Genomic DNA, 61,842 nt, shown 5'->3' on the forward strand with positions numbered 1-61,842 from the left:
AATAATTCGGACAAGACGATATAAGCCGAAATATTGGAACATAGTTGTATTGTTCTTTGAAACAGAAACCCTGTTTTCAGAGCGAGATCTGTTCCTTTATAGTAAATCGATGATTACAAAAGAATCAAAGAGGAAGAAGCGTGCCTGGTCAAGGGAATTATTCACGTGGAAGATGAGAGTTTCGATTTCAGAACATTAATGTCGGATGACATAAACACCTACCCTTATTTTCAGATATTACTTTGGTGGTCCAGTATGAATTTATGAAACTTGGCGATATTTTGATGAAAGGTAGAAATGTGAATGGCAGTAGAGCCGCGCTGCCAAATGTGCGGTTGCATGAAGCGTCCACTATCAGCATCCTCCCCCTTTCCGCCCTCTAATTGGCGGTGGTTTTGCTCTAACGCTTATTTCCCGCCCGTTAAACAATCGACCGTTACGGCGGAAGCACGAAGATCGACTGAGATTGGTAATATGCAACTCTAATACTTAAAATGGCTCCTCTGCATTACGCTTGCTTGACATCGAATGCGTCGTCCCGAACAGACCGACCACCAAAGCTACGAGCTTTGTCTTCGAAACCAGTGACTTCAAAACATCCCAAAAGGAAGAAAGGGAACGAAGGATCATTAAAGAGATCACCGTTTCGGCTTTTGCATCTCCGGGGAGGTCACTTAAGTCAACAGGAGGAAGAAAAACACTATCACGGTTGGGAATGGAATCTACAGTTGATTTTTGAAGTGCTTCAGAAGAACCATTGGTGGGGATAACAGAGGTGACACTAAAGTTTTGTCGGTGGACGAGTCGCTTGGAGAACTCAGCCAGTGGAATGAGATGACCCATCATGGGACTCGGCAGGATCACTATATGGGGTGTTTGAGCTTTCGCCATGGCAGTGTACTGAAGATCTCTTTCTTCTGGTTTAGATAATGGTGAAAGTGAAGAGAAAGGTCGGGTGTTATATAGGAAGGCGAGAGGGGCAAGTATCCCTTCGGTAAACAATGCGTTGGAAGTAAGGAAACTAAAATTTACATTACTTGCATTGCACACGTAAAGAGAACAATAATTTAGAACGTGAACTGTTAACAATCAGTGAAAATATCAATTCAATTCGAAACCTTATCGCTGTTTATCAAAAGAAGCCATCCAACATCGATAAATCCAGAGTAGCTAGAGCAACATCGTTCGGATTTCAAACCTTCCAACCGGTTCGCCAAGACGGTTATTTCCACGCTTGATGGCACACTGAAACATACTTGCTATATCAACTGGATAACTCCGGGAATTGTCGCAAAATTCATTACACACTCTTCGGAACTTTCATGCCAAAACCATGCTTCGCTTTCTCAACTCTGTTAAGAAAAAAAACCATATCAGCAATGCTTAAGGGTATACTAAAGCAAGAAAAACCCCTATGTGTTTGCTAAAGTGATTGATTTCAAACGTCCTACAGAACACCGGACGATGGAGTAAGAATGATAATACTCATTGGCCTAGACTTGTTCCGTATTCGACACTCAAAGAAACATAACTACACTAGAATTATGGCCGCTAATACATAACACATTCATGAGCATATCAGTACTTGTTAACAAGATTTAATTAACTACCAGAAGCATGTATAAGACTATAAGGCCTCGAACCGAAATTAGAATATGTATTCAGAATTAGCTCTTACGTAGGGGCAAGTTTGCCAAGGCAATCTAGCTCTTCTCCAGTGTCCTCGTCCAAGACTCTGCCTGATATCTCTATGATGTAGGACCTATCTCTATCAGTTGGAAGCCCTCTATTAGCAAGCAAATCCAAATCTTTCTGATGGAGTTCTCTTCCATTTACGAAAACACCAGTGGTCCCACCAGCACAGTTTTCTGGCATCGGATAGTTAAATTCTTCGATAAACGGCTGCAGGAGAAACTCGGTTACCAAGCAACAACAGAACACTTAGCTGTTAATATCAAGGTAAGAATGATCTGATCTTACTGGAATTATGCCGAGGCAAGGACCCCCAAGAACACCCCAGAATCCAGCTCGAAAATCGTACCTAATTTAGGCATGTGCAAGCATCAAGCAACATCAGGATATACACTGAAACTAGTATGATTCGTAGCACAGCAGGTAAAAACAAAATTGGTATATCACATATGCTTACCAGTAATGTCCAGGCTGAATAGGTCCCGTCATCTTTTCAGCATTTTTAAGCACACGTTCAGGTATAGGATGCCCGTTAACTGAAACATTACTTTTCCTACATCCCTCTGTTTGATTAGATCTTGAGAAATCCTTAAAACTCTTCTTGATTATATTTACCAAAAATGATTCACCTCCTTTTGCTGCTTTCGAGTGATATTCTCTGGTTGCTTCCCCCGAATCTGGAGAGATTTCAGTATTAGAGTACTCATCATATGACACCTCCATCTCAGTAGGTAACAATGCCTCTTTTAAAGAATTTTGCCGCATGGTAGTCTTGTTCGACACAAATTTCTCTTGATCAGAGCAATTACTACGATTTCCCTTCCCAAGTCGGTCGGCTGCATGATTGCCAGAAGAATAATCAAAGTGCTCTTGAAGTGGTGAACCTGCAGGAGGAGACACAGTGGATTTGATCTGCTGCTGAATGGATTTCACTTCCTCTCTTGAATCAGTTAAAACATCTGCAATGTTGTCATCCTCGGAGACACTTGGAGATGATGAATGAAAGCTTCGCATTTCTTGAGATCTGATTGAATTCAAAACCTGGCCCGTTGATGATGCGATAGGTTCTCCGTCCATTGACTGAAAATCATAACCAGAAATATCATAGTCATTAGACGAGAAGTTAGCAGCAGTTCGGTTTGCACGGCCACGGAAATACGAGGAACTATCAATGACCACTTCATCAGAGATATCATCAACCTCCCCAGAAATTCCCTTTGTTTCCATATGATCATGAAGAACAAGCTTCTTGTCTGTGACAGTAAAGTTTATTACACTTGAACAGGCACCACACCGCAATTTATTTTCAGTTTTCGCGTTGAGCTGCACTTTCCTGGGCATTTGTAGTAATTCAAAGCAATTATAACACAAAATAAATGGAGCGCCACCAGCAATAGGACGAAAACGGCGACCACCACTGGCAACCATCACCCTCTGTGGATGACACTGAACAAAACCACCTATATCTGAGTTAATATCACCTGGCCATCTAGCATGAGCTTGTGTACGAAGCACACTCGGTTGAGGCATCGTAGTCCTAGAACTATGGAAATGAGAACCAAAAGTCCCAGGGTTCTCGATGTGATATATTGGATTACAGGGCACATCCGGGAACCTTTTATTCCCAAATGAGCTGTGTGGAACAGGTGCTGCAGCTCGCCGATGTTTCTCATAACAGTGAAAGCAAGAACAAGAAGCTTGATGCAACATTGAACTTTGCGGATATGACATGAATGGGTCACGATTGCTTTCCATGTACTGTCCAGAAAAGTATGGATGAGGCGGCTGTTGCGGGTATTCTCTAGGAAACAGGTGCGGAGGAGCTCTTCCAAGCATTTGGGATTCAAAAGGATCTCTATATGGAGGAATATGATTTGGATTGTGCATAGGAGGATACAACCCATGCCGAGTCGTATCATGACCGACTGGATAAGCAAGTGGTTCCGGAAGCTGACTATAATAAGAGGGTCCTGCTCCTGCAGCGTGTTTATCAGGTCCATACAATGGCATCGAAGGCTTATTTGATCCGGAAGATCCACTTGGGAACAAGGAATCAGCACCACCATAAGACTCTGGATAAACAACCCTCCCAAATGTAGCCTTCTCTTTTGGTTTATCAACCACATTGCAAGACCGACTAAGTCTCTCTTTTAGCTCATCTAGTTTCATCAGAAGCTCAGCTCGCTCTTGTTCAAGCTGAATTCTATTAGAACCATCCTGGTCGGTTCGACTCTGCAGGGAATCATTATAAGCACAAGAAGAATCCAAATGATGGTCTGATGAGCCTTCTTCTGGATGATTTGAAGTAGAAAACTGCAAACCTTCAACGACTGCTTTCGGAATTCTCTGCAACCCTGGCATCTGTCCTTGCTTCCCAGTTAGCCAATCTGACATCTGTCCAGACCTTTGTGATCCAACAGTATATCCAAAATTGGATTTTGAATCCTTTTGTTCTATTTCAACCGAATCTACTATAACATCCTTATTCCTGCCGGAATTAGTTGCATTCTCAACGGGCCGTTTATCACCAGCAACCTTAGATTCATTCCTACGTGTATCGATGCAGTCGACATTCTTCTCCTTCTCCGCATCAGTTTGGTCACACCTCAAAGAGCCATCACTTGATTTAACATCCGCATCAGAGGCATCACTCAAGTCTACTATTCCTTTCTCCAAGGGAACCTGGGATCTGCTAGAAACTCCTCCAAGTCTATCTTTTTCGAACTTCTCGGGCGAGGTATCTGCTTCACGGTTCCTAATTTTCGCTGCTGAAAAACAACGTTCCAATATTAAAATAAGGGAGCATTACATATTTCACGGATGATCGATACCAATAAGTTCACAAAGCAGAACAAGGAACTATAATCCATACCTAACAATTCAATTTATACCAGTTGGTTCAAATTTCAACATTTATGGGAACAAGGTTAACACGGATCAACGGTTCGAAATCATTTCAACATTTATGGGAACAAGGTTAACACGGATCAACGGTTCGAAATCAATTTCTATCGTATTCAGCAACTTTCTCATCAACCAAACAAGAAACTATGAGGAAAAAGAAGTACCTCGAAGAACAGCGCCGCACCCACCACACTGGTAAACAGAATAATCAGCAAGCTCCGGGAGAAGGTTTTCGCACTTTGGACACCGAACCAACCTTACTTTGTTTGACTCAGCCATTTTTTCTTCGAGTCGTTCAACGCCCTACCGAGTACCGACGAACAAGAAAACGACGTTACGCCAGAAACAAATTAGTATCCTTCCAAGATCTTTATTTTTAACGAGCTTAGAAATCTGCCATTACTCCTCCAACAACCATCACCATCAAACAACTAAAAGAACAAGAGAGCAAAAAGGGGAGCAATAAAGTAATAAGCTGGATAGAGGGTTGTCTTTTTTTCTTTGCTTTCGAACAAGTTCCTCGCTCGTTCTCTTAGGTTTCTCAGAGACCAAACAGAACAAAAGAAAGTTAACAACTTTAAAACAATGAAGTAACCCAGAGTTGGCGTGAACACTCAGAAAACACCAGTAGAAAGAGAATAGTTTGTGTTTTGTGAAGAAATATGGGTTTTTTAAAGAAGCAATGGGGAGGAGGAAAAGGACAGACAAAGAAACCGAGATCACATGATCGTTTTTCAAAGTAAGAATGGAAAATGGAGGAAGAACATCTCATAAAACGTGATGATTAAGGACTGGAACGTCAGCGTTTGGACTCTTCGGTGGAACCCGCTACTTTTTTCCCGGGTCGAATATTGTGCTTTCTTTAAGGTCTTTCCCTTTCTCATTTGGGACGTATGAGGAATAAAGCAGGGTTTTGGCCGTTGTTAAAAGAAGTGAAAGTGCCTCTGCCTCGGTGGAAAATTTTACAAAAATCTCTCCTTTATCTGACTCAGTGACTCTGACTGACATCAACACAAACTGTTTAATCACCTACTATTTTTACTTTTTGTAATAGACTTAATATTAATTCGGTAAAAAATTATAGGTCCACATTTTTTTTTTTTTGAGAAATCAATGTAGTCCTCATATTATTTTCTTCTTCTAATGTGACATTTTGATCATCATTTTACCTCTGACTGTTAAAGATTGTCGTGCCAGTTCATGGTGTTGATATGAAGATCCACGGAGTTTATGTAGTCGTCCATCTGTCATGTCTGAGTTACCAATTTAGTTAATTTGTTATGTCATCATCACGTTAATCTGTCACCCTAGGCTATCGTGTTAGCATCGTGAATTGTCACATCAGTATTGTAATGGTCAAAGGGCATTAGGTTTATTTTCTAACTTCGAAGGCTATATTGGATTTATTTTGACTTCGAGGGCTACATTAGATTAATTTTATGAGTTTGAGGATCACATTGAGAGAAAAAATAATATGAGGGCTACATTGGTTTTTCTCAATATTCCAGATTATAAATCAACTCCTCAACTTCAAAATGCTTAATACATTATCAACGGTTTCTTCTTTTATTGCTCAATATTAATGCTTTGAAAATTTGATTTAAAAAAAATTAAATAAAACTTGATTAATAAAGTATAATTTATGAACTCGACTCTATTGAATATCCGTCTTTAATTTCTCATTCATTTAAAGTCTATTTTTATCATCTTTTAATAACATATTCTTCTATCACCACATATATCAATGAAAAACTAATTCTTAAAATATGACTCGTCAACTCGTCTAATTAAAACCTTTTGACTCAATCGAGTAATCACCCATAATACTTTAGTTTTATTATTTTAACCAATACATGATAACATTTTTTACTATATATATATATATATATATAAATACAAACATAATAAATTTAGGCTTGTTGTTTCATGTATTTGCCTTAAAAATAATTTATTTATAAGTAAAATTTAAAATTATCATATATTATTAAAATGACTCTAATTTAAATATCTTACCTCTAAATCTTAACCTTAATTCTAAAATATATACTCTAAAACTTTAAATATAATATATAGCAAAACTAAAACGCAATTTGTGAATATTTATTATCCTAACAATCCATAAAATTATGAACTTCTATAAAATGCTTTTAAAGTTGATAATTAAAATATTTGAAATGATTATCATTCGTATCTAGGTTTGTAAACAAACCAAAATTTCAACATATCGTTCGGTGGAAAATTCATTTATGTTCGTTTATTTATTAAACGAATGAATATGAACAAAATTTTATATTCGTTTAATTAAATGAACGAACATGAACAAAATGCTCGTTCGTTCATCTACGTTCTTGAATGTTCGATAATAATTCACTTATGTTCTTTCAATTATGTTCATTTCGTTTATGTCTCCAGACCCATTTAAAATATGGAGACTAAATAAATTTTACCCTTAAATCATTAATATTTTTAAACTCGATTAATTTTAAACCCCCGAATCAAAAGTACTCAAATCAATTAAAGAAAATATAAATCCTAAAATTATTTGAAAATAAAAAAACTCTTCTCAAATGTAAACTCAATTACTTTTATGTTTCGTTCGTTCATTTGTGTTCATTTATCATTTAAATGAACGAACACGAACAAGTTAAATTTCTTAATGAACGAACACATATGAGAAATTCCATTTGTTTAGTTGTTCGTATTCGTTCGTTTTTTCGATTAAAGTTAAACTAACGAACACAAATATATCTCGTTCATGTTCATTCGATTCGTTTACGGGACTATTCATATATACTTGTATCATACATCAACGTACCACGTTTCTCATTGCAGTTGTTTATTTGGTCAATGAAATGCAATGATGAAAGCTTCTTTTTGGTCAGAACTGATAAAAGATTTTTTCAGACCAGGTTTCTCTAGTTGTTTTCCGAAGCCCTGACATCAAAATTTGTTAAATATAATTAGTCGTTATGATTATGGAAATTATGAGGGTCTAGGGATTGAAATCCAATAAATCTAAGCCACAATAAAAATAAGGATAAAGCACACAAATGGTCCCCCAACTATATGGTACTAATTTATTAAGTCTCTCAACTATTAAAAGTTATAAAATGATACTATAACTATAGAGTGTTGCTTTCTTGAGTCCCTCGACTATTAAAAGTTACAAAATGACCATACGACTATTCATTATATTCCAAATTTATCATTTTCTTGTTAAAAAATTGACGATATTTTGAGCTAAATGTTAATTTGCTGATTGTGGTATGATAAAATATGATCCCAAAATCTCAAACGACTATCATATCACATGTTAACGTCCAGCTTAAACAACTATCAATTTTTAATGAATAAGGACGAGTTTGAAATATAATGAATAGTCGGGTGACCATTTTATAACTTTTAATAATCAAATGACTTATTAAAACAACATTATATAGTCGGATGACCATTTTGTAACTTTTAATAATTGAGAAACTTAATAAAATAATATCCTATAATTGAGGGACATTTGTGTACTTTATCCTAAAAATAAATAAATAATATGTATTAATTTTCTAGTGATATATATTTAGGTGAATGTTCTTTCCAGGTATCTCTATTATAGGAAGTATAGCAATTTATTGTCTCTACATATAAATATATAAAATAAAATACAAATTTAAAATTGATATTTTTTAAATTAATAGTAGGTATTTATGTATTTTTTTTCATGTTTATGTATTCTATATTTAGGTAATTAGAAAGTAATATTTCTTTTAAATACTCTTAAACATTTGACAATGAACGCTCAATCACCCTTGTTGTAGTCGTTGATGCCTGAACCCGATATCTCAAAGAATAACAATCATCCCTTTAACTACCGAGGTAATTCGGTTTGTGCATTTGCATATGTAATACATTCTCAAACACGATAAATTTAGATACTAAACATACAATAATTGATAAATATAAATACTAAATTGAATTAAAATATAAAATATTATACTTATAACAAACTTAAATACCAAATGGAATAAGTTAATTGATTATTGAAAACTATTTTAAAGTTTCACCTACTCATCTCATGTGATCTATATAACATTTAGGTATACATATATTTTGGGTTAATTATAAAAATGATTACTCTTATTTTAGTTTTGTTAATCTTTGATCATTGATTTGAAAAAAAATATGTTTCAATCACTTACATTATCAAATTTTAATTTTTTATCACCTAATCGTTAATTTTCATTAATTTGACGATGTAACATGTTAGTAAAAGGAGTTAAAGTTGACTCTTAAACTTTAAATGGAATACTAAATTGACCCCTAAAAATTTGATAGAATACTAATATGAACTCTCAACTTTAGATAGAATATCATTTTTAATCGCTAAACTTTATATAAAAGATTAATTTAACCCCTGAATTCAATCAAGATAACCCATCGTCGACCCTTAAACTTTAAATGGAATACTAATTTGATCCATTAAAAGTTTAATTCATTTATTGTTACTTTTTTGGTGTGAATTTGATGTCAGATTTATCGAAAAATATTATAAATTCAACAAATCTAACATATTTTTTTTGACTTACTTTAAAATCAAAGTATAATAACATTATTCTTTTAAACACACAAAATCGAATATTGTTACACTAGGTTATATAAATGATTAAAGGATCAAAGATTAACGTATAATTTAAGTAGGTATCGAGTTCGAACTTTTGTGAATGTAAAAAATTATCGCTGGTAAAATCACTCATCAGAATCAGGTATACAACCCAAATCGATCTAAATTAGTAAAAACGAAGCCTTGAGAACCAGAAAAAAAAATAACGTATAATAACAATAGTACAATGCAAACAATAAAAAAGTAAGGAAAAAATCCGACAGGCGTCCAATGCATGATCGCTGTCTTGTGTCTTTACACTTAAAAAATCAAACATGTGCTAAACTAAAATAAAACAAAACAGGATTACTTTTATTTTAACGTAACAAATAATAGATCAACTGATAAGTGGTCTGTACTGCAGAGACTATTCCGTACCAAATTCTTACACTTGAAGTTTAAGATTTGTTCATTTAAATTGGACTGAAGTGTGACGCCCTGATCTGCTGCAATAATTCCATTATCGGTAATATTATTGCCGGAGATCATTCTTAAAGGTAAATTATGTGTTTTGTTCCGTTTTAATATCTAAACTTTTAATTTTGTTAAAATTATATTTAACATTAAAATTTTATTTTATTTTAGTATTTATCATTAAAATTAATACGTAATGCATAAACTATCAGCTTTAGTCTATTTTAATACCCAAATTTTTATTTATTTTCAAAACTTAACTTTGTTGTGTTTATGAAAAATTAAGCTTTAAATGTGATTATGAAAATTTTAAAATTTAAGCATTGAAACGGACCCAAACTAATAATTTATATATTAAATACGAGATTTATCCTATTCGAAATTACTGTACGAAGTTTGAAGGAACAAGTAAGATTATTTAATTCTATAAAGAGAGATATTTTGGTCAAAGAAGGCTAGCTTTATAGTCATAGACATAGACCTGCACATAGACTACATGGAATACAAACTTCAAAAACCCATTTAAAATAATGATAAAATATATCAAATATCATTTAATTAACTTGAATATTTTTAAAATATTAAAATAATTATGAAATTAGATGTTTGAATAAAATTAAATTTTAATTGTAAACCGAAAATTTATATTGAATTAAATCGTATAATTAGATTTAAGGGTAATGTATACAAATAGTCTCCTAACTATAAGGTATTATTTTATTAAGTCACTTTATTATTAAAAGTTACAAACTTATTATCCGACTATAGTGTTAATTTGTTGAGTTTATTGACCATTAAAAGTTATAAAATGGTCACATGACTATTAATTATGTTCTAAAATCGTCATTCTTCGTTAAAAAATGACGGTATAATGAGTTGAACATTAACTTATTGACTGTGATATTATAAAATTTGAGCTTAGAATCTCAAACGAATATCATACCACAATCATCGTGTTAACGTCCAACTTAGACAATCGTCAATTTTTTTACGGAAAATGATGAGTTTAGAATATAATAAATAGTCGAGTGACCATTTTATAACTTTTAATAGTCGAATGACTTAACAAAGCAACACTATATAGTTAGAGGATCATTTTATCATTTTTAATAGCCGATGAACGTAATAAAATAATACCATATAATCAGGGGACTATTTATGTACTTTACCCTAGATTAAATTAATTTTAAATTAATTTTGTTATAAATAGATAGACTAAACTTATGAAAACATGGACTAAGATCATAATTAGACAATTACAAGTAAATTAATACATTAACCACAATAATTGAATTGTTATGCGAAACGAAAAGGGGCCGAAGGGGGGCATAATTGCCCAACCAAGAAAAGCAATTTTCCCGGGCTTCGATCGGGTATGGGATCCAAAACGATTCGTTTTTGTCGTTTTCGATAATGTGAATTAAAACAGTGTTAGGCTAATCCGACGACGTTTCCGGCTTGTACATCGAACGGCGCCGTCTCTGTAACCGTCGCCCTCTTGAACTAGCTGACAGTGGTTCTGCTGCTTACACTCTCGCGGTTCGGAGGAAGTGAAAATGAAGTGGTGCTTAGTGGCTTCTCTTCTCACCGTCCTCACCAGTTCTCAGGTCAGTTTTTAAATTTACCTCAAACCCTAAAATTTGATTAGATATGTATTATTTCTTATGTTTTTGCAGGGGATCTTAACAACTTTATCGCAAACCAATGGCAAGTATAAATACGACTACGCCACCATCCCTTTCCTTGCTGAGGTTTTTAAGGTATTTTATCATTTCCAGTGAACTTTCTTAATTTAGATCTAAAAATGGAATGTTAATTTTTATAGAGTTTTTTTTGTTGTTGCAGCTTATAGTATCAAGTTTTTTATGGAGTGAGCGTAAGAAATCGCCTCCGCCGAAAATGACAACGGATTGGAAGACCGTTAGATTGTTCCCCATTCCGTCCGTCATTTACTTAGTCCATAACAATGTCCAATTTGCAACTCTTATGTACGTCGACACATCGACGTATCAGATAATGGGCAATTTGAAGATTGTCACTACTGGAATTTTGTTCAGGTGTGCTACTCTTGATTTATGTGTTTGAATTTTGAGCTCTCTTTTTGTTTGTGTGTTACTGGATTTGTCGTCGATGTTGCTTTCATGAATTAGTAGTTGCTGTTGTTTATTGATTTAGGCTGTTTCTTAAGAAGAAGCTCTCTAATCTGCAGTGGATGGCTATCATTCTATTGGCTGTTGGAACTACCACTAGTCAGGTACTCCGCATTCCTAACTAAACCATTTATGTTTTTTTTATTATGATTTGTGCTACACCGATTTGTGATGCAAGAAAAGTTTATGGCTGGTTAATATGTCACAGACAGTTATTGTGCAAGAAAATTAGTAACACTTAGATGCCAGAACAATATTTGTTGACTGTTAAAAAGTTAGTCTCTCAAAACTTGAATCCCATGAGAGAAATCAGTCAATGGGTTGCTAGATTGGGAATAAAGATAGAGAAATCACATACGAAATAAGTTGGAAGAACTAGTTAACATGATAATCTTCTTTGCAACTAGTAAAGTGAATAAAATGCTGTGGAAATTTTGTTGCATTCCGAAAGCTATCGGATAGGAAAGAAAAGCGGAAGGTTAGCAAAGACTAGTTAGGACTGCAATATTTCTTTATAGGAAGCTGTTGTATCTCGTTAGGACCAATCACATATGCTTATGCTCTTGAAGCTGTCTATCTCCTAGAATTTTTTAAATCTGCTTGTTTTCTCTTGGTGGAAACTCTTTTCTGTTAACAATTCAGTGAACTATATAGTTTAAATTATCCATCTTATCAAGGTCAAAGGATGTGGAGAGGCTTCATGTGACTCCCTCTTCTCAGCACCAATTCAAGGATACATGCTAGGAATTTTGTCAGCTTGTCTTTCAGCATTGGCTGGTGTTTATACAGAGTTCCTGATGAAGAAGAACAACGACAGCTTATACTGGCAGAATATACAGTTGTACACGTAGGTTCCCTTTTTGTTTTTTCAATATGTTTTGCCATGTTAGTTGCACAGAATATACAGTTGTACAGAATTTTTACCTATTTTGTTTTTGTGATTATATGGTCACAGATTCAAAATCAAAATAATACAAAGTCCAAGCCATTTAACGTGATTGGTATGGTCATTGGTTGATTTATTATGATTTGACATTCATCTTCCAGGTTTGGTGCAATCTTCAATATGGCACGACTGGTAATGGATGATTTTAGGGGTGGATTTGAGAAAGGACCTTGGTGGCAACGGCTGTTTAATGGGTACAGCATCACAACTTGGATGGTTGTGCTGAATCTAGGTTCTACTGGGCTGTTGGTTTCGTGGTTAATGAAATATGCTGACAATATAGTCAAGGTACCTTCTTTTTGATTATTTTTGATTCTGCTTGTGGTTATGTGTGCATGGGGTGATTGTCATTTCATCACAGATCTTGTGTTTTTTTTTTTATCTTTGAACTTGGGGATTTCTCAATAGATTTTATGTTTCTAATTTTTTCTTAACTACTTAATAATTTATTGAAATTTGGATGGTGAACTCATCTTTTTGGCCCCCGATTTCTTTAACAACTATTTGTTTTTTGCTTATTCTTTTAGGTGTATTCCACATCGATGGCTATGCTATTGACGATGGTTCTATCTGTGTTCCTCTTCAGTTTCAAGCCAACGCTTCAGGTAAGCTTCCTTGCTGTGTTCTGAACAAGATACCCAGCCTTTGTTTTTATGTCTAGGTGTGTTATTTTAGCATAGTGTTCCAATCTTGATAAAAAAAAATGGCTGTCCCTTGTTCCCATATATAATGGGGTAAGGGGAGGTAAGATAGTAGGCTGCCCCCAATACCAGGTTGAGAGCAGCTTCCCGAATTATGAAATGCCTTCCGTGGGACTCGATCCCACGACTTCAAGGTTAAGAACCTTGTGCTCTACCAACTGAGCTGGATAGTCATCTCATAGTGTTCCAATCTTGATGTGGGCCTTAAATTTATGTTCCGTTGGGCTTTGATTTTCATGGTTACTGAAAAATATTTAAATGTTCTCTCTGTCAAGCGTGCCCACACGAATTAGTCAATACTTTTTGTTTTAATAATTTTACATAGCTCCCGATACGTAAAGAATCTTACCCGCAGCTCCATAGGCAGTTGTGCAGCCAGTTTGGTTTTGCAATTGTCTAACATTGGATTTATTTATTTTTGTTCATGACATTCTTGCAGCTTTTCTTGGGAATCATTATTTGCATGATGTCACTACATATGTACTTTGCCCCTCCGACTATGCTTGTCGGCGTGGCGCCGACAATTAGTTCAGATCCGGAGAGCCTTGTCAATGTTCCTGTTGACCGTAAAACAGATTCATGATGATCAGCATCTTTGTTCTGAAGTATGTAATTCTTTTGCAATTCTCCTACAAAAGGAAATTAATTTGTTAATATTTCATTTATTACAAAGTGAAATTCATCCCGTAGGCATTTGATAAGATGTTTTAAAGCTGAACCATATGGCACTGATAGGGATTAGTTGTAACAAAGGTCAAATGATCTTTTTCCAATACAAAGAATTGTTTGTTAAACATTTATTTCAAATGAAGATTATTGCTTTCTTCTTATGAGGTAGCCTTCTCTCCTTCTATGAAGAGATATTGACGGTCGGCAGGAAGAGGTTGACAAAGAAATGACAGGGATAACACGGTGAGAACCCTGTCATTGCCTTTCCAAAATTCAACCGGAATCTCGGGCTAATATTGTTTTTGTATTTCAGCTTCTGATAATTCATTTACCGGTGGCTGCCAGGGAATTCACTAGAAGGTAGGCATTAAATGAATGTTGTTTGATTGGTTGCATTGAAATTGAATAGCTTATTAGAAGTGGGAAATCAATTATTGAATACCAACAGTTTCAATTTCAGTGAACTAGAAAATTTAGATATTCTTTTTTGGGTAAAGTATATAAGGGTTCTTGAACTATCCTCAAATGATGGTTCGAACACTGAACTTTTAAAAGCTACAAAATAATTATAAATTATGAACTTTGCAAAGTTGTTTGATTGGTTGCATTGAATGAATAGTTATTAGAAGTGGGAAATCAATTATGAATACCAACAGTTTCAATTTCAGTGAACTGGAAAATTTAGATATTCTTTTTTGGGTAAAGTATATAAGGGTTCTTGAACTATCCTCAAATGATGGTTCGAACACTGAACTTTTAAAAGCTACAAAATAATTATTAAATTATTGAACTTTGCAAAATGCTCACTGCAATATTATAAAAAGTGTAAAAGTTTGATAAATTTAATGATCATTTTAATAGTTCGATAAATTGAATGCTCAAACAATTGTTTTAGTCGTTGAATTTTCAAAAGTTATAAAATTATCATTAAATTTATCGAACTATAACAAAATGGTCATTGTAACTTTATAATGAGTGTATAATTTTGATAAAGTTTAATGACCATTTCATACATTCCAGTATTTTGGTGTTCTTATGAGTTTTTGATTCTAGGCAGTTAAATCGTTTGACCCAGGAAAAATACCATTCTAGTAGTACTGTTATAATCGAATCATGTGCTGTGAACAGCATAGCATGTGCTCTCATTTGTGCTCAATATGCTTTAATGGTCCCCATCCATATGTTTGTCCAAACAGAAATACTGAAAAAGAAATCCTTATATGATAATCAACACTTCAACAAAATAATCTTAAAAGAAAAAAGGTTGAACAACAACTTATTTATAGGCCCTCAATCATACTGCTCACAGTAGAACTTATTCAATCCATAATAGCCTCAACCTCTTTATTTAAATCTAACTTCATCTCTCAACCATTTCTCTCCAAACTCTTATTGTGGTTCTGGGGGGTTTCTTGCATCTCTTATTGGCCGCCGGCTAGTAATTTATGGACTGATTTGTCGAGGGAAAAGACAGGGATAACTTCCGGAGCTTTAACGGGTGTAGTGGCTGTTTCGGCACTTACTTTTGCCATTGTTTCAACTTATGCGGAGGCCCAATCTTCGCACCAGTTCCTCCTACCAGTGATGGTAACTCCTTATTCACAGCCTCTTTTTGTGTCTTTAGATCTCTCTTATTTGCTTCCATTATGTCTTCTCAGTTGTGTCGTTGTGGGCTAAATCTGTTGGTGTTTTTATTGTTAGTATATATTGTGTAAATTAAAATGAAGTTATATATTGTTAGATTTGGTTGACATTGAGCAGGGACGTCAATTGACCAAGGGATTGCTTATGTGCAGATGCTTGTGGCATTGATGCTCACATATCTCATCCACCCACTAGACACCTTCTAAGGTAATTCTTTAGGTTAGGAAGTGAGAGATGCATTTGCTGTCAGGTTTGCAATGGAAATTGCCATGCGGATAACTCTATCAACTTGTTTTTGATGGATGGTTTGCATTTGTTTCTTCTTCTACTTGACTCCTTTGCTTCCAACTTGTGATAAGTTCAATAATTTCTTTTCTTTGCATTCGAGATCGGATATTAGATGATTATATCGGATCTAATTAGATTCATGTTGATTTGGGTGAAATGTATAGACCCTTAAAGTCCAATAAACTAGTTTCATATTATCTAAAATGCATCGAAAAATCACCAGTGCTGGTATAAGTGGTTGAGATTTAAGGACTTGAGCTTGTAACGTCAAACTCGAATCCCACCACTGTCATTCTTGGTAGGCGGTCTGTAAATCACACTAACATTATAATCGAAATAGTCAACGATATTATTATTCAAACTAGACATTTAAAAAAAACTAAATTAGAATTTTGAAAATTTTTTACTACTGTACACTATCAAAAAATGGGAATTTAGTTAAGTATTGCTTTTCCTAAGATTTATATGGTCTTCAAGACCTGTCGATGGGGAAACGCTCACTTGCGGCGTCTTAGTATACGGCTAAAAAAAGACGCTACCGGATTTTTTATTATTTTAAATAACAAAATCGGTAAAAAATGATTGAAAACATTATTATTTTGACCGGTTGTAATTATCTATATAGGTAAATGCGGTAGAAAAAAATAATGTTTTAGATAGCGTTTTACCGAAAATATAATTTTTTGATCTGATTTTTTTTTATTGAGTTTACCTATACAGGTAATTAGAATCGGTCAAAAAAAATTATATTTTCGGTCATTTTTTATCGGTTTTATTATTTAAAATAACGAAACGATAATGTCTTATTTTACCATATACTAAGCGCCGCACCGCCGTGGACGAGACAATATCAGATGCATAGAATCTATGGATCCGACCAAGTCGATCTTAATGGGATCAAGACTCAACAAAACATGCCATACATCTCTCTCGAACTGTTCAAAATCAACCTTGTTATGTGTGAAGTAAAACGTTTTTTCTTTAATAACGTATAGGATTATTAATCAATTAATTTAAGTTAATTCTTTTAGTGGTCTATTGTCTAAATTCACTTTATTTATTCCATAAATATCAAAATTCAAATTCTTAATTTTATTTAAAGAATCTAATATTTTATCCACTACGCATAAAATAAAATAATACCATCAACACAATTCGACCTATTTAGACAATGATAAACTACATATTATGTACTTAAACTATCAGTTTCGATTTATTTATTGCTTAAACTTTTATTTTTTTAAGAATCATACATAATGTTTTGTTTTGTTTTATTTTAGTATTCCGTTAAAACTTAACGTTAATTTTGAATATTTTTTGAAAGTTTATGTATTAAATGGACTAAATTTATAATTTAATACTAAACATGTTAAGTTTTTAACGGTTAAAACGTTAAATATGATTTTAAAAAAAACTAAAAATTTAAATACTAAAACTGATAGTTTAAGTACTAAACTTATACTCATAGTTTGCAAGAGATTCTTGGCCAGAGTTTACCCGAAATCATTTCCATTTCGATATCCAGCATCGAAGGAGGGTTTACGAAGTTTGTAAGAGCGTCGGCCTCTTCGATTCGAATCGCGGATCTGTCATAGACCAAGGCGGCTTCTTCGGCCGTGTCGAAGGTTTGAGCCAGAACCTGGTTCGGCTACTCGGGTCTCTGATCACAGCCGCCCATCTTCCCCACGGCCTTTCTCGAACACCGCGGTACTTGACACCATTGGACAAACATTTTTGTTGCTTCTTTGTTTGCTTGGTGAGATTGAACGGAACAATCTTGATCCTGCCTGCTTTCGTTTACGTGCCTCTTCGCTCACCAGCGTTCGGCTTTGTCGCTAGAAGAAGAATCCGTGGCTTCGCCATCGGTAATTGTTGTCTGCTCCGCCGGATTCATATAAAAAAAATTCAATGCTGAATTAAAAGCTTATAGGAGAGTAAAGTGCGATAGACTAGAAGTCACAATGCCAAGAATGCTGTTTTATAGGAGTAAATAGCTAATTAATCAGTTTAGCGGATATTTTAGATTTTTTATTTAGATATTTCGATATTCTATAATTATATTAGATTCGATTGCTTTCATAATCTACTCAATAAAGATAAATATTATTAAAATAATATTGTATTATTTTTCTTCAATGATTTTCTAACTCAGAAATAATTCTAATGTGGTTCTTTGACCACATTTTTTGTCGTTTGAGTATTACGGCGCTGATGTGGCAATTCACAGTATTGACATGACGATCCACGGTACTGACGTGACAATTCATCTTCATGTTTGAGTTATCAATTTAGCCCATCTACCATATTATCAACCATTGGACTACCACATCAACACAGTGGATTGTCACGTCAGCATATTGAATTTCCACTCAACACATAACGGTCAAACGAAAAAAAATACAAGGACTACCTTATTTTTTTAAAAGCATAGGGACTCTGATATCTTTTTACCAATTTATTATTAAAAAACACTCCTTCAAATGTTGCTATTAAGCATTATCTCAAGTAATCTCTACCTTTACGTTATTAATCATAATCTCAATTAACTTAGTCTGTAGTTAGTGTCTATCATATTAGATTAATGATATTAATTTATTAATCTGAATTTACAAAACCAAATTATCTCCATTTTTAAATAAAAGGCTTAAATTTCATAATTTAATATGATAAAGGGCCAAATCAGCATTCTAACCAAATTATAACGGAAACGACAAGTTAGCGGATAACGGCAACGAGAGCCAGAGGGAAGCTCCGGTCCCATGTGGAAGAACATGCCCTTCCACCCAACACCACACACCTTCGGACAAAAGACAAATAAATGAAACACACTAATCCGGCAATAAAAGCATCATCCATTCATGTTCATCAATTTAACGCCAGATTCTGGAAAACCAAAGCTTCATTAATCGAAAGTGTTTTTAATTCCTTTCACTCAGTTGCAAAAGAAAACAAGTAATGGCTGAGCCTCCGTTGAAACCGGTTCTCCAAAAGCCACCAGGATGCGTCGACCCAAACATCCCGGCGGAACAGTCCGGGTTCAGACCGCCTCCGCGAAGAGCTTTGCTGCCACCGTCTTTCCATCAAAGGGAAGGGAAAAGTAGATTCTGTCGTGTTTATTGTTGCTCGCTCTGCATTTCTTATCGGTTTTGATTCTGCTCGTCGTCACCGGCTGCATGGTCTTCTACATCTTGTTCAACCCGAAATTCCCCGTCTTTCACGTCCAGTTTCGGATGTCCCAGTTTAACGTCACCAAAAAAAACTCAACGGAACCTACCTCGACGCCGCAACGACTGCGAGACTCGAAGTAAAGAACCCGAACGTGAAGATGACATTCTATTTCGGCGACACAGAATTCGACGTCAGTTTCGGCGAGGGTGAAGGTGAGGCTTCGGCGGGAACGACGGCGGTGACGGGTTTCACTATGGGGAAACAAAGCACGACGAGTTTGAAAGTGGAGACAAATGTGAGTAACATGCTGGTGGCTGACGACGTCGGGAACAGGCTCCGGACCGGACACCGAATCAAGACGTTGCCGGTGAACGTGGAGGCCCGGACGAAAGTTGGGCTGGGTGTGGCGGGGGTTGAAGATTGGTAAGATGGCGGTGACTGTAAAGTGCGACGGAATCGCCGTGAAACAGCTTGATGGTGGAGACATGCCAAAATGCGTCATCAACATGTTAAATGGTAAAATAGACAGTCTTAATCATTTCAAAAGTTTTAATCCAATTGAAAACATATGGTTTAAATCTGATTTCAGTCCCCTTATTATTTACTAAAACTTAAAATTTAACATATTTAATTTGATAATAAAATTTGTATTTTTTTAGTTCCTCAATAATACTCAAGGTGATGTGAAAATTTAGTAAATCATCTTATGATAAATTTATATATTAACTGAATATTTAAGATTGTTTAAGAAATTCACATAATCATGTTAATACTTACATTTAATTTTTATAGAAGTAGAGGTCTGAAATTGGTTAAGTTAAGGGGTCAATCTCAGTTTAAGTATAGAAGGACTAAAATCAAAATTAGACTTTAAAAAATATGAAATGCTATTTATTTATATTTGATGGATTGTACTGCTTTGATTGCAGGCTTAATATTCATTAATACACTTCACATTCATCAAACTCTAATTGGATGAGGTAATTCTGAACATGTTGCATCTACATTTTTTCCATCCATCAAGATTTCGTACCGACCCGTGTAGTACATTTGACATTGATAGATAAATTTTTCGATGAAAATTTTCTACATACACAAGGGTTCGAATTTAAAACTTTGCTTAAGTGATATCAAACTGTTACCACTTTGCAATCCCTTTAACCAATCCGTTTGTAACATGTTACATATACGAGGGAACTTACCTAAACGAAAATCTAGTTTCTCGTTAATGTACACTGCATTTCTTCTAAGCTTTCTCGCCACTCTGATTTCCAAATAAAAAGATACAAACACTAATTCCTCCCTCTGCTATAGCCGTTAGCAGTAGTTTTGGGGGTTGTAAATTACATGCCAAAGCGATGCGGTTTCCTCGAATTTATCTTAAAAAAAAAAAAAACTTTGTTCCTCAAGCCACCACGGCATCGGCTCTTGGACTCGGGTCCAAGAGTTGACGTGGCTTGGCACCCGAGTTCGACTTTTTCACGTACATTTCACCATCTCTGTCTTCTTTCTTATTCATAATCTCCTCTGCGTATCCTCGTTCAGAGTTTTCAGTCCCTCCTTATTGCAAAAGACCACAAGTCATTGCAAGATAAAAATGGGGTTGGGAGGAAAATGAAGTACAAAAAGGGTACACGTCCGTACCACTAATGTAGCATTTTATAGCCTTTGTTTCTCGGATTTTTGGGTTAGTTGAGTTATTTCAGATCTAATTGTTGCATTCTCAGCAGTCAAGGATTCAACTTTACGAGCCAGCTCTTCTGCCTCGGCCTATAAAGAATGAAGCGCGTTGGGTTTAGATCATTCCACTGTTATAGCTCATGCTTCATATCTGGTAAAGAGGCTCAGTGGAAGCATTGCATGTTTTTAAGAAGACAAGAAACAAGATATATTCTCATGTATACCTGCATCCTCAACCTTGATCTTCTAGCTGATTCTATTAGACTGTTTTCCTCCTCTCCCGTTTCAGCTCCCGTTCCTTCTACTTAAATTTCATTTTTGGTGAAGACGAGTTGTCATTTAGATGACTTCGCTTCATCGTTGTTTCCCATGGTCAAGCACCGAAGCTGAACTTGGCTTCGAGAACTTTGTTTACCTGATTCTCTCTGCTGCAGTTAAAGAGAGAAACATGAAGTGGCAAGCAAATTGGCTCTGAATTGCAATTAGACATGAATCATTTCGGTTTAAAGCTAGAATTTCTATAAGATTATCATATTCCGATCACCGCTAATTCAATTTTCGTCCTCTAATGAAATCCGGTGCTAAAGTTCTAATATTTTCGGTTAGATATGACGTGAAATGTTAACTTTTTTTTAAATATTTTTTTTATTGAAAAAATTTCTTCTTACATTTTAGTTGGCATCCGAAAATATTACCTTCTACGTAATATTTTCGGTTCAACTAAAATTGTTAAAAAATTAACATTTTAAGTTACGTCTAACCAAAAATATTATAAAAATTTATAACATTTTTATCGCGCCTATTTCTTGTTGTTCTTTAACCTTAAATTAGATATCCTTTTAACATCTTAAGTTACGCTAAACCGAAAATATTATAAATATTTTCAATCACGCTCATTTTCTACTGTTCCTTAGGCCGGTGAGAATAGGATTACCCCGTCCAATCTCATTTACAAATATATATTTTTTTTTATTAATGAATGGATATCCCGAATTGGCCTTGCTGCTATGTTGAAAATAATATAATTTTAATGAATGGGTATTTGTTTTTGTTTATTAAATTGTATAATTAGTATGAAATTTGGGCTAATCCAATGTGGTCCGGCCTTTAGAGTCCTTTATATTTTACAGTGGATGATATACCAAGCTAAGCCCAAATAGACTTGCATCCGACAAACGAATTAAGTTTATTACATGAAATAAAATTCCATCTGATTCGATTTCTCAATGTAATTCAAAGAATCGCGTTGAAATTTTTTACTTCTATTATAAATCTAAAAGGAAAAAAAGATAGCAACGCAAAAAAGCAAATATCGTGTGGGTCGAGAGCTAATCATGCTCGATTCCCGGCTGTGTTCGATCATCGATGCACAGGGCATTTTATGATTTCCCCTGACCCAAACGTATCCAACGCCACTGATGAATCGGATTCCTTCCATGTCTTTGATCTTCCTCTCTCTCCACCATTTCGACGTCCTCACTCCCACCGAGACCGACCCTATCACCCACCATTTCCAAACCCTCGCTCCCTTCCTCCTTCTCCGGCTTCGACGACTTCGTCCGTGTCACGACGCAAAAATGCCCTGCCTTTTCGGTCACGCAAACATCTCTCTTCGTCATGTTCTTCAACACGAACGACCCGTTCTTTCCGAATACGACGCATTTAAGTCGTGTCACATTTTTCTCCTTCGTCTCTACGAATGGAAACCGGATCGAAATAGGCTTCCCTGTGACGATCAACGTCAATTTCCATTAACGTCGTTAAATCCATGTTATCATACAACCGGAGAGACAAACGAATAACCGGGGACGTGATAATATTCGGAAGACCAATTTCCCATGTTATCATAGACTATAGCTAATCTTTTAACGCAAGGCAATGTTCTAACACTAGGTGGGATCTTAACATATTTAGAATCGACTCCTCGGCCCCATAAACTCCCGCTACGTAGTCTATCAACAGAAACCTTCATGCCGGAGAAATTAGAAGGAAGTGAAACTCGGTGTAAAATACCTGTTCGACGATGTTCATTCAATGTCTGGTTCGCGTAATACCGAAACAAAGCGTCTAAAGCCTTGGTATCATAGCTACCGGAGCTGCCGCCGCAAACAATCGAGGATAACAAGGAAGAGAAAACCATGAGGATTATGAACCGACTTGTATCAGACCCCATCAAGATATCCCCATCAACCTTCGATGTTCAAGCTTCCGCACAAAGCGAATCGAGACCATCAACGGAGAGCTTGCGAAAGAGTGGTAGATGTAATTGAAACGAGAAGAACAGAAAGGTGTGTCGAGTTCCATGAAAATAGAAATATTACATTAATGTATTGTGATGAAAAAGGAAGAAATAAAGAAAGCGGTGGCAACGAGGAGGGCGAAAGGAAGAAGAGCTCCGTAGGGTAAGAGACGAAATGTGTACTACCATCCAAATTTAGGCTTCGGTTATTTTTAGGCATATATAATGTATATATATTTTGAACACCTACTTTTTCGAATTAAAACCTTAAGAATAACACTATTATATATACAATTTAAGTTCGCTTAATTTTTTGTATTTATATATGTTTGCATGAAATCTTGAACAAGATTTTCAATTCCGGACATTCTGATTTCAAGAAATATGATGATTAAAAACGAAAGGTCATCCCATTGTTCTACTTGCTACATATCGACTTTTGGTGGGGTCAAAGTGAAAACGACAACGGTTAGTCATCTAAAGTAAATGGGATCGAAGCTCCGTATGGTTAGTGCCTGATGGTTAACTCAGCCCTAAGATGGAGAACACCATTTATGAAGTAAAAACCATATTCATCCATGAATGATGTCCAAGTATGGCGAACAGATTCGGATTGCCAACAGCCTTGCCACCGGTGAATGTGTAGTTGCCCTTGTATTTGCTAAAGAACAAGGCTGTTGGCTTAGACCTGGCTGCAAATTCGTAATCCACCGATAAACTAGTTGAACCCTTTTCCTGCATTCCTAAAAATAACCCGAAGTAGTGGATCGAGATCTGCTCGTCCATGATGCAGTGTGCTGACAGGAAACAACTGTGCACATTCCTCCCTCTTCAAGTCCAGGTACACAACACACTGTTGGCAGGGTTCAAACTCCACCACTCTAACAGGTTGATATTTGTAAGCTCGCTCGGTAAAGCGTCGGTTCAAGGTGGCAGACTCAGCAGCCAAGCTTCGTTGTCTATGTGGGGCTTCAGCCTTGAAAAGAGGGCCTCAAGCACAAGATTTGATGAAAGCTCGTGATCAAAATCATTACATGTCAATACCTTCTTAAGATTCCTGCAAGTCATTTGAGGAAAGCGAATAAAGCGTGCAAGGAGTGAACCAAGAACCTCCCTTCGCTCTTCCAGTTTTGGATACTGAGCCCTGGCCCACTTCAAACGAAGTTATACACAGCATCTTCAGAAGCAATTTGCAGATCATCACTGGACATATTGCCTCAATCCCAGCTAGCGGCAAAGCCATTACCTCTTCTTGGAACCTGGTAAAAAGTGCGGCAAAATCATATATAAGCCCTCTAATATGCAGAATTGTCAACTTTTCTGTACTTTTTGAAAAGGACATTAAAGCTTATTGTCCATTGTTGAAAATGACCATTTTCAAAATATAAGATCAGAATAGCTCAAAAATGAATACTGCTAGGACTATGTAAAGATCTTATTGAACATCTTAAAGCTTTTGTCTTACATGCAAAGTTACAATAAACTACCAACTCATGTAAAAGAACATGAAGCATGAAGAACAGGAGCTTACTTGGTAATGTCCTTGTAACGGCAAGCAAGATACAGTTTAGCAGCATCAATCAAAGGCTGAACAGCTTCGCCCATTAAAACTCGATGGAAGATCCAAATAGAGCAGAGCTGACTCTGGTGTCATAGGCAAATTCCGCAATAGCTGGCTGCAATACCTCATGCAAGAGGCAACCTCAAATTTATCAGCAGCCATCAGCACATCAAGCAAGGCAGGAGCTCTGGTGGAAGATAATGTGTTGGTATACATAAATTCAAAAGTTCCATGACGGCAGCTTCCTCTATACATCAAAGTAATGTAAAAATTGTCATTTCAAATTTCCAGCTCAAACCTATTTGAATAACTAACATAACCAAGAACAATAAAATGAAGATATATATACCAAAGGCGCTAATTCTTATGGTTACATGTCGTGGCTCTGACTCTCTCATCCCATTTGAGAAAAGCTACAGTTAGTGAATGAACAAGTAATCTTATAAGCAATTACCTATAAGAGAAGGGTCACAAATAATCTTATAAGCTATATTTAAATTATAGAAACACAATATATTTTTCCACTTCCTCTTTAAACATCAATTACTATTAATTACAAATCTTACCTTGAAGAAGAATGGGCTTTTAGCGGCTAAAATGGGAGAGCTGATATGCAATGTTTTAACTCTCAAAACCATAGAACTATTTGCATCCTCGTCACCTACAAAAGTTCAAGAATATAAAAATGCTAACTCCACGTTTGAAACAAACAAGGGCGAGGGATATGCAATCATGGCACATGGCCTACAGATTCAAAGTGATCAACTAAAATCCTCTGTTTATAATACTATTTAAGAAATAAAAAAAAAGAACAAATAAAATCCTCTTTTAATCATACTACATTGGAGTAGAGCAAATTACTTCACCTTTAAGAAGAAAAATTCTGCATGTCCATAAGTGTTTCTAAAAGTTGTGTTTTGCTTAATTTTAATTCAGTCAAAATCACGTAGTAACCAGTTCAAGTGAAATTTCCAGAGTTTTAAACATAAAAACAATATAAGCAGTAAATGAAGCATACAGTATGTTGTCAACAATCAAAACCTGATTGTGTTTCTTCAACCATTGCCACCGTCTCCTCGTCTTGATTTTCACAGCCCAAATGATCATTCGTACCAGGTTGGTTGTCGACTAAAACCTGCTCCTCAGGACATAAACTAAGATCCAAAGCTACAAAAAGGAAGGAAAAAAAGATAAATGGAAAAAGGGTTGAAAACTAGCCTACAATATAAAAAAGACTTCCTCCATGTACAAGACATAAAGTCCCAAAGATTAACCATGAATATGCATGGAACACTGAATCTGGATAAAAACAAGTGAGACACGAAAGAGTATGAACAAGATAATTGAAACCCAACCCTTTGAATTCCCTGTCCCTGAATCTTGATAAATCTTTCCTCCAAAACTTCCAATTTCCCAGAACTAGTAGAGCCCTAACTTTCATTTTTATTCACTCTCTCAACTTAGGTTCACAAAGATCGCTTAGTCGCGAAGTAAACTGCAATTTATTTCTTTCTTAAATGTTTTTTTTTCTTTTTAGTAGAGCCCTAACTTTCATTTTTATTCACTCTCTCAACTTAGGTTCACAAAGAATCGCTTAGTCGCGAAGTAAACTGCAATTTTCTTTCTTAAATGTTTTTTTTTCTTTTCATTTTCTCAGCTAACCAAACAGAAGCAACGAGGAACATTTAGAAAGAAAGAATCAAGGGGAAACATAAGCAAACCATTTTCCTTCTTGATATCCTCTCGGCGCCTCTTGCGACGGCTGGCCCAATCGGCGATGCTGGTGCAACCCTCACCGTCGGGAGCGAGTCGGAGGGTCCACCCATAATCTCAATCCTTAGAAGTCGATCAGAGAATTTACTATCATTGAAAGCGAATCCGAAATCAGAGCCGGAGACGGAGCACCACGCGTGTAATCGGAGTCCATCGTTTATAACTCTCATTACAAACCCTGAACTTAAACCCTCTTTTTTTTTGCTCCCCCTTTTATCTTTAAAGAAAGGAACTGAAATACGAGATAAGTAAACACGTAGCTGAACAAAAGGAAGCCCAGGAGAAAGAAGAGCTGGCGTTTCCTAAATGAAGTTGCTGCCACTGGTAAATTACCAAGAATCCAGTATATAAACGTATTAGCTTTGCACGCTTTTTCATCTAAATTTTATTTGGATTTTCTTTTAACTTTATAATTTTGGTTTTTACAAAAAGTTTATGGCTCAGTTTCATCCAACCGTTTGTTAACTATTCGCGGGACGTTCCTTTATAATGAACATGAATAAAATCTTTTGTTATTTAATAAAATGAATAAATAGAATAATGTCGTTTGTTCATTATGTCTATCAACGTAATTGTTTATAATTCGTTCATTTATGGTTTTAACAAAAAGTTTACGACTCAATTTCATCCAACCGTTTGTGAACTATTCGCGGGAAGTTATTTTATTAACGTTTGATAATTCACGCGATAATTCATTCATTTATGTTCGTTCATTTAAGTTGATTTTAACATCAAGGCCACGTGGTTAACCAAGAGCCATTTGGTGGCAATGCATTTGAAATACCCTGACATTTCAAAAGATGCCGCGTCGACAGTTGTTACGAACGGCTACGATGGATGGGGACATGGAATTACTGTGGACCGCCTCGCAAAGATATTTGGGTAAACTATACATTTAGTACCTAAACTATCAGTATTAGTCTGTTTTAGTACTTAATTTTTGTTAAAATCATACATAATATTAATTTTTGTTTCATTTTAGTACCATTGTTAAAATCTTAACACAGTTCCTAAACTATCAGTATCGATCCGTTTTAATACCTAATTTTTTTAAACCATACCTAATGTTTAGTTTTTCATTCATTTTATACCACGTTGTTAAAAGTTTAACACAATACATAAAAAGTTTAATACATTTCCTAAACTATCAGTATGGATCCGTAACTTTTATTTTGTGGTCTTTTAGTAGACAAGTGTTGTGCCATTACTCATTATAATCGGCAGGAGTAAAGCCAGCCAGAAAGAATTTTAGTGTGGGGTATAATTGAATTATAACTTTTTAGGATGGGTTAAATTTTAATTTATCATTATATTGGTTTATAATTTTTAAGAATTTAAGTATAAATTTACTATTATTGGATAAGACGATTTTAACTTTGAATTAAATGAGAATTTTTGGGTTGGGTCGGGTTGCGTTTTTTCAAACCGACCCAAAAATATACTTTCTACTTGAAACTCAATTCGATCTGAGTTTAAGAGTGATTTCACTTGATTCGAATGTGACCTATTTTTGAGATAAAAATTAAATCCAACTCAATCCGAAATAAATATATTTATAAAAAATATTATTTTTATTCGATAAAAATATAAATCTAATTAAAAACAATATAATATAGAGAATTATTATTGTAATAGTCTCTAAACATAAAAGGTAAATTTATATTTCCGGCATAACAAAGACCAACATGGCAACAACAGTTATGCAAGTACTTTCAGTTGATTTTTCATTAAAATAATTTAATTTACTCTAAATTATATATTAAATATACATTAACATAACCAATAATCGGTTGATCTAATGATATAAGACATTAGATCCCTTAAGAAAAATCAGGAGTTCGAATCCTGACAATTGTAAATGGAGTAAACTGGGTTAGGAATGTAGCATTTGCCTTTGCAATATGATCCGGATTAATCGATCAATAGATCGGATATCGGTAGTTATACCAAAAAATTATATACATTAACATAATAAGATCAGATTCCACGAGAATTTGTATAATGATAAATATAATTACACATAATTGATTGACATTAATAAATATAATGATAAAACTTATGGAAGGCACACACATTGGCGGATGCATTAAGGGCGAGGGTGTGCAGTGCCCACTTTAAAATTCGATGATGATGTCATTTATTTTATTGGCGGTAACTTGAAAAATTATTGTGTCTATTTTAAAATTTGAAAATTTTTCGATTATGATATTTTATTGATGATGTGCCCTAAAATTTTATTTATGTCTAATTCGTTAAATTTTTTTATATCCTTTGAGGGATACTAAGCACTATCTATTGGTTTTTCCTACTTCATTCCCATATATATTTTTCCATCTGTTTTTCTATTTGTTTCTTAGATAATGACTTGACGAATATATATATATATATATATATATGAATGTCTTCTAGGAGCTTGAAGATTTGCTGGAAGAGAAAAATAGGTCCCTGGAGGCTGTTCAAGCTAGTCACAAAGTACAAATAAAGAAATTCAAGATGGAACTTGAAAGGAACGTGATAAACTAGTGAATGTACAGATGAGATTGCAAGGTATATTTGTCCACCTTGAAGACCCAACTATGATACTTGCAATCATCCGTTATCAAAGAAAGGAAACATCTTCTTCTTTATTTGTAAAATTCCAGAGGAGCACAAGCTGACTGGTCTTTTCAGGAGGAGCTTAAGTTACTGAAATCAGAGATAGAAAAAGTAAGCTTCTAAATTGTTTGGTGTTGATAGCTGTTATCATTGTTTTGTTTGTTTAAAGTAAACCTTTTCTTCCATGGTTACTCTGCATGCTGAAAATTGCTCAATGTCTCCCCAATTCAGGTATCTTCATAGACATTTAACCTTAATTATCAACGAGGATATGTTTCTGTACTTTTAGCATCAATTCTGGTATTTAGGTCTTCCTTGAAAATATTATGTTTTTTAAAATGGATTTTTACATAACGATTGTTCAACTTCTATTAATCATTTAGTTCTTTAGCTATTTGTTACTTTTATATGATCAGCGTTTAATAAATCACTTCTATCTATGCTAGCTGAAGCTATTTTTGAGTTCCCCATTCATCCCATGGCTAAAAGAATCTTGCATAAGAGCTCTTTCTTTTATTTTCTTTCTCTTTTGATTTTAATGGCCAAATATTCTTACTCTATTGAGCATTGACAGACCTACACTGAGCTGAACAAATTACGCAGTGAATTGGATGGAAAATAGTAGAAATAAGACGTTGCAAATGGAATCGAGTAGACAGGAGGATGAGAGTGCAGATGATACAGTGAAAACTTGAAAAGAGTGATTGCCACCTTGGAGAAAGAAAACACTCATCTAAAGGTGGATACCTGCTTGTCTTGTTAAGAGTTGTCATTTAAAGAAGTGTTTCTCATTGATGAAGATTATATTGCTCTTTTATATTAACATCCTGAATGTCTTCCATTTAAATCCGGTCGTAGATGGAGAGAATGAACTTGAGGCTGCCCTGGAAAGTAGCAGGAAGTCTTTAACTGGCAAGATCGATCTCAATGCTTCAGAGACTCCGGTAATATCCAATTTTCCATGCATGGGCTTTATGCTCTGCAAACTCCATTTTTTGGGTTAAATGTGGTGTTATCAGTTATGCACTGGCAAATATTGCTCTACATTGGTATCATAATCCATTCAATTTTGATGATAAAGGATTTCTTTGATCTTCTTGACTCGTTAATATTACCATTACAATCACGTAGTAGAGTCTTGCATGTGACTTACCTAGCCACCGTTTGCAAATATTACAAAAAATATTGCTCTATCTTGGTATCATATTCCACCCCCCCCCCCGGTGGAAAAGAATAGAAGAACTCTGACATCCGTTTTAATAAAGAAATGCAGTTGTTTTGAAGCTTCTACTTATATTTTGTTATGGATTTATGTGGATGAGGATGTTGACAACATGCCACTACGTGACAAAACAATAGTAGTGTGGTTGTCTAACTTTAAGCTTTCATTAGGATCAACTTCAACTTTCTGTTTCCTACATTTTATGAGGATTCTGGATCCTGTATGCGTTAAAGTAGTTTCTTACAACTTGTGTCGTCAAAAATTAAATATGGTTTTTCTTGCTGCAATATTTTCTAGGAATCTGAAGAATCAGAAAAAATGGACGAAGATAGTAAAATTATTGAAGAACTTCGTGAGAGCAATGAATATCAGAGCTCAGGTTGCACACTTGGAAAGCCCTGAAACGGGCAATGCAGATCATGAGGAAGTTAAGATACAAACAACAATGAAATTCAGAAGTCTAAGGAAATCATAGATAATCTGAAGGAGAAAGTTGCAAACTTTATAAGAATAATAGATGCAAAAAATGTTGAACTGCTAAATCTTCAAACTGCTCTGGGTCAGTACTATGCTGAAATTGAATCTAAGGTAAGTAGATCTTTAGTATTGTGTATGGAAAAACTCAAGTGCGAGATCTGGCTCTAGCAAGAGGAGAAGCAGCTAGACTTTCTGGTTTTCTGAAAGTATTGTCTCCAGCCTTCCTGCTTAATTGCTTCTCTACATAGTAATTCAGTCAGAAATGGGATTTATGATTATGGGCTTAATTCTATTTCTATATCAGATACTTTCTGTTTAGCTTTAAAGTTCCTTTTATGGATTGGAATGTGGGAAAGCATGTGTCTTGAGGTCAAGACCCTTTTTCTGCTTTTCCTTTCTGATCATCTATGCATTCTCTAGGATGCAGATGAACAGGCAGAATTATCAAAGCAGGGAAAAGGAAGAAATTCTGGCGAAATTTTCAGAAACTGAAAGAGCGGTAGCAGACGGGAAAGCAAGAGTGAACAAGCTTGAGGAAGAAATGGAAAACTAAGGCGTACTCTTAAGCATAGCATGACAAGGCTTAACAGAATGTCTATGGACTCTGAATATCTTGCTGACAGGCTAGCCTGTTCAAATTTTAAATACTCTTACTATGAGAAATTTTCTACATGATGGAACTGGATGTATGTGTACAAATTACGACGTTTGGCATTTATGTTAGTGCTACCAAGTACCAACTTGTCTTCCCTTGAAAACAAATCCTCAATGCCCTCCTCTCCTTTCCCTTCATGATATTAATGATTTCCTCCATCATTTAATTTTGCATTTCCTTGGAAAAAGTTTTGCGACTACGGCTTAGATTTAGATTTGAGAATTTGCAATATATGGACGGATGGATGAATGGAAATTAGCTCATGTTTCCCGAACAAATAAATATCCATGATTATACTGGCATCAGTCTAAAGCATTTTTTCTCCTCAGTCTATTGCAGATCTTTGGGTTGATTTTCTGCTCAAGGAAGAGAAAGAGGGGGAAGAATTACATGCACGAACGGCTCCAAATGATACTGGAGCTACTTCATCCGACCAAACAACCGGTGCTTCTGGTTTCTCTAGGTATAGCCAAAACACAAGCCCTGTACCCTCGGTAGGAAATTTCGGCAGTTTGAACATTCTGATTCTGAATTCTCAACCGTTCCTCTCACGACAACGGAAGGTAGTGATCGTGTTTCGAGACTACTACCACCAAAATACTGAAGTGTTCTTTGGTAATGTAATTATTCAAAGTATAGTCCTTATTGGATGTTGTAGCCATGGTGAATTCACTTAGAAAGTCTTCGACCAATTCCTTCATACGCTTGAAATAAGAAGAAATCCCCATTGTTCACGGTTGCTTGTTTATATGCCCAGTTTATGTGAAAACGGATATGGTGACAGAAAAAAAAATACTAAATGACAGTATCATTGTGGCATTTGATTTTGACTTCGTTTATTCTTCTGGTTCCTTTTATGTTTACACACCAAGTTTAGGGCATCTGGGACTCTATTGGGCCACATACCCATTACGAACAATTTAGGTTTATTTAGGATAAATTCTATCATACAGTGTTGAATTTGAGTGTTTATTGATTTATTAGTAACTTTAAATTGTATTATGATTTTCTTTTTAAATTATTTGACAATAATATTTATGTACCCTACAATCTCTAATACTCGAGTTTAGAATATCTAATATTTTAAAAATAATAATTAGGTAAAAGGGTAACTTTTACCAATAAATTTATTACTTTCATGCCTACCGTATACAATTTAGCTTTTGAGTTATTAATTTTATCATTTACATCTTACCTTTAACTTAAAATGTAAACTCTAAATCGTAACATATAACCTCTAAATTATAAACTTTCCATGATATAGATAAAATAATAAATTATGTTTACTACTTAAGACAAAATTTAATATTATTGCGAGCATAATATTAAACCGTTAATTAAAAAAGATACGGTGACCAACGATCAATTGATCTAGTGGAATGAGGTATTATGTCCTTTAAGTAAGTGGTTCGAATCTGGACGTTTACGAATTGAGTAAACTGGATTGCAAGGATTGTCATCTCTTTTGTAATACCCGATCTATATTAGTCGGTTAATAGTTTAAATACTATTGATTTATTCAAAAAATAATATATATATATAACACGTGACGTGAACGATGGTTTACTTACTTTTTTATAAAAGAAAACCCAAATATAAAATCATCAAGAAGAACACTGATTGCTGCTACGTCTACTTTCTACACCAAATCCTTTCTTTCATTGAAAAATCCGCCGTTATCTTTAGCAACCATAAAATGAAAACCACACTTCCGCTATCGAAGCCGTCAAATTTCCTGCCGCCACCTTCTTAAACTCCATCGTCGCTTCTGCACCGAACCTAAACCACAACCGCTAACGCCGCCGCAAGACGATGAACAAAAAATCACCCGAGCAGTTCAACTACTCCTAGAGACCCCACCCAGATTGGTCCTCTTCTCAACCCTTGCAATCGCTGTTATTCTCGTCTCCTTTGCCTCCTCGCTTTATCTTGAAAATCACTCGTAGCCTGCCTTCCTATTGTCAAGCACTTAATTTCTTCGAACACCTTCGTCAAAACTCCCTGCTCTAGATACCCAATTCCTCTCCCATTCATTCCAAGCTCTTCTCGAACAAGCGGGTCGAGAACCCGATGCTGCATCACGGTTACCCGAACTGTATGGAGCTTCGAAGAATGGGAAGTTCCTCTAACTGTCAATGCCGCCACGCTTTTTATACGGTACTTCGGGAGACTCGAAATGGTGGAAAAATCGATTCTTGTTTATGACGAACTCGACCCTTCCCTTAAAAACACACACGTTCGCAATGTTTTGCTTGATGTTTTATTGAGAGATGGTCGTGTTGACCGCGCGCTCAATGTGCTCGATGAAATGCTTCAACCGTTTTCAGAGGTTCCGCCAAATGACGTGACTGGGGATATTGTTTTTTACGCTTTGACCAAGACAGGCAGGAGCTTAAGCGAGAAAGAGCTGGTTAGTTGGTTTTACAATTTGGGAAACATAGTGTTTTTCCGAAGACAAATTGGCTGACCCAATTGGTTTCTAGTTTATGTAGGCGTGGGGAAATCATTCAAGCTTGGAATTTTTTGCATGAACTGCTGATACTGACAGCACCCCTTGAATCTTCTCTTTTCAATGTGCTTATGTCCGAGTTAGGGAGGCGGGGAGACGTTAAAAGAATGAACGTGGTTATGGCTGAGATGAAAGAGTATGGCATTCGGCCCGATGTTGTTACTTTAGGTATTATTAAACAGTTAGTAAGTTAGGAGGGTTGATGATGCAATGGAGTTGTTTAACAAAATGGGTGAAGGAAGCAAGAATGATGGTGTTCTGGTTGAAGCCAACGTTGTTATTCTTAATACATTGATCGATGGGCTTTGCAAAGTAGGGAGCAAGAAGAAGGGTTGCATTTGATGGAGCGAATGAGTCCACCAAGGGCTTGGTACCTAATATAGTCACTTATAATTGCCTGATGATGGGTTTTGTAAAGTTGGAGAGATCGAGAGAGGGATTGAGTTGTTCGACAGTTGAAAGAAGAGGGGGTTTCACCTCATATAATCACGTTAATGCATTGATCGATGGTATGTGCCGACTTGGGAGGATCAATAGTGCACTCGAGTTCTTCAGAGAAATGCAGGAGAAAGGGGTAAAGGGCAATGCTGTTACTTATACTTCTAATTACAGCTTTCTCTAATGCCGATAATTCGGTAAGGTGGTTGATTTGTTTGATGATGGTGAGCGGATGCTCTGCAGATGCTGTTGTTACTATAGCCTGATCTCCGGCTTTTGCAGAGCTGGAAAGATGGATGATGCTGGTAATGTTTACTCGAAGTTGAAAGCTGCCGGGTTCCACCCCGACATTGTATGCTACAATTCTTATTAGTGGATTCTGCAAGAAGAAGAAGATATAAAGCTTATAAATCGTTAAGGAAATGGATCGTAGGGTACTGAAACATATGACTAAGGAAGGTTTAAACCCTACTGTCGCCACATATGGAGCTCTTATAAATGGATACTGCTTAAATGGAAACTTGACGAAGCCAGGAAGCTTTTCGATGACATGAGTTGCACAGCAAAGATTCCACCAAACACCGTAATATACAACATTCTTATAGGATCTCTGTGCAAAGTTAACAATCTCGGAGTCGCGTTCTCTCTGATGGATGATATGAAAACGAAGGGGGTGAAGCCTAATACCATCACATACAATGCATGCTTAAAGGGCTTAAAGAGAATAATTCGTTGGAAGAAGCATTTATATTGATGGACAGTATGATTGAAAATGGTTGCAGTCCCGACTATATAACCATGGAGATTCTCACAGAATGGCTCTCCGCTGTTGGTGAATCGGAAAAATTAAAAAGCTTCGTACAAGGACACAAGGTTTCCGCATTGGCTGCATAAAATGGCTGCAAAGTGCGGATCGTGCTCTGTATGTGACATGAATGAAAGCCCGGTCGGGTCTGTTCTTGTTCCCCGACCAACTTCCCTTTCAGCTCAGGATGGACCGAGAAAGGGGCGGGCGGGCTGAAATAGATGTTTTCTCTAAATTTTCAAATTAATTAATATCATATTTTAGATATACACCCCTAGACTGAGAGGGGTGGGCAGAAATAGACGTCCTCTGTTCTTGCTCCCCGACCAACTTCCCTTTCAGCTCAAGATAGACCGAGAAAAGGGTGGGAAGAAATAGACGTATAAAATTTTCAAATTAATTAATTATCATATACTTTAGATATACACCCCTAGACTGAGAGGGGTAGGCAGAAATAGACGTCCTCCTCTTAGAATTTCAAACTAATTATCATATATTTTAGATATATACATCCCTATTTGAACTGATACTTCTGGAATATCATTTTTTGGGATATGCAAACAAGTCAAGGCTTTAATCTGGTATTCTTCAATTTGTTGTTAAAGGGAAGCTTTTATTTTATGGCAAAAATACATCACAGATCTTTGTACTTTTAAAAGAAAGTAACGTGGTTTTTGAATTATTTTTCTCTTAACGTGGTCGTTCAACTTAGAAAATAAATTTAATGTGGTTCTTTGATCGATGTTTTTTTTGTTGACTGTTACAATACTAACATGTCAGTTCACGGTACTGCCGTGACATTTCACGGTATTGACATGGTAATCCCATATGTCATGTTTGAGTTATTAATTTAATCAACTTATCATGTCATTCACCACATTAATCTGTCATCCTAAATTATCATGTTAAAATCGTGGACTGTAATATCAACATTATAAACTATCAAATCGGTATCCTAACAGTCAAAGAAAAAAAGCAGTGGTCAAAAAGTCACATTAGATTTATTTTCTAAATAGATGAACTACACTAAAAAATAATACAAGAATCAGTTGATTTTCTTCAAAAATACAAAAACATGTTATATCTTTTTACCTTGTTTTATTCACCAAGTTGGTTAAATATGCAAAATTGTATGATTTGAACAGTGGCCGACTTCACTCCCAAGAAAGCAATTATTCATTTTGTATAAGCATTTTCCAAAATCAAAACCTTTTGGACCATAAAAGCAATTAATCACTTTTATTAAGGAACTAAGAAAACCAAATCAATGTGGGTATGTAGTCGCACAAGCACAAGACATTCTTATTTATTACAAAGAGTTTATATTCTCGAATATAAACAAAAACCAAACTTTTGGTTTTAATAATTTAATATTACACAATTAATTTTCTATACTTTTATAATTTATTTTTGTTAATATAATTTTTAAGAGATTTTATTCTCGAATATAAAATCTTATTTTTATCTTTGTACATAAGAAATTTATATTAAATCTTATAATTTTATAAGTTCTCACCCTCCTAAAAGTTTAAAAATTCATCCCTCCTAATATAAAATATTGTATCTACCCATGTCTCCGTATATTACAAATCATATTTCCCTGTCAAAATAATTTTAGGTAAATTATGATTTTAGTATTTGAACTATTAGTTTTGACCCGTTTTAGTACCTAAATTTTTAATTTTTTTAAAATCATACCTAAAATTTAGTTTTTGTTTCATTTTAGTACCCATTCAAAATTTAACGTTAAGTTTTGAAAAAAATAAAAGTTTAGGTACTAAAACGGATAAAAACTGATAGTTTAGGTACTAAACGTGTTAAATTTTCAACGATGGGATATTAAAATAAAATGAAAACTAAACGTTAAGTATGATTTTGAATTGAAAAATTCAAAAGTTTAATTAGGTATTAAATGTGTAGTGTACATATATATGATTTTGTAATTTTGACAGTTTCTACATATATATGATTTGATTTGGTTAAACCGTGTTGAAGTCAGTGGTTTCCAAGTCGGGTAACACAGACCAACAGCATGAGTGAATTGAATCTGGAGCCTAACTTTCTGGTGATAATAATAATAACAATATATCTAAGGAGCCAATAACACGTATCCAGTTGCTCTATACATGATGCATAGGTCCAAGGGAAACCTTTGGAGAAGAAGATGAAATGAAAACCAAACACGAAACCAAAGCTAAGCAACGTGGAAGGCATATATATATCGTACGATTCAACCGACGTATAGTATTATATATCGGCTGTGGAGTTTCCCCAACTTTAGCTAAAAATGGGTTCCCATATATACTCTCTCTTCGTATTGGATTCATGATCCAGCCAAATTGGTATGCTCTTTTTAAGTAATAATTAAAACAACCGAATAACCAATCATTATAGACATTAACTGGACTAGAACTACGATAAGTTATCGTTTTAAGGTTTAGGGAGATTAACATGGAGCTAATCAGTCAAGTAAACGGGGATTAGCATCGTGCTTTTAGTGCTGGAAAAGCGAGTGGGAAAGAGCGGGTAAGTTTTTGCCATTTTAGGGCAAGACACGAAGGTGTAGTGTAGCTGAAGCAGTAGTGATCAGTGGAGCAAGTTCCAAATGAGAAACAATCTCGTAACTTCGCCAACTTATTTGGGGAGGATGATAAGTTTGACAACCGACCAAAAAGAAAGTTATTGCAAAAATATTATTACCTGGTAATTTCTATCTTGACAAACGTACAAGGATGCTGGGTTTTTTACAAGGTTGGTTTCCACGTGAATGGCATCACTGATGAAAACACGCAAGCTACTACGTACAAAGTGTTGAAATTATTAAAATGGTTTTTAAGTTTGGTAATCAACTTTGAAAAAATGGTTTTCAAAGCTTGATAAATGTTTCTTTGAAAATGGTTTTCAAAGTTTGGTAAATGTTTCTTTGAAAAATAGTTTTTCAAAGTTTGGTAGATGTTTGTTGAAAAATGATAATGAGATAATCACAATTAATCCCTAGGCTTTAGGGTATTTACAAGATTAAGTCCTTAAGTTTCAACTATAAATACCCTAGCTCATTTAGCTTCAAAATCATCCCAAAAATCATTTCTTTCTCCCAATACTAGAGAGTTTTCTTGTGAGTAGTGAGTGTTTTGTAAACACTTGTAAATTTTCTCTCTTAGTAAAAGATCTGCAGCAGTCCGGAGACGTAAGCACAATTGGCTGAACTCCGTTATCAATTTCGGATATTATTTTTCCGCTTTTATTTTGTATTCTCACTAATCTGGTTATAGGGAAATTACTTGTACTTGGTGTATTTCCCAACAACTGGTAATCAGAGCTTTTGGTAGTGAATTTTTGTCAATTTTTGTGAGGTTATTATTCACGTAAATAGTGAATTTCGTGAATAGTAAAATTTTATCGTCGATACAAATTTGTCGACGGAGGTGTTCTAATACACGGTGGTTCGCAAGAATTGTCAGAAACGATCCAAACGAAACCAGATTCGAGTGGGAGCGATGGCTGCAGACAAAGGGAATGTGAAAATTGAAAAGTTCGATGGTGCGGACTTTGGCTTTTGGAAGATGCAGATTGAAGATTTTCTGTACCAGAAAAATCTATATCAACCTCTCTCAGGAAAGCAACCAGAGGGCATGAAGAATGAAGACTGAGCTCTTCTCGACAGGCAAGCCCTCGGAGTTATCCGACTGACGTTATCCCGCAATGTTGCTTTCAATATAGCAAAGGAAAAGACCACGGCGGGTCTTATGGCGGCTCTCTCCAGTATGTATAAGAAGTCATCAGCCTCAAACAAAGTGCACTTGATGAGGCGATTATTCAATTTGCGGATGACGGAAGGGGCATCGATTGCACAACACCTAAATGAACTCAACACAATCACAACTCAATTGAGTTCAGTGGAAATTGAATTCGATGATGAAGTTCGAGCTTTAATTCTCTTATCATCTCTACCAGACAGTTGGAATGCTACTGTTACAGCAGTTAGCAGCTCATCGGGAAATAGTAAATTAAAATTCGACGATGTTCGGGATCTGGTACTGAGCGAAGAAATTCGACGGAGAGAATCGGGTGAAGAATCAACCTCCTCAGCCTTGCACACGGAGTCCAGAGGGAGAACTTCAGAAAGAAATTCAAATCGTGGCAGATCGAAATCCAGAAGGGGAAAATCAAGAACAGTAAATAAAGATTTTACCTGTTATAATTGCGGCAAGAAGGGCCACTTCAAAAGAGATTGTCGAGCACCGAAGAAAAATACCGGCGCACAGGAATCTGCCAACATGACGGAGGAGACAGGTGATGCTATGATTTTAAGCGTCAACAGTCTAATTGAATCATAGATTTTGGATTCAGGGGCATCTTTCCACTCCACGCCATGCCAAGAAATCATGGAGAACTATGTCAATGGTGATTTTGGGAAGGTTCATCTTGCTGATGATGAAACCTTGAAGATCGTCGGAAAATGAGACATCCGACTAAAGCTGCCAAACCAGACCACCTGGAAGCTGACAGGAGTGAGACATATTCATGGTCTCAAAAGAAATTTGATTTCTGTAGGACAGCTTGATGGAGAAGGATACAGTACAACCTTTTCAGGCTGTGAATGGAAGATTACCAAAGGAGCACTCGTCATTTCTCGTGGTAAGAAGACTGGTACTCTCTATGTAACCTTAAATTTAGAGAATATCATTGCAGTAGCAGATGTTGATGTAAAATCAAACCTATGGCACCAAAGGTTTGGCCATATGAGCGAGAAAGGAATGAAGATACTTCTGTCAAAAGGGAAGCTGCCGGATCTAAAGAATATAGATGTCGGACTATGCGAGGATTGCATCTTTGTCAAACAAAAGAAAGTCAGTTTTGCAAAGATTGGCAAGACACCCAAGGCAGAAAGGTTAGAATTGGTTCATACTGATGTATGGGGACCATCCCCAGTTTCATCTCTTGCAGGCTCACTATATTATGCCACCTTCATCGATGATTCAACAAGGAAGGTGTGAGTTTATTTTCTGAAGAAGAAATCAGAAGTCTTCGATACCTTCAGAAAATGGAAAGCCATGGTGGAAAATGAGACTGGTTTAAAAGTCAAGCGGTTGAGGTCTGATAATGGAGGAGAGTACAGAGATAGTAGATTCAGAGATTTCTGCGCAAACAATGGGATCAAGATGGAGACAACAGTTCCCATAACACCGCAGCAGAATGGCGTAGCAGAGCGTATGAATAGAACTCTGAATGAACGTTCCAGAAGCATGAGGATACATGCCGGATTGCCCAAATTTCTATGGGCTGAAGATATCAACACTGCAGCTTACCTGATCAACCGTGGGCCCTCAGTTCCTTTGGATGGCGGAATACCAGAGGAAGCTTGGAGCAAGAAAGAAATAAACCTTTCACACTTAAGAGTGTTTGGTTGTATTTCTTATGTACACATAAACTCTGCTAAAAGAAGTAAACTTGATGCCAAGTCCAACAAATGCGTATTTGTTGGTTACGGTGGTGATGAGTTTGGTTACCGGTTTTTGGGACTACGGAAATCGGAAGATCATTAGAAGCAGAGACGTCATTTTCAATGAAAATGTGATGTACAAAGACAGGTCAACCGCAGAATCAAGTAATACCGAAGCTGAAACAAAGGAATTTGCTGAGTTCGAGGAGATTTCTGGAAATGATGTTCAGATCAGTCCTGAAGCAGTTCAAGAGGAAGAACCAGGCACACCAGAACTGAGACGCTCCTCCAGAATTCCTAAACCAACCCAATGGTATTCTCCTTCTTTGCACTACTTGTTGCTGACTGACAATGGTGAACCAGAGTGCTATGATGAAGCAATGCAAGTGGAGGATTCAGTCAAGTGGGAGTCTTCCATGAAAGATGAGATGGACTCGCTTATGTCAAATCAGACATGGGAATTAGCTGAATTACCACCAGGCAAGAAAGCGCTCCATAACAAGTGGATTTACAGGATCAAAGAAGAGCACGATGGGAGCAAACGCTATAAAGCAAGATTGGTTGTCAAAGGTTTTCAACAAAAAGAAGGTATTGATTACAATGAAATTTTCTCTCCAGTCGTGAAGTTATCTACAATCAGACTGGTGTTGAAAATTGTAGCTGCAGAGAATTTACATCTTAAGCAGTTAGATGTAAAGACAACTTTCCTTCATGGTGATTTGGAGGAAGAAATTTATATGAGGCAGCCAGAAGGCTTCATAGAGGTAGGCAAGAAAAACCTGGTATGCAGGTTGAAGAAGAGCTTGTATGGTTTAAAACAAGCTCCTAGACAGTGGTACAAGAAGTTCGATAGTTTCATGAGTAGCAGTGGTTTTACCAGATGCCAAGCAGATCATTGTTGCTACATCAAGAGGTTCGACAATAGCTTCATTATATTTTATTTTTGTACGTTGATGACATGCTCGTTGCAGGCGATAACATGCAAGAGATTATAAACTTGAAGCAAAAATTGTCAAAGCAGTTTGCTATGAAGGATCTGGGCGCTGCAAAGCAGATTCTTGGGATGAGGATCAAGAGAGACACAAAGTCGGGGACTTTGATATTATCACAGGCTAAGTACATCAACAAAGTACTCTCCAGGTTCAACATGCAAGATGCTAAACCAGTAAGTACACCTTTAGGTGTTCATTTCAGACTCTCCAAAGAACAGTCACTAAAGACGGAGGAAGAACGTGCACACATGGTGAAGGTGCCGTATGCCTCAGCAATTGGAAGTCTGATGTATGCCATGGTTTGTACCAGACCAGATATTGCTCAAGTAGTGGGAGCTGTTAGCAGGCACATGAATAATCCTGGCAAGGTACACTGGGAAGCAGTCAAATGGATCCTCAGATATCTGCGGGGTACCACAAACAAAACACTTTGTTTCAAAGGTGGAGATACGATACTGACAGGCTATGTAGATGCTGACTTAGCCGGAAATATTGACATCAGAAGGAGCACTACAGGGTATGTCTATACTCTAGGAGGAACCGTAGTGAGTTGGGTTTCTCAACTACAGAAGATAGTTGCTCTCTCCACAACTGAAGCAGAATATGTCGCTGTTACGGAAGCCAGCAAGGAGATGGTTTGGCTCCAAAGTTTCTTGGAAGAGTTAGGCAAGAAACAAGAAAACAATGTCTTGTATTGCGACAGTCAAAGTGCTATACATCTAGCAAAGAATCCGTCTTTTCATTTCAGGACAAAGCACATACAATTGCGATATCATTTTATCCGGTCTCTTCTAGAAGATGGGATTTTGAAACTTGAAAAGGTCAGTGGAGCTCAAAATCCGGCAGACATGTTAACAAAGACGGTGACTACAGACAAACTGAAGTTGTGTTCAACTTCAGTTGACATGCTAGAGTAACAAGACTAGAAAAGCTGTTGCATTGATCGAGGTGTGAAGACAGATTAAAATTAGTCTTCAAGAGATTGTTGAAATTATTAAAATGGTTTTCAAGTTTGGTAACCAACTTTGAAAAAATGGTTTCCAAAGTTTGGTAAATGTTTCTTTGAAAATGGTTTTCAAAGTTTGGTAAATGTTTCTTTGAAAAATAATTTTTCAAAGTTTGGTAGATGTTTGTTGAAAAATGATAATGGGATAATCACAATTAATCCCTAGGCTTTAGGGTATTTACAAGATTAAGTCCTTAAGTTTCAACTATAAATATCCTAGCTCATTTAGCTTCAAAACCATCCCAAAAATCATTTCTTTCTCTTAATACTAGAGAGTTTTCTTGTGAGTAGTGAGTGTTTTGTAAACACCTGTAAATTTTCTCTCTTAGTAAAAGATCTGCAGCAGTCCGGAGACGTAAGCACAATTGGCTGAACTCCGTTATCAATTTCGGGTATTATTTTTCCGCTTTTATTTTGTATTCTCACTAATCTGGTTATAGGGAAATTACTTGTACTTGGTTTATTTTCCAACACAGCTTGGACCAAGAAACAAACAGCTTGAACTTTTCGTTTATCGGCATCCTCCAGCTTCCTATATAAATAAGACTAGGGGTCTCTCGATGTTTGCAGCCAACCCCAAAAGAACCCCATCACTCTGTACCAGTACTGCAGTAGAAAGAAATGGAGTTTAAAAGCAAGAATCTTTTGTCTAAGATGGCCACAAACGACGGCCATGGAGAGAACTCGCCTTATTTTGATGGGTGGAAAGCGTACGACAGCAACCCTTTTCACCCCACTCAAAATCCCCATGGCGTCATTCAAATGGGACTAGCTGAGAATAAGGTGTGTTTACAAACACTTATATACATATATATTAGAGCATCACGCTCAAGTGTAGTCGTTGTGTTGCTCTCAAGATAGAAAGAGACGTCCTTAAACACTTTAAATAGTGCATATATGGATTGGAAATGAGTTACCAATTTTGTTGATTAATTTCCACTTTGTTTCATTTTTTTTGTTAGCTTTGCCCTGATTTGATCAAAGAGTGGATTCTGGAAAACCCTGATGCATCCATCTGCACAGCACGAGGGATCGATAAGTTCAACGATATTGCAATCTTTCAGGATTATCACGGCCTCAAAGAGTTCAGAGAGGTACCTAAATAACCCAATATGTATTTGTATACGTGTTAAGAAAACGAGTAATTGCTTACTGCATTTTCTTCAGGCTGTAGCAAAGTTCATGGGGAGAGTAGGAGGAAACAAGGTTACATTCGATGCGAACCGTATAATGATGGGCGGCGGAGCCACCGGAGCTAACGAGATGGTCATGTTTTGCCTGGCCGACCCAGGCGACACTTTTCTTGTACCTTCTCCTTTTTATGCAGGGTACGTACTATTATACATGTATATATTTTCTTTTGATTATTAAAAGGGTATTTATTTAATAAAAGCTAATTATGTTTTTTTATGAATAAACTATGTAGATTTGCCCGGGACGTAAGGTGGCGCTCTGGGATAGAAATAGTTCCAGTTGAGTGCAAAAGCTCAAACAGTTTTCGTATAACGAGAGAAGCCTTGGAAGATGCCTATGAAAAGGCTCAAACATGGAACATAAACGTCAAAGGCGTCCTCATAGCCAACCCTTCGAACCCTTTAGCACAGTCGACCCCGACACGATGAGAAACATAGTCAGCTTCGTCAATGAAAAGACCATCCACCTTGTCTGCAACGAAATCTACGCCGCAACTGTCTTCAGCTCTCCTAGATTCATTAGCATTGCTGAGATTATACAAGACATGGATGATTGCAACCCTGATCTCATTCACATTGTTTATAGCTTGTCCAAGGACATGGGGATCCCGGGTTTTCGAGTCAGTATCGTATACTCGTTCAACGATGATGTTATGCATTGTGCTCTTAAGATGTCGAGTTTCGGATTGGTCTCGTCGCAAATGCAGTATTTGCTCTCTTAGATGCTTTCGGACGACGAGTTCGTGGGGAATTTCCTAAGGGAAAGCTCCAAGAGGTTGGCCAAAAGGCACCATGTTTTCGTCAAGGGGCTGGAACAAGTTGGGATTTCTTGCTTGAGAAGCAACACTGGTTTGTTCTTCTGGGTGGACGTGCGACTGCTCCTTAAAGAGCAATCTCTCCAGGGAGAAATAGAGTTGTGGCGTGTGATTATTGATGAAGTGAAAATCAAAGATTCTCCGGGTTCATCTTTCCATTGCTCCGAGCCGGATTGGTTTCGGGTCTGCTTCGCGAACATGGACGAAGAGACAGTGATGTAGCCCTCCATAGGATCCAGGCATTTGTACTAGGACAAGAGAACCAAGAACTGGACAAGTCGAAACATTGGCGAAAGAAACACCTTCGCCTCAGCTTCTCTTCCTCTAGGTTATACGACGAGATGACCATCATGTCTCCACACATCATTTCCCCTCACTCGCCACTCGTCCAAGCGACGACTTAACTAATCCTTAAATCTCCGATCTTTTAATCTGACCGCTGATCTGTTAAACCATTTGAATTAAGCTCAGTGTACACTAACATTTGTCTCCACATTTTCTGACATTGAAGATCTATGTTGTATGTAACTAAGCATCATTTTCGTTGGAGATGTGTTGAATAATCGGGTAAAGAAAACGGAAAGAAAACAAGAATTTTTACGAGGTTAAGTAATGTGCTTACGTTATCGGTGTCCTAGACGGCGCTAGAATTTTTATTCAATGTCTCATAGGTTTTTGTTACATCTCCTTTTATAATAAATAAACTCTAGTACATATTTACAAAAATAACTCTGTATTGTATATTTATGAGTCATACCTAACAAGATGAATGTCACATTGTAGTAGCATAGTAATACTTGTTTCATCAGTTTCTATATATATCCTATCACATGATCTTTTAGTGCTTATATCGGATAGTTCTGTCCTATGGCATTTTAATTTAAGATTAAAGAACGATAGGAAATGGATGCAACCAAAAATATTATAAAAATTATAATATTTTCGTTTGGACGTAACATAAAATTAAACCGAAAATGTTAGGTAGAAGATAACATTTTCGTTACCTCTAACCGAAAATGATATGAGTTTTTATAATATTTTAGGTCGGAGCTCTTCTTGTTTTAAACTAAGCTCCCTTTTCTTAGAATCTCCCCTTACATCGGCATAAAAAGACACTGAAATTTTTGGCTTTGTTAGCTCAATCAACATTGAGTTGCGTAAGCTTTGTGATCGCCGTCCAAGGCTTCCCTCTATCTACTGCCTTCGTGTCGGTACAATAACTTGTTTTAGTTAATAATTTAAAGGTGTTATGTTATCGGAAAAATAAATAAGATATAAAATAAAAATATTAAAAAGAATACCGATAGAGGAAATAATATAATATTAAAATTAATTACAAGAATTACGAATTTAAAGATTTCTTACCACACTCCAGATTAATAAAAAAACAAAGATTTCGTACTATTATAATTATACTACTTATTATCTATTTATAAAGTTAACTAATAACTATTATCTATTTATAAAATTAATTATTTGATAAAAAAATATTTAATATTACAACGACATTTTCTTAATACCAAAGTAATCTCAAGTAAAATTGTACTAGAAAAATATAGTGCTTCATGAATTTGGTGTATGTCAGATTCTGCAGTAGAGATATACCGAGGTAAAGATAGTCGTTTTTTTGAAAATTTAAAATTATTATATATTTTATATATTTTTATGTATTTTCTATTAAAAATCTATTTTCATTTATCTCTAAATTTAAATTAATCTTTATAATATAAAATCTTATGTCCGTTCTTATACCGCATAAATAGTGGTGGGCTTCAAGATAGAGAACCTCCGCATCCACTGTATATATCCTCCTTTTAGTTTATTTTTTCGCCAAATGAATTACACTATGAATTTTAGGAACATATCAAAATAGAATTAGGATCTCAAATTTTAATACAATGATCATATCAAAAAGAAAATAATGATTGCTCGAAAGAACCGACCAATGCATCGGGACCATTCAGTTTTCACGTAGGAGATTTGTTCGATACATCAATAAATGAACATCGACATATCATAACAGATTATTATATATTTAATTTTTCACCCTTGTAGTATACACTCTTATAGTACGAACCAACTTACTTTAGCTATTAAAGTAATTATTGTTATTTTTAAAGATCATATATTCGAGCACTAATGACTGTAAAAGATAATTGAGAATAGAACATATATTATTTTATAATCACATATCAGTATCGTATTAAACCAACCACGGTGAGTATGGTTTTTTTCTTAAAAAAACCCACCATGGTCATGGAGAAAATAGTATAACATGTAGGGGGAAATGCAGGAAAATCTCCAAATAAGAATTTCTGAGTGTCCAAATAAGAATTTCAGAGTGACCCACCATGGTCATGGAGTTGTCAAACATGTGAAGCTATTGCTTTTTATCAAACAAAAGTACCCCTAAATGAATGAAGCTTCAATTGACAACACGTGATTGGCATCGCATTAAATGATACACTCAATTTTTCAATGCTAGAATTTATACCTTGCTTCATCTTTTTTGTTGGGCGGTGTCTGTGGGAGGCTTGGAGATGAGAAGACTTCCAAACAGATTCCAAAATTTCATTTATTCAATCTAGTCTCTCTACACACAACACATTACTTATACATGATAAACAAAACAAAAAAAGATTTAGGAAGGCATATCACCATCTATATATATATATATATGTTGTTCCTATATATGCTCATTGATGGCATTCAATTGCAGCACCAACTTGAGAGAAAGCTATCTTTTGCTTCCCCCTTCAAGTTCACTCAACAAATAACACAAGCATTAGGGTTCTCTTCCATGCTTTGAACATAGTAATAAGAGGTCATATGAGGATTGTACGCTCTGTAAGCCTTGACAAGCTCCAAAACAGGGTCTGGGGGAGGCTGTGCCTTCTTCTCTTCCTCCTTCTTCCCTTCTTCCTTCTTCTCTCCCCTTCTTTTCTCTCCTCTTTCTTTTCTCCTTCCTTCTTTTCTCCCTTCTTTCTTCGCTTCTTCCTTTTTCGGCTCCTCTTTCTTCTCCGGTTTTTTTGCTGGTCCTACTGACACTATGTCGGTTGGCCAGTACTTGCGCAATTTGCTCACCACGTTCACGGGGTCAACTGTGCCGGTCACTGTTAATTGCTTCGCTTTCATATCCATGGCGATGGAATCGATTCCTGTTAAGTTAAATCAAGAGGAGAAATCATTTCCAACACCAGCTCATGGGGAAGAATAATATGATATGACAGGCTACATTCTTTCTCATAAAAGCCAATCATTTTACTGTGCCTTCACCTTGAACTTGCGTCTAGAGTTAAAAACGAAAGCACTCCCCCTGTTTGTCAGTCCTATCATTTTCTGTGGTTAACATAAAAAACATTTGGAGAGCCATCGAGCAAATACTTTAATTCTGATTTTCTTTATGCAGTGTCACATGAATTTGTTTTCATGCCAAGGATCTTAGTTGGTAAATAAATTGCTTTAGGTAAAATTACAGATTCTGGTCACAAAATTTTGAAAAACTTCAACAAGGACCCCTACTACAACAAGGGTAAAAAGTTTAGAAACTCTTTCATGTAACACATGTGGTTTAAACAGATGATGGAGGACAATTTGCTTGAAATCAAAGCTTATGTACCTGAAAGAGTTGAGACGGTCTTTAAAGCCTTTTGCTTGGCTTTGTCATCATGCAAATCCAGCTTCAACACTACCTTCTGCAATAAAACACAAGAGAGCTGTCTCAGAATCATCCATGCTTGTTTTTTATAATTAATATGTAAATATATAATTGATAAACCTTTATTACTCTTAGGAATCAGTATAAAACAGGAATCATAATCGAATTTAAGAACAACAATCCCCTTCAAATCAGATACAAAAAGAATCAAAACCCAGAACAGGAAAGCAGATAATTTAGTCATAAACAGAAGGAAAATCCCAGAATAGAAACCAGACCTTCATTGATGTTTAGAACCTTCTTTAGCTTTCGATGGAATTTCAGATAACCAAAACACAAAACAGAGACGATTTGAGGAATGTGTACAGAATAGAAAGGGAAGATGGATAAAGGGGAGGAAATGTGAAGAGAATAGAAGAGATTCAGGGAATACGTAATGGGAATTTGAAAAAGATTGAAACTTTGGACAGATTACAAAGGGAGAAAACAAGAAAATCCAAAAATTAAAGTAGTGCAGAGAAGGAGAGAGAGAGAGCACCAATAAGTCTAATATGGAGGGAAATGAAAACAAGTGGGCAGGGACGGGGGAGACGTTCTAATTTAAGGTCAAAGAAGAATTAAAAAAAATAAATGCGACGAAAATATTATAAAAATTATAATATTTTTAATTGCATTGATCTAAAATGTTGTGAAAATATTAAAAAAAGTTTTTAAACAAAAAAAAAAAAGAAATAATATTTTATATTACATCTAACAGAATATATTATATTTTTTATATTATGATCGTATTTTTCTCACCTTTAAATTATATTGTATTCTCTAGACTCTCCCACGAAGACGACGATGAAATACGAAAGAAAAGCAGTAGGCCTGTAAAAGAATTGAACGTTCAGTAAACCGTTCATGAATCGTATGCGGGAAGTTCGTTTATGTGCGTTTATTTATTAAATGAACGAGCATGAACAAGATTTTGTGTTCGTTTAATTAAATGAATGAACATGAACATATGTCTCGTTCGTTCATTTACATTCGTGAACATTCGATTATATTCGTTTATGTTCGTTCGGTTATGTTCATTTATGTTTAATCAAATCTTTTTAAATCAATTTTGGTGACCAATTTGTAAGTATCTTAAAAATATTATTAATTTGATATTATGATGATCAACTCCATAATTAACCCAATTTTATTTGGAAAACTCAACAATATTAACATGGTTTAGTTCTTTTTGAACGATCCATATGTTGCATACCCAGCACTATCAATATCCACTGTGTCGGAACCCTATGTGACTGCGCCACCAGCTCGAGTCTCGAGTTTTAATTGAGCTCTTAATTTTTTTTTGAGTTCGAGCCTATTCGAGTTCGAGTTGAATTTCAATATTATATTTCGAGTTCGAGTCGGACTTTATAATTTTAAGCTCGCGAGTTTTCAAGTCAAGTCGAGCTGACTTTGAAAGTTTTTGAGTTTGAGTCGAGCTCAGCAATACTCGAGCTCGACTCGGATCGTTTACACCCCTAGGTAGGGTTTCCAACATTTATGTTCGTTTATGTTCGTGTTCATTTATGTTCGTGTTCGTTTATGTTCGTGTTCGTTTATGTTCGTGTTCGTTTATATTCGTTTATTTATTAAATGAACGAACATGAACAAGTTATATTCCTTAATAAACGAATATGAATAAAATAAATTTTTTTATTTATGTTCGTGTTCATTTATGTTCGTTTATTTATTAAATGAACGAACATAAACATACCTCAATTCGTGTGTATTAGATTCGTTTACAGGCCTAAAAAGCAGTGATACAAAGTATCGCTGTCTGAGTCACCACCCACGCTACTGAAAGGGGCGTTGTAACCACACCATTGCATCTATATTTTTAATTTATTAAATATTATTTAATTTTAATTTATATATAATTCACACATATATTCAACCAATCTCTAAATCGTATATTATTTAAAACAACGATGATTAAATTGAGTTTGAATTAATTTAAATTTTAAAATCGAATCAATCATAAATTTAAATGTTTGAACTATTCATCATTATTTTAAGACAAAATTCTTTTAACTAAAATCTAAATTTGTTGTTGTTGTTGATTTCAATCATTATTCAAAAATAAAATAATTGATAAATGAAACAAATTGGAGGGAACATTTATCTTACTACTAAATAATTTAGGGTAAAGTATATCAATGGTCCCCCGACTATAAAGTTTTGTTTTGTTGATCCCCCGATTATCAAAGGCTATAAAATGGTCTCCATGGCTATAGATATTGATTTAATTTGTTGAGTCCCTCAATTAATAAAAGTTATAAAATGATCACCCAACTATTCATTATTTTCCAAATTCTTCCATTTTCGTCAAAAAAAAAATAACGAAAGTTTGAGCTTGATGTTAATCTATTATCTGAGATATAATAAAGTCTGGTCCCAAAATCTCAAATGACTATCATACCTTATACAACATATTAACATCCAGCTCAAACTACCGTTAATCATTTTAACATAAAAGGATCAGTTCAGAACATAATGAATAGTTGGGTGATCATTTGTACTTTTAATAGTTAAGTGACTCATCAAAGTACAACATATAGTTAAGAGACAATTTTATAACTTTAATAATTAGGAGACTGATAAAATAATATCTTATAATCGGGGACCATTTATGTACTTTACCCAACAATCTATATATTAGTAAGATTGGTTCCTACAAAAAAATTGTTAAGAAAAATTAATATTTTAAGTTGAGTCTAACTAAAAACATTATGTTTTTTATTATTATTTTTTAATTTGTATTTTAGAAATACAATTGTACAACTCGATGGCAGGAAATTTATTAAAAGTGGACCCCCCTCAGGTGTACACAATATTTTATTTTTAATACGGAGTGCGTGCATTTTTGTGCACCGCAGATTATGGCGCGTGAAAGTAACTTCTCAAGTATTTGACAACATTGATAATTTCAAGAACCGACGGCACGGAAAGTCACCGGTTTGAGCCATTAGTCGGAGCGTGGTCCCTATCGGTCAAATTTCTACGTCCCAACACTACGGTTTTTTTTCAATTAACGAAGTACATCTTCTGACTTATTACGGTAGATAATATGAAAAAATTTAGAAAATATGACTGATTCAAAAATATTTTGACAGTAAATATATATTAATATATAAATTTATAGTATATAAATAAAATTTTATATTTTCAATGAAATAAAATGTTTTCTGTGTTTGTTTCACGTAATTCGTTTTTCGAAAAATGTTTTTCAGTGTTTAGCTAGAGGAAAACTGGTTGGTAAACGTAAAACATTTTCCTGGTCAACAATTTTTTTTTGTTTTTTCTGAAAAATGACTTAAGGTCTGATTTTCCGTAAGTCATTTTCCGAACTTTTCACAACAAATAATAAATACTCAAAATAATTTTATTTAAAATTTAATATAATAAATATTTAATATCATTTCATCAAATATTAATTATTAAATATTTAAATATATTTATTAATATATAATATTATATTATATTTTTAATATTATAATAAAATAATCAATTATATTGTAATAATATAAGATATTATTTTTATTTAATAAATATATAATATTTTTATATATTTAATATTGATATAATAATCTAATAATATTTTAATAAAGATATTTAAAATATACTAATTAATATTTTTAAAATATAAAATAACACTATTACTTTAATAAATAATTAATATAATATTTTTATTTCAGTAAATATACCAATATAATATTTATTAATAAAAGTATAAAAAATATTTAATAATAATAAATTATTTTAATATTTAAAATAATAAATTAAGTTTTATGATAAATAATATTATTTATTATATTTAATATTTGTAATAAATAATTTTTAAAAAACTCATCAACTAGTGGAAAAAAGATTTTTTCAAAAAATGTAATTCATTTTACGAAAAATATTTTACGGAAAACGTTTTCCGTAAATATAATTCATTTTTCAGAATTCAAATTTCAATAATTCATTTTACAGTAATTCAAATTCCAGTAATTTAAATAGATTCAAACTACTGAAAGATCACCGAAAAATCATACATCAGACTCAAGGGACGTGAAAGGGTATCAATGAACACGTAACAAGTACCCAAATCTAATCAGATGATCCAAAATAAGAAAGATCAGTAATATAAAATCCAAACGTCATCTGAAATTTGATATTTGATAATTATATTAAGTTTGCAAAATTAAGCTGCATTAACCTTTTAAATGAAAATAAATTTTTTGAGAATATTTATAGCATTTGTAAACTCCAAATCCAAAATCAAACATGTAAAGTATAATAAACCCCATGATTCTTTTCAGAAGCCTCATGGATCCTGAAGTTGACCAGACACAACTTAAAAGAAAGCGTTACTTTTTCCCATCTTGTCAAGACGTAATAAATATTAAAGTTAATGGTAAATTACGTATTTAATACATGAATTATCAGTTTTAATTTATTTTAATATCTAAACTTTTAATTTGTTAAAACTATATCTAAATTTTAGTTTTTATTTTATTTTAATATTCAGCCATTAAAAACTTTAGTTTTTATTTCATTTTAGTATCCAATTCAAAATTTAACGTAGTTTTTTTTCAAAAAATTTAGGTACTAAAATAGGCTAAAACTAATAAATTAGGTATTAAAATGGACTAATCCATAAGTACTACAAACGCGAGAAAAACCATTCTAACCAATTTACTCCATTTATAAACGTCAAGATTTAAATTTATGACTTTACTTAAGTGGTATGGTGTCTGATCACATTAGACTAACTAGTTGTTATAATATATAATAATATAACATGACACAAATGACTAATATTTGATTTAAATAAAATAATAATTTAATTTTAAGTCATTTAAATAATTTTAAATAAATCGAGAGAATAAAAAGAATAAAAAAATCCTTTTAAGTTTATTCTAATATGAAACCAGAGGATGCGATGTTACATTAATTACTATTTATTTCATAATATCATTATAAAATGTAATTATTGTTTATAAGTGGTAATATTTTTAACAATTTTATTAATAAAAAATGTGATTACTATTTATCGAGAGTTTGCCGATAAAATTAAAACATTTAAAAGTTTAACATTAATCTAAAATAAAATCATAATTATAATATATAATTAAAATATAAAGTAATTTAAAATAAAAAATCATAATTTGTTAACCATATAATAAATTAACTTTTATTTATTTATTTTTGATGTGTCGAGACAGGAAGCAATCATTAGTTATATGAAAAGGAAGTGGCTTTATGGATTGAGTAAAGTGTACGAGTACAATACTATTTTTTAAAATTTAAATTATTATATATTTTTTATTTATATATTTTATTATATATTTTTTATTAAAAATTTATTTTATGTATAAAAAATTTATAAATTTAAATTCATCTCTCGTAATTTAAATTCAACCTCAATATAAAATATTCAGCCTGTCTCGAAAACTAAAAGGTTAAAAGGTTGCGTAGCCGGCCTATACAACATATTACGTGAGGCTGAGGGCCACAGAGGGCCGAAGGAGCCTCACTTGTATATATGTATGGGTTTATTCAAACTTTTGCTACAATTTTCCACGCCTTTACTTCCTTCTTCCTAATCTTAGATTGCTAAAACTCCCTTTTTTGTAGGCTATTTGGCCAAACTAACATTTTTAACGAATATTTATCTTTTTGGCATCGTTTAATATATATTTTTCAAAGTAGCACCTTTTCGGCTGAGTTGGCGAAAGGCGCATCCCCGGGGACGCGTTTTACCCGTGTTTTCGCTGAGTTGGATGCCACGTGTGGAAGTCGCATCCCCGGGGACGCGCCTTCACTGACTCGACTACCACGGTGGAAAGCGCATCCCCAGGGATGCGCATTCCATAAATGCCATAAAATGCCCCATCGTTTTCCTAAATACCCCCTCCTCCCTATATAAACTCCCTCAAACCCTCCCTCATTTCACACCAAAATCATATTCTCATCTCTTATATAACTCAAATTCTCCAACTATTTGAGTTTTAAATTTGTATTAGTGGTAAGAAATTTATTTTATGTTAGTATTTTTTTAATAGTTATATATTTATATATATATTTATGTATATATTTTTTTTATTAAAAAAATATTTATATAATTATTATTTATTTAGAATTATTAATTTTTTTTGTTAATTATATTGTTTTGTCTACAATTATAATGGATATCCAAACTTGGCTTACAATTGTACCAGATCCATTGCTATTGAGGGACTCAGGTCGTCCAAAATCTACTAGAATACATTGTGATATGGATATTCTGGAGAAGTCAACAGAACAAAAACAATGTGGGCATTGTAGAAACATCGGGCACAGTAGAAAAAAATGTCCAGCTCTGTTATCATCATATAACCGTTAACTCTTATGTAATAATATTGTATTTAAATGAATGTTTTTGTTTCTAATAATTTAATGTTATTGCATTTATATAATTTGTCAATGTATGTACACCTGTCGTAACCGTCTTTCGGTTGGGCCCCGGAATTGGGCTTCGACTTGAAAAATGTGATTGGAGTCGCCACCGATTATTATTTTAAAAAAATAGGTTAATCGGATACCTTATATCCTTACCTGATCTGCGTCTTACCAAAGATGTCGGATTCGGGAGTCGGTTGCGAAGGAAGGATTAGCACCCTTGAACCGCCCTTTCGGTACTACGTAATTTCCAGTTGTTTTTAATTAAGAAAATCGAAAGTTAAAATTTAAAGGTAACATTTGATCCAAAATTACTTACGATCAATTTGAAAGAGTACCCTTAAAAAGTCGAGAAACGCGTTAAAGGAAAAAGGAATAAGAGTAAATGAAATAAAGAAATAGAAGGAGAAAAAATGATGAAAAACTAAAAAAGAATAAAAATATAATTATTAAGTGCAAAATAATAATAATGATATAAGTAGTAAAATAAAAAAAAACGCAATCACACCAAAAGAAAGTAAAAAAAAAAGTCAAGGTTTGTGAAGTATAACTGTCGGGAAGGAAAAAGACGATAAGGAGTAGGACCGTAGTTAATAAATAAGTGTGATGTATCCCTATAATATAGTAAGAATGAATAAACAAAAAAATATTATGAGAAATATATATATAATAAATAATAACGAAAAAAATAATTTAATAAAGTAAAATAATAATATGTAATATATATAAACATATGAAAACAAAAAATAAAGAAGTATAAAATATAAAAATATAATTAAATGTATATATATGCTATGTTTAAAAAAAAGTAAAAATAAAAAATAAAACAATAAAAAAATATATATATAATGATAATAATAGTAGCAAAAGAGAAAAATATTTTATATACGTTAGTAAAATAATAATAAATAATAGTTATAATATATATATTATATAATAACTTTAAAAAACATTAAAATAATATTAGAATAAAAATAATTAATATATATATATACTTAATAATACGAATTATCAAAAAAAATAAAAAAATATGAAAATAATACATAAAGGATCGTTCATCGGCGGCAAACCTCGAAAAAAAAATTGATTTTTAAAAGCCTTTCATTCCCTCGTTTTAAATATTCTAGTATTTTTCCAAAACGGCCTCGGTGTTGTGTAGATCTAAAAGAAAAGTTTCGAACGACAACCCCTTTTCCTCGGCCAAAACTATTTTTTTAAGCACAAAGACGAATAACAACACATGCAAGTGAAGAAAAGAATGCGAAAGGTAAAAGCTTTCACCTTTTATTGCTCCTGAATTGTTTACAATAGCTTCAAAACAATCTATTTGCTCGTATTTTTTTCCTGGTAATTTCGTATGTCCATCGTGTGTTACAATAGTGAGCTACAATGACTATTTATAGTGCTTGTGGATCCTATCTTTAGGAGTTTAAAACATAGCAAAATTCTATCCTATTTTTAGGAGTTGAATCCTAGCAGAATTCTATCCTATTTTTGAGAGTTTGAATCTAGTAGGACGAAAAAAGGTGTGTTGACAGCTGCCCCTCTTTGCCCATAGTCGTGTAACGGGATAGGGCAAAGATTGAAAGACACACGTTTCGTTCGGTGGAATTGAAAATTGACTCTGATGTTTCAATAACTCCCTGTCGAATTGAGTTACGGATGACTCCTCCGTCGTGAAGTCGAGTTCATCTGGAAGCTTCTGAGCACTATATCCTTCGTCGTGAAGTTGGAATCAAACTCAAAGCTTTTGGCGAGTGGCCTTTGAATCGTCTTCTGGATCAAGATACTTCATCGTGAAGGTGAAACTTGACCTGAAGACTTCAGTGTTGATGCGTTACAGATGATTCATTCGTCGTGAAGTTGGGTCCTCTGTTTGTGAAATTGGAATCGTACAGGGCCCCTTCGTCGTGAAGTGAGCCTGAGAATTGGATATCCTTCGCCATGAAGTTGAAATCCAATATTGTTCCGAGTCCATATCCTCCGCTGTGAAGTTGAAATTGGTTCTAGAACCGGGAAATTGTTGTTGACAGTCAGCCGCCCCTTCGCTGTGAAGTTGAGCTTGTGCTGTCTCGAGTCTAATATCCTTCCTGTGAAGTGAAATTGACTCTGAACGAAATCTTGTTGACAATCAGCCGTCACTTCATATGAAGTTGAACTGTGTGTCTCGAGTCCAATATCCTTCGCTGTGAAATTGAAATTGGCTCTGAAATTGAAAAATGTTTGTTGACAACCAGTTGTCCCTTCATTGTGAAGTTGAACTTGTGTTGTCTCGGTGGCACGATATCCTCCATCGTGGAGTTGAAAGCGGATGAAACTGAAAAGTTGTTCATTGACAACCAGCCGTCCCTTCGTTGAAGTTGGACTTGTGTTTTCTCGGGTAGCACGATATCCTCCGTCGTGGAGTTGAAATCGGTTCTGGAATTGAGAAGTTGTTCGTTGACAACCAACCGTCCCTTCGTTGTGAAGTTGAACTTGTGTTGTCTCGGGTAGCACGATATCCTCCGTCGTGGAGTTGAAATCGGTTCCGAAATTGGGAAATTATTATTGGCAACCAGCCGTCCCTTCGTTGTGAAGTTGAACTTGACTCTAGCTAAACTGAAAAAGTTATGCATATATGTGATAAGATGGATCAATCCTCTTAGGTATGCCTAAAATGCATATGCAACATATGTTATTTTTGGGCTCAGGAGATAAATCTCGATCTCCGGTTGTTTTTCTGGAATCTTGGCTCTGGAATCTTCAAGTTCTGATCCTGGTCTCAAATTCTTCAAATGTTCAAATCTGATGTCTTAAGGAGAGACAAAATTTTGTTTTAAGAAAAACTGTCTCAAGAGAGACAAAACTTAGTTCCAAAAGAAATTGTCTCACGGGGAGATGAAATTAGTTCCAAGGAAAACATATTCAAAGAGATGCTTCAAGAGAAATTGCCTCAAAAGCGACATAATTCGTTTCAAGGGAAATGATTTCAAAGATATTTGTTGTTTCATGAGAAAACGGAATTTTGTTTTAAGGGAGATAAATTCAAAGATTTTGTGTTTCAAGAGAAACTGTCTCATGGGAGACAAATTTGTTTCGAGGGAAACAATCTCAAAGGTTTTGTGTTTCAAGAGAAACTGTTCAAGGGAGACAAAATTTGTTTCAAGGAAATTATCTCAAGAGAGACGAAATTCATTTCAAGGGAAATGTTTTCATGTTTATGTTCAGGAGAACTGTCTCAAGGGAGACAAAATTTTGTTTTCAAGGGAAACTATCTCAAGAGAGACAAAATTCATTTCAAGGGAAATGTTTCCAATGTTTATGTTTCAAGAGAAACTGTCTCAAGGGAGAAAAATTTTGTTTCAAGGGAAACTATCTTAAGAGAGACAAACTCATTTCAAGGAAAATGTTTTCAATGTTTATGTTTCAAGAGAAACTGTCTCAAGGGAAAAAAATTTTGTTTCAAGGGAAACTGTCTCAAGAGACAAAGTTTGTTTCAAGGGAAACTGTCTCAAGAGAGACAATGGTGAGCACGATTCCCTTCGTCGTGAAGTTGAAATCGTGGGTGGCCCCTTCGTCGTGAAGTTAAGCCAGGAATTGGATATCCTTCGTCGTGAAGTTGAAATCCAACTTGAAAAATGCGAACTGGATCGGTTCTGAATTATCTCTCGAACTCGTCTGAAGTTGATTCTAAGATCTGTCGATCTTTCAATATGTCAAATTGGTTGAAGTGTAGCTTCTTGCTGCTGAGTTAAGCAACCAACATCAATCTTTAAGGTGCTTTGATTCGAGTATCATTCGTCTTGAAGTCGAAACTTGACTCTAAAAGCTGCAAAAATTATGTATGTGGGAAAAATGATGCTCTAAAATGTATGCATAAGATGCATATAACATGAATTGGTTATATTTTATCTCTTGAAAAAGGCCTGATAATTCGCATTAGGATGTTGAATCCCCAAAGATGCCCAAAAAAATGCTCCAATATTTCATGTTGAATCTCAAATATGCCCCAAATGTTCCTCATTTCTTGCTTCAGCATTGATTCTGAGCATGAGTTTTGTGTCTAAGAGTCACATGTCATTTACCAAGATCCACTCTAGAGAGACTGTCTTGTTTGAAAAAAATGTTTTTCTTTCTCTTTTAATATCAATTAAAAGAGTTTCGAAAAATGTTTAATCCCAAGTTTTAAAATATTGCCCCTTTCACGTTTTACAATTGGACGAATCAAAACTAGAGTTCATTGGATATCAAAGAATTAATTACAATGTTAATCCTTCAATAATTATAGCTATTTGACAAGTGTCAAGATCAAAGCTATCTTGAGAGATGGTCAAGTAAGGAAAGGATAAAAAGTCTCAGGTCATTGTGTTTGGTCAAAGGTTTGGCATTTGATGCTCAAAGGTTTGGTATTTGATGCTCAAAGGATTGATGGGGTAGCTTGCATTCTCTACTGGAAGTGTTCTCTGACTCCCAACCTTCGTTGTCACACTTGGATTGTGCGATGCCTTATCAAGGAATTTGTGTGATCGCTCAGTTGCAAAATTTTTATATTCGAGCCACCTTTCAGGTTTTCAACTCGAATCCTCCTTTGGTTTCAAGACGTTATCGGGATTTACGTCTTGAACCCCCCCTTTGTTATTTTTCTCTACCATACATTAATTACATTATTTTTTTGCAACAAAGATTAATCCTGATGGGCGGGATGAAATGAAGATAGTCTCTTCTATTTAGAAATCCATGTATGATTAGAAGGGACTTTTAAGGCACGTAATGTAGGCCAGGGTTCGTGGTTATGAAAGAAAAGGATAAATAGGCCCAAATAAGTGTTTCAGGTATTGAACCAAGGATCAATTCATTCTGATGCCATCGATCTTGTCTTGCTCAAAGTGTCTCTTTCTCTGATGCTCTATGATCTTCGAGTGAAGGGATTCAGTGATTCGGAATGATGTGCTTGATCAATCTCATTGAAGCTTGATGCACCATTTTCTTTAGGGAATTTTTGCATGTACTTTTGTTCCCTTTTTTATTTTTGTTCTTTCTTTTTTTTCTTGTTTTTTCCTTTTTGCTTCTTTTTCTTTTTTCTTTTGCCCTTTTTGTTCTGATTGAATCATCGCACTTGGCATTGGTTCACCTTTCGGTATCATCTGAATCAATGTCTTCACTCATGTGAGCAGATTTTCTCCACCTTGCCCCCCAGTGTGGAGGGTGATCCTTGGTTAGGGTTGAATCAGAAGAAAAAAATACTAGGCTCAAAAGGGGACGCAAGGGATATATATTTCTCCTGTTGTGAGGGATAAAGAAGAAAGCGTTCATCATTTCATACATGTAAGTCTTCACAGAAGGGTAACATCCCATAGGGTTAGTGATCAAATTGTAAAGTTTCCGAATTTGATGACTAAAGTAGAAGAATGAATAGTTCAATGATTATTTGAATATATATTGAAGGTTATTTAGTAATATTAAAGGAAATTAAGGGTTAAATGGTCATTTGACCAGAAAGATTTTTATATTTCTTTTTAAGGTAATATAAACTGGGAATTTGGAGAAACATCCAGAGTTCTCTTCTCCTTTCTTCTTCTTCATGCTGGGAGAGCAAGGCAAAGGTGAGAGTTTTATTAGTTGATTATTATTTGAATTTTAAGTTTGGTTTTGATTCTTTGGGTATTAAATAAGCTTAAGGAAAGCTTAATGTGATTTAAACAATAAGATAAAGGAATTATGAAGGAATTTGCAATATGAGTTTTAAGATGAAATTTTGATATGGTATGGTGTTGTGAAGTTTTATGGATGAATTTGACTTGTCATCAATCTAATTAAGAAGTATGAAGTGTTAGAATTGGAATTAGAACACATTGAAAATTGGTATGATTTTTGAATCTCATATGGAAGATAGGATTTTGAGATTTAAGATGAAATAAATGAATATAGATTGGTTTAATTATGTGTACTAGAGTTAAGAATGAAAAGGGGATGATATGAAGTGTTTGAGTGGAAATGAAGTAATTTTCGGGTTGAAAATATGATTTCTGGGCAAGGGGAATCGGTACCCATTCAAGGGGAATCGGTACCCATTCAAGGGGAACCGATACCCCTTCAAACGAACAACATTTCCAGAATGTCATTAGGGAATCGATACCCCCTTAGTAGGGAACCGATTCCCCCTAAGGAAAATGTGAATATTGGTTTAATAAGTTTCGTTTAAGTTGCTAGTATCCAATTACAAGGTGTAGGTATCTAATGATTGCCTCAAAATGTACATGTAGTAGATTCTACGCATAAAGCAGTTCCGGAATCATTGACAAGTAAGATCGATCAAGGGGAAAGATAAGAGATTGGAATTGACTAGTGAGGCCAGGTGAGTGCAATTTAAATTGTACTTATGTGATTGATCAAACATTGGCTTGCGATGAGTCAATGATAGAGTTACTATGGTAAGAAATAACTTATATAATGTTATGTGATTACTCTGTGTGCATTAGTACATAGAAATGGATGTATGTTTATATGTTACATGATTTACATACTTACATGAAAATGCAACATATGATATTAGATATGTGCTTACACATACATTTGGTATGTGATAGAAAAGAATGAACATGTGATTATGAGATCAATGATTACACGTACATGTGATACGTGACTGAAAAGAAAAGATATGTGTTTATAAGAGAAAGCATATGAATAAGTAATGTGAACTGTTTATAAATGATAATGCCCATGTTATGTGATATGAGAGCTAGGGGTAGTTGGCATGCCAAGGGTCGAGGGTTTACCTATTCTTCGGGACATATGGACTGTTTACCTATGTTCTTCGGGACATATGGACTGTTTACCTATGTCCTTCGGGACATATGGACTGATTACCTAGGTTCTTCGGAATCTATGGACTGGTCCTTCGGGACATTGATCGAGCTGTGGTGACAGCATATGTGCACAACCTCAATGTACTCACATACCTTAAGTTCTCACTAGTACATGGGCTAATAAAGTGATTAAACCAAGCATACTAAATGTTATGTATACGATGGGTTTATAAGTGGTTTGAAATGTGTTACGTGAAACCATATGATGTGTGTGTACAGTGTTTATTGAAAAGGTTAACAATAA

General features: G+C 34.8%; 4 protein-coding genes and 5 pseudogenes across 6 annotated transcripts; 5 read left to right on the top strand and 4 right to left on the bottom strand.

Annotated features, from left to right (window-relative positions):
* Nucleotides 1–1,091: 1,091 nt before the first annotated feature.
* Nucleotides 1,092–5,313, bottom strand: LOC120131188 (protein ENHANCED DISEASE RESISTANCE 4-like). 2 transcript variants are annotated; one of them, XM_039148236.1, is made up of 6 exons: nucleotides 4,761–5,313; nucleotides 2,332–4,457; nucleotides 2,150–2,292; nucleotides 1,981–2,041; nucleotides 1,679–1,902; nucleotides 1,092–1,352 (listed from the first exon to the last, which is right to left on the bottom strand). In XM_039148236.1, the coding sequence occupies exons 1-6, from the start codon at nucleotides 4,873–4,875 to the stop codon at nucleotides 1,301–1,303; spliced, it is 2,721 nt and encodes a 906-aa protein (XP_039004167.1). In that variant the 5' UTR covers nucleotides 4,876–5,313; the 3' UTR covers nucleotides 1,092–1,300. The 2 variants fall into 2 exon arrangements, with proteins under 2 accessions (XP_039004167.1, XP_039004166.1); XM_039148235.1 differs by having other exon boundaries at nucleotides 2,332–4,460.
* A 5,819-nt stretch (nucleotides 5,314–11,132) lies between these two features.
* Nucleotides 11,133–14,520, top strand: LOC120131172 (CMP-sialic acid transporter 1-like). Its single transcript, XM_039148221.1, has 10 exons — nucleotides 11,133–11,268; nucleotides 11,338–11,421; nucleotides 11,507–11,718; nucleotides 11,837–11,915; nucleotides 12,489–12,658; nucleotides 12,859–13,045; nucleotides 13,285–13,362; nucleotides 13,898–14,063; nucleotides 14,297–14,370; nucleotides 14,441–14,520. The coding sequence occupies exons 1-8, from the start codon at nucleotides 11,218–11,220 to the stop codon at nucleotides 14,039–14,041; spliced, it is 1,005 nt and encodes a 334-aa protein (XP_039004152.1). The 5' UTR covers nucleotides 11,133–11,217; the 3' UTR covers nucleotides 14,042–14,063; nucleotides 14,297–14,370; nucleotides 14,441–14,520.
* Nucleotides 14,521–18,945: 4,425 nt separating this feature from the next.
* LOC120131137 lies at nucleotides 18,946–20,206 on the top strand (annotated as a pseudogene).
* A 2,080-nt stretch (nucleotides 20,207–22,286) lies between these two features.
* LOC120131138 lies at nucleotides 22,287–23,080 on the bottom strand. Its single transcript, XM_039148209.1, has 2 exons — nucleotides 22,711–23,080; nucleotides 22,287–22,633 (listed from the first exon to the last, which is right to left on the bottom strand). The coding sequence occupies exons 1-2, from the start codon at nucleotides 23,078–23,080 to the stop codon at nucleotides 22,287–22,289; spliced, it is 717 nt and encodes a 238-aa protein (XP_039004140.1).
* A 417-nt stretch (nucleotides 23,081–23,497) lies between these two features.
* LOC120131171 lies at nucleotides 23,498–26,832 on the bottom strand (annotated as a pseudogene).
* Nucleotides 26,833–28,165: 1,333 nt separating this feature from the next.
* Nucleotides 28,166–31,449, top strand: LOC120131140 (annotated as a pseudogene).
* On the top strand, nucleotides 31,449–35,436 carry LOC120131141 (annotated as a pseudogene).
* Nucleotides 35,437–43,241: 7,805 nt separating this feature from the next.
* On the top strand, nucleotides 43,242–45,054 carry LOC120131182 (annotated as a pseudogene).
* A 2,130-nt stretch (nucleotides 45,055–47,184) lies between these two features.
* Nucleotides 47,185–48,864, bottom strand: LOC120131112 (heavy metal-associated isoprenylated plant protein 39-like). Of its 2 annotated transcripts, XM_039148193.1 has the most exons (3): nucleotides 48,567–48,864; nucleotides 48,250–48,325; nucleotides 47,185–47,788 (listed from the first exon to the last, which is right to left on the bottom strand). In XM_039148193.1, the coding sequence occupies exons 1-3, from the start codon at nucleotides 48,570–48,572 to the stop codon at nucleotides 47,397–47,399; spliced, it is 474 nt and encodes a 157-aa protein (XP_039004124.1). In that variant the 5' UTR covers nucleotides 48,573–48,864; the 3' UTR covers nucleotides 47,185–47,396. The 2 variants fall into 2 exon arrangements, with proteins under 2 accessions (XP_039004124.1, XP_039004123.1); XM_039148192.1 differs by lacking the exon at nucleotides 48,567–48,864 and having other exon boundaries at nucleotides 48,250–48,404.
* Nucleotides 48,865–61,842: the final 12,978 nt, after the last annotated feature.

Source organism: Hibiscus syriacus, unplaced genomic scaffold, assembly GCF_006381635.1.
Source record: "Hibiscus syriacus cultivar Baekdansim isolate YM2019G1 unplaced genomic scaffold, ASM638163v2 tig00110549_pilon, whole genome shotgun sequence".
Taxonomy (NCBI): Eukaryota; Viridiplantae; Streptophyta; class Magnoliopsida; order Malvales; family Malvaceae; genus Hibiscus; species Hibiscus syriacus.

What these genes read in the sequence shown, in the direction of transcription:
- LOC120131188 (XM_039148235.1), bottom strand. Translation starts at nt 4,875, where the DNA reads ATGGCTGAGTCAAACAAAGTAAGGTTGGTTCGGTGTCCAAAGTGCGAA. An exon ending in GTGCGGCGCTGTTCTTCGAG is followed by an intron (nt 4,461 to 4,760) that starts GTACTTCTTTTT and finishes GTTGTTTTTCAG; the next exon opens with CAGCGAAAATTAGGAACCGT. An exon ending in ATTCAGCCTGGACATTACTG is followed by an intron (nt 2,042 to 2,149) that starts GTAAGCATATGT and finishes TGCCTAAATTAG; the next exon opens with GTACGATTTTCGAGCTGGAT.
- LOC120131172 (XM_039148221.1), top strand. Translation starts at nt 11,218, where the DNA reads ATGAAGTGGTGCTTAGTGGCTTCTCTTCTCACCGTCCTCACCAGTTCT. An exon ending in ACTACTGGAATTTTGTTCAG is followed by an intron (nt 11,719 to 11,836) that starts GTGTGCTACTCT and finishes TTATTGATTTAG; the next exon opens with GCTGTTTCTTAAGAAGAAGC. An exon ending in ATGCTGACAATATAGTCAAG is followed by an intron (nt 13,046 to 13,284) that starts GTACCTTCTTTT and finishes TTATTCTTTTAG; the next exon opens with GTGTATTCCACATCGATGGC.
- LOC120131138 (XM_039148209.1), bottom strand. Translation starts at nt 23,080, where the DNA reads ATGGGGTCTGATACAAGTCGGTTCATAATCCTCATGGTTTTCTCTTCC. An exon ending in CGAATATTATCACGTCCCCG is followed by an intron (nt 22,634 to 22,710) that starts GTTATTCGTTTG and finishes TGATCGTCACAG; the next exon opens with GGAAGCCTATTTCGATCCGG.
- LOC120131112 (XM_039148192.1), bottom strand. Translation starts at nt 48,361, where the DNA reads ATGATTCTGAGACAGCTCTCTTGTGTTTTATTGCAGAAGGTAGTGTTG. An exon ending in GACCGTCTCAACTCTTTCAG is followed by an intron (nt 47,789 to 48,249) that starts GTACATAAGCTT and finishes TTAACTTAACAG; the next exon opens with GAATCGATTCCATCGCCATG.